Here is a 72,089-nt window from a genome sequence, read left to right as displayed (position 1 = left end):
CCTTGTCCTTAATTAATGATGACTTATTGTTATGTTTCAGTTCCACCTAACATACTCGGTACATTATTCATACTGACGTCCCTTTGTTGGGGACGCCGCATTCATGCCTGCAGTTATAGACAATCAGTTTGACGAACACTCATAGTAGACGAGATTGGCATTCAGTGAATGATCGGTAAGACTCGACCTCATTCGGAGTGCATCCGAGTCTATGAGTCATCATGTCAGAGTTTTGTTACATACTTATGGGTAGGACGGTACCCTGTGCAATTTGATGTCAAATAATCTTAGAGGCTTTGTAGACAGAGATTCATTTTGTACAGTATGTCATAGGCCTTGACGGCCCATATGTATTCATGTCTTTATGAACGATGGTTCATTGATATAATATTTTCCCACTTACAATTGTACATTATGAGTTGTGGCAATGTTGTCTCATGATAGTTATGAAAGGAATGAATGAGTTAGAGAGTGGTTCGCTCGGGCCACTACGGCACCAGGTGCCAGCCACGCCTTCCCAGGTTTGGGGCGAAACAAAGTGGTATCAGAGCGGGTCGTGTCCTAGGGAGTCTACAAAGCCGTGCCTAGTAGAGTCTCACTTATGGGTGTGTTGCATGTCACATTTATAATTGAGAGGCTATAAGGCATTTAGCAAATGTTACTTTTCTTTTGTTTCCAGATCGTGCCATAGAGCTGAGTCGTAAGAAGTCAGTATGAAGTTTACACTAGGTTTTGTATGCACTAGAGGTGCAGGTATTACAGTAGAGCTTTAAGGCTTAATTTCCACCTATGTTGAAGGAGGTTATGAAAGAAACAGAAGATATGATGCGAGGTTGAAAGGTAAGTAAGTTAAAGGTAAAGAAGACGCGAGATACTCAAGTTCAAAAGATTGTGAATAGTCGAGACTTCAGATAGAGGTTGGATTTAAGTTTATGTTTACCATAAAAATGGTAATAACAATTAAATTTGATTTAGTGGTTCTAAAAATACGTGATCTATTTTTATGCTAATTGTTAGGCAGTTGATGCTACGTGAAAGACTTAGAAACGAGATAAGAGCTTAGAAATGAGATGTTAATCAAACCGAATCGTTGTCAATCGGGGCCTCGAGCTTGCCTATTCAAGGGCCTCGTGGTCGAGTCTGAAGCTCGACTGGGAGCTATCGAAGGCGGTCGATGGTGAGTAACAGTTATAAATAAGGTGGCTCTTTATGGCCAATAATAAGCAATAAATGATCAACAATAAATAGAACACAATATATATGAGCAATAAATAAGATAACGAAACCAAGATAATGTGTTAGAGAACAGAGAGAATGTTCTAGTGTATTTAGTATGGAGCAACAGATGTTTACAAGATGACAAGGATCCCCTTTATATAAGAGGGGGAATCCCAACATAGTACAAGTGCATTTATTACAAAGCTATGGAGATGGGACACCTAGTTAATGCCACGATACGGGCTCAGGCTAGCCTGACAGATTTTGTTGGCTCTAGCTTCACATCTTGGGAACTACCTATTTTCTTCCCGTAACCGTCGGTCTCATACTGTCCCGAGATCGAGCGTCGATGGCCCCCGAGGGATGAAACTCGGCCATGATTTCTAGCCTTCGAGGCGTCATAATGATGGAAAATTGGACCCTCCGATTTTACCGTATACAGTTTAATTTACGGAAGAGACCGTAGTAAAAAAATTTCAAATCTCTAAGAGTTAATAGTCGAGGACGAATGTTCTAAAGGGGGGAAGGATGTTACACCCCATAAGTTTAACAACATGTTATTCCATGCTTTCTCAGTTTTTTTCTCCTTTGTTCTAGGGTTGGCAATGAAGAATTGTGAATACAATGTAGTCCATTGAAATCTATAGAGTATTTGATTAAGAAAAGTAGGATAAAGGATTGTTATTTTCCATTAAGATCTAATTCGGTTTTGAATTTTTTTCTTAATCTAATTAAGGAAAAGAAAAGAAAATGAAATAAAAGAAATGGCAATTTGCACAAAGTCCACCTAGGTAACTTTTTATTCTTTTACTTGGTCTTTGGTGTGGCTTGGTTAACTTTTGTTGATGCTTTATGTACAAATATGCTTGCATAGTTGGTTTAAAAAAATAAGAATCATTGTTTAAGATACATATTGTTTTTTTTTCAGATTTCTAATGACAATACAATAGTATGATCGAAATAACGATACGTAAACCTAATGATATTCCATAAGTGGTTCTATTGTAACGACCCGATCGGTCATTTCATGAATTACCGCTCCGTTTCTCCCATTTCTGCTTCCTTATATGTTGTTCAACTATATTTCATCACATCATGTTGGTTAGTTTGGGTTCGGAGTGGTTTTATAGGGAAATGACACACTTAGTTTCTTAAGTTGGCCATTTAGTTGGAAAACGTCTACCGGAAGTTGACTTATGAGTAAACAATCTCGGAATTGGGTTTTAATGATTCGGATAGCTTCGAGAGGTGATTTGGGACTTAGTAACGTGATCGGAATAGGTTTTGGAGGTCCGGGATAGATTTAGGTTTAAATTGGCGAAATTGAAATTTTGGCATTTTCCGATTGATAGAGGAAATTTTGATATAAGGGTCGGAATGGAATTCCAGAAATTGGAGTAGGTCCGCGGTGTCATTTATGACGTGTGTGCGAAATTTCAGGTCATTCGGACGAGGTTTGATAGACTTTTTGATCGAAAGTGGAATTTGAAAGTTTTGAAGTTTCTTAGGCTTGAATCCGATGATGATTTGATGTTGTTTCGAGTGTTACGAAGATTGGTATAAGTTTGAATAGTGGTATATGACTTGATCGTACTTTTAGTTGAGGTCCCGGGGGCCTCGGGATGATTTCGGATGATTAACGGGAAGTTTGGGAATTAATTTGAGCAGCTTCAGCTGCTAAGTTTCTGTCATAACCGCACCTGTGGATTGGGAACCGCAGGTGCGAGCCACAGAAGTGGCGAATTGACCACAGAAGCGAAGGACAACTATTTGGGCGAGCACCGCAGATGCGCAAGGCATGTCACACTTGCGAGTCCGCAGATGCGGAGATTGGGTCGCAGGTGCGGTAAGGGAAATCAAATGAAAAAACGCAGGAGCGGTTGGAAAGTCGCAGAAGCAATGACCGCAGATGCGGAAATAGACCGCAGGTGCGGTATCGCTGGGCAGAACATAAAAATAGATGCCTTCACGAATTTTTGCTAAGTTTCACTATTTTTGAAGACGGGAAGAGAGCTAGGGCAGTGGTTTTTCAAGGGAATCGAAGGGTTTCCATTGGGTAAGCTTCTTAAGCCTTAATATTTGTGTTTATGGATATTTTTCCATTGTTTAATCATGGTATTAGTGGAAATATGGGAAGAAAGTTGGGAGATTAGGGCTTGGAACTTGAGGCTTTGATTTAGGAATTTGAGGGGTCATTCGTGGTCGGATTTTGGTACATTTAGTATGTATGAACTCGTGAGAGTGTAAAGATTCTAGTTTTGTGAATTTTATCGAAATCCAAGACGTGGACCCGGGGTCGGGTTTTGACCAATTTCGTGGTTTCATGATGTAATTTGATTATTTTCGCGTGGGCTTTGTTCCCTTAGCATATATTGATGTTATGATTCTGATTTTGGTTAGATTCGGGGCATTTGGAGGCTGAATCAAGAGGAAAAGGCATCGCAGGCTAGAGCTTGGCTAGTCTTAAGGTAAGTAACGCTTCCAAACTTGGTTATGAGGGTTTGAAACCCCGAACTATGTGTCCTATGATTGTTGTTGAGGTGACGCAATCCCATGTGACAGGCGTGTGGGCGTGCACCATGAGAAATGCAGCCTGGATCATTCCATGGCACCGCTTAGTGACTCTTTTATGCTGATACTTGTATTGTAATCATGTGATTAAGTTAATGAGCTGCAAATCATGCTAATTATCATGTTAAGGCTTCACGCCAACCCTGTTGAGACCCTAGAGGTCGTATCTTGCTGTCATGTCATTAGCTTCATTTATATGCTATACTCAGTCCGTTCATGCATATTATATCATGCCTCAGTCTCGATTCTTTCTATTTGACATATCATATCATTGTTCGGGCTAGTATCATGACATTTTGAGCCCGTATGTGTGAGGATGGAGGGTATTGACTAAGTGAGGTCAAGAGCCTGATATTGATTGACAGTATGGGATCGGGCTGCATGTCGCAACGAAATATTGATCATGCCTTCGCTGGCATTGATAAAGATCTTGGGCTAAGAGAAGCCCCTCCGGAGTCTTTACAACCCTAGTGAGCGCTGTTGATGATATTGAGAGATGGATCTTCCCTGGACATGGATCTTGTCCGAAATATTGGCATGGAGATGGATCTTCTCCATGGGGCTGGATTGGCCTGTTTCCTCGGTACTGGGTGACTTATAGTCAGTGATGTATATATTCTGTGATGGATATTCCCTGGATCGAATGGGCCATATACACCAAGTGGTTGAGCACTGTGAGTGGAAGTATTATACGTAACATTGATCATGCTATCTGTGCATTGGTACTTAGAGGTTCCTGAGCTTTGTACTCTGTATTGTTCATATTCTGTTTAATCACTGCTGAGAATTTACTTGAACTATGAGCATGTCTATTTTTTTATACAATTAAATATTGCTACTTGTTGAGGTTTGGTTCGTCACTACCGTCAGTCCATAGTTTGAACTTGTTACTTACTGAGTTGGTGTACTCATGTTACCCCCTGCAGCCCTGTGTGCAGATCCAGGTATCTCGGGGCATGGCAGCAGTTGCTGATCTTACCAGTTGGAGACTGTTCTCTCGAGATTGCGAGGTAGCTGCCTGGCGACCGCAGTTCCGCCTTCTCCTTCCTTATCTTCCTTGTAGCACTTTTATTGTATTTTCTCAGACTATGTAGTCTTGGTTATTTCAAACGGTTGTAGTATTTTGTTCATGACTTAGTGACACCCGAGGTCAGACATGTATTTCTTTCCGCTGGATTTTGATTTTGATTTTTATCTTATTGGATTTCTGCTTAAAATATGATTTTTCTTAAGGCATTAATTGAAACACAGAGTAAATGGGTAATAGTTGGCTGACCTAGTGTCACGATAGGCGCCATCACAACTAGGTCAATTTTGGGTCGTGACATCTACTCTTAGTAGTTAAGAATGTCTATGTTATTCATTCCCGTAAAGTGATAGTCAAGCATGTCTAAGTATATATCTAGTTACCTATTGAGGTATTTGATATGATATTTTGAGTGGAATATTTTTGTTAAAAAAAAGATTGAAAAATATGATTTTATATAGTTATTAATAATACTACTTTCGAATATGCTTTAAATTTTACACATATATAATATGAGAAAATTTATGAGATTTTCTTTATTGTAAAGATAGAAATTATTTCTCACAAGAAAAAAAGATTATCTTTTTATCATTTTAAAAATTAAGCATACGAAAAATTTGTACTATTTATATGAGATTAGGAAAATTAGAATGTTGAGAAAATATATGTATTTTTATATGGATATTTTAATGAAATAATAGTGTATGTATTTATTTTATATGGTACCACATGACCATGATAGTACAATATATAAAGTGTATTAAAAATAAGTAGAATTTTGAGTAATTTGAGATAATATTTAATTATGCGGGTAATTAATTAATTACCGGATAACGGGACACTACCTAATTAATTAATATATTTGGATAAGATTACTAAGCCAAAGAACGTGGCTTTTAGGAGTTAAGTTATTTATGACTCATTGCTCTTGACAAATAGGTGTCACATTCCAATGTTAGTAGATCAATTTTTTGTTTACGCTTTTGGAGTATCTTGACTTTCCAGTAAGTTTCAATTGGTTGTTGTCTGTGGAGATACATGTTACTCCGTAGGCTCACGTTAACTTCATGTACAACTAGTATATGCGTTGGTCCCTTTCTTCCCAATTTTTTAAGTAAAATGTTTGCCTTTGTCAAAAGATAAGCTCTCACTTATATCTAAAAATTGGTATCATGAACGGCAGCTGCTGCTGTGGTCTGTTTTTCTCTTCACTAGTGGTACGTGAATTATACATCATCTTGATGCTTTGGTTGTCTCGTTATCGTTACTCTACTTCCAGAATGAATATATCCATTTATGAGAATTTGCTGATAGCTTTCTTTAATGTCGCAACTGACGTATATTAAAGGGATTGTCAAGAGAATCGGCTCAGGTATGTTAAGGTTATCCCTTCTTTCTTTTGGCATGATCCATACGATACAAACAAAATGAAAAAATGTACAACTTTCATAAATGACGCTATTCATAGAAGTATTAGAGGTGCCTATGTTCGTGAATTCCCCTGTGTCCTATCATTTTATCACATGTTCATGGGTCTCAGAAAATACGTAAGTTGATAATGTTTATTTCATGATATTAATCAAAGGCATAATGGTCTTATGACATTCCGAAAGATTTTATTAACATACTTCTCATGCATTGCATTCATTTACATGTGCATTTACCCATGACTCAGACGGCGTTATATACGCGTATATATGTAGATATATGTATATGGGATATGGGAAAAAGTTACGGCGTTATATATGCATCATCACCTGATCAGCTGGTATACGATGATGATTTTGCCCATAATGGCTGAGATGATATGATGGGATGCCCTAGGGAGCCTTATGATGTTATGTACGTACAGACCTATGCATTACATGGAATTTATACGCATATGCATGACATTATAAATATTTCATGATTTACATAGCTATCCAGACTTTCAGGTTGAGTCCTTTATTCCATGTTTCTTCCATGTCCTTATTAATGATGACTTATTGTTATGTTTCAGTTCCGCCTTACATACTCGGTACATTATTCGTATTGACGTCCTTTTGTTGGGGATGCTGCATTCATGCCTGCAGGTATAGACAATAAGTTTGACAAATACTAATAGTAGACGAGATTCGCATTCAGCGAAGAATTGGTAAGACTCCACCTCATTCAGAGTGCATCCGAGTCTATGAGTTATCATATTAGCGAAGGATTGGTAAGACTCCACCTCATTCGGAGTGCATCCGAGTCTATGAGTCATCACATCAGAGTTTTATGGGTAGGCCGGTACCCTGTTCAATTTGATGTCAAATAATCTTAGAGTCTTTGTAGACAAAGGTTCATTTTGTACAGTATGTCAGAGGCCTTGATGGCCTATATGTATTTATTTTTTTATGAACGATGGTTCATTGATATAACATTTTCCCACTTACAATTGTACATTACGAGTTGTGGCCATGTTGGCCCATGATAGTTACGAAAGGAATGAATGACTTACAGAGTGGTTCGCTCGGGCCACTACGCACCGGGTGTCAGCCACGCCTCCCCAGGTTTGGGGCATGACACTAACAATGAGAGTAGGAGGTAAGACCTCGATGAGGTCGAAAAACGAAGAGACGTGAGCATAAGGATGGTCTCTCAGAAACAACAGGCAGAGCGATACTACAACAAAAAAAGCCAAGGTTAGACCGCTCAAGTCGGGGACTACGTACTTAAAGCCAAAACACAGGCAAGAAAGGACCCACGAGAAGGAAAGCTAGGGACCAATTGGGACGGCCCGTACAAAATTACGGCGGCAACAAGCAAAGGGTCGCTCCAACTGGAAACGATGGAAGGAAAACTACTGCCAAACAACTGGAACATCGCTCACTTCAAGTACTTTAACTTCTAAGGAAAAATGTTCTTCGAGCCATACTCTTTTTCCCTCACCTGAATTTTGTCCCAATTTGGTTTTCTCGGGAAGGTTTTTAACAAGGGGACAAGGAGAACGTTTCAGCTTAAAATATGTTGAAGGTGCAGACCGATATATTCATTGCTCGACCTCTCAATACTTCTCCAGGTCGCCCAATGAAGGGTCTAGATAGACTAGGACTGTAATGCTGGTCTGAAAAACATGTAAATTTCTCCAAGTTTATAGAAACAAAACAAGAGTACATGAAATCCACTTACATTCACTGAAGCGACAATGTAATTCACATTTGACCACGTTCGAATTAATTAAAGTGATATTCGCCCTCGTTCGAATTAATTAAAGTGACATTCGACCTCGCTCGAATTAACTCATACTCGACCTTGTTCGAATTAATTAAAGTGACATTCGACCTCGCTCGAATTAACTCACATTCGACCTCGTTCGAATTAATTAAAGTGACATTCGACCTCGCTAGAATTAACTCACATTTGACTTCCTTCGAATTAATTAAAGTGACGTTCGACCTCGCTTGAATTAACTCACATTCGACCTCGTTCGAATTAATTAAAATGATATTCGACCCCGCTCGAATTAACTCACATTCGACCTCGTTCAAATTAATAAAAATGATATTCGACCTTGCTCGAATTAACTCACATTCGACCTTGTTCGAATTAATTAAAGTGACATTCGACCTCGCTCGAATTAACACACATTCGATCTAGCTCGATTTAACTTGCAATCGACTTCGTTCAGATTAATACGTCTGCCTCGGCCATGGCCAAAATTGAAATCATTACGACTAAAAGCGACCAAACGATAGAAGCACAACCAAACAAGATTCAAAGATGAACAAGCAAGACAATACTTCATACTTCGAAAAGAAAAAACATACCATTTACAAGGGCTAAACAGACGCCCAAAAAATATACACAAAATTTTAAAAAAAAATTATTCACCACCCGGCCCAACAATGTCGTCTCGCCATTGCCTTGAGGATATTCATCTTCATACCAAGCATCCTACTCAAGCCCGTCCACCGGTCCCCGGAGTAGCTGGGTCATATCATAACCACAAACAATCCAAGATGCACGCGCCTTGACACGAGCATACTCAAAATCGGCCTCAGGAACCTTCCCCGCCATCATCAAGTTCTTAAAAATGTCCAGCTGAGCCTCGGCATGGATTCACATCTCGTATAAGTGCCGCAGAACGTCAGGAAAAGAACAAGTATGAGAGGAGGATGATCGGGCCAACAACTGCGCCTTCTCGGCCTCAAGAGCAGCAACTTGATCACTAAGGCTTAAAACCTCTCTCTTGAGCCCCCCAATTGAGTCATCAAGTAGTGCCTCCCTGAGCACGGCCGTTTCCGCTTCACTCTCCTGTTCAGATCTGAGGACGTGGATGACCTCCTCCAATGTCGCCACCTTTGCCAAAGCCGTCGTCCTGGCCTCCTCGGCCCTCTCCAACTCTACTGTCTTTCCAGTCAACGCATCACTCAGGTCATTGGCCCTGGTCGAGTGCTGCTCAAGCTCAGCCCGCAGGGATGCTACTTGAGATTAATTGAAGATCGACACACTTGGCCGCAACCCCCCTGCTCACCTTGAGCTCGTCATCCTTGGCCCTAAGCGCTCCCTCGAGCTCGCTACATCTATCGATGACTCTCACGAGCTCATCGTCCTTCTGCTTCAGCTCATCCTTGAGAGATTAGAATTTACCATCCGCGCCGAATTGGCGGCACAAATCACGATGCTTGGCACGATACTCTTTATACTTAGACTCCATCCTTTTGAACAAAGCCCTCTTCTTCTCTTCTCGGCAGGCGCACTAAATCTCCAAAATGAGGGTCTGATGAACAGGAAAAAAGCAGAAAGCAATCAACAAAAACAAACAATGAAAAGGAAAGGAGAAAAAGGTATGAAAAGTCAAAAAGTCAAAAACCTACCCTCAAAGCCATTCTAGATATGCCTAACGACAGATCGACATTCTTGAACGTCTATAAGGTCCTGTTCTCGGCACCAGTTCAAAAAGGAAGCAAAGAAGGAACTACGCTCTCTGTGTTCGTCAACAAGTTGCAGTCCATGGGAATGACGATAGCACAGGTAGATCCTTCTGTTCTCACCTCTACCCAAGTCAACCCCTCATCAAACATTCGTATCTCTTTGGGGTCGATGTCGGAACCGGACTCGTCACTATCTACGACCACATTTTTCCTCCTCTCTTCGGTAGACGAAGGTATGTCGACCCATTCTGACATTGACGGATCACTCTTCGGAATGGCCTCAACTGCCTCTGATCGCCCTCCTCCTTCCACGGCCGCCTCTGGCAAGGAAGCAATCTCCACATTCGAATGGAGCGCAGTCTCTGCGTCCAAAGACACGCCACTCTTAGGTACGCATATGGCCCGCTCGGGATCACCCCCGTTGGCTCTTCGTTCTCTATTGCCTTGTCGCCAACCTCTACTCTCCGCCTTTTTAGCTGAACTGTTTCCTCTTCGCCTGACAACGACTTGTCTACTAAATGCAGTATTGGAGAGGTCGGAGTCTCCGTTGACGGGGCAGCCGCCCGATGGCTAGGCCTACGCGGGGCTGGGGTCCGAGAAGAAACGACAATCTGAACGGACTCGCCTACAGTCACAGCGAGCAAAGATCCAGTCGAGGCACCCAACTGACGAAAAGCGAGAGTAGGAGACCTCACCCTCCTCGGAGCCCTCTGACCTATCAACAAAGAAAGACTTAAGTAAAAATGAAGACGTTATGAAGGTCGAAGCAACTAAATATCGAAACGACTTGACTCACCGGTCAGGGAAGGTTTACATCCAAACTTCTCGTTAAACTGCAACCACTCACAGATCCTCACCGTGTGCGATAAAATTTGGCTTATCCTGTCGCGAATGTTAGCGACCAAAGTAGGAGGCTCCCTCTCGACTTTATAAAAAAGGATGAATGATTAAGTCACCAAATAGAAACAATAAACAACCAGTTAGCAAAAACACTTACGAGCGAAGTTCCAGTCCTCCGGGAATCCGTTGGGGTTCGCCAATACGTGCACCATCCTAATGTAGAAGAAATTAAACCAAAATCGAAGATTCGCCTTGTCGTCCATCTTTACCACCAATTGTTTGGTCCCGCGATTGCAGAGGTGTATCATCGTACCCTTGTAAAAGCTTGGGGCGAAGAGGTGTAGTAGATGGCGGATGGAGATCCCACTGTTGCCCAGCTCTGTGTGCTTTATCAGCATAAGGAAAAGTTTATAGATATACAGGGAGAGCTGGGCCGAAAATATGCCATAATAGCGACAGACGTCATCCGCCAATGAAGGAAGAGGAAGCGAATAACCCACGATAAATGGATACACGTAGAATGTGCAGTATCCAGGGCGATGAATTTGTACCACATAGTCACCAGCCGGGATAAGGTCGATATGGTCCGGGATTCAGAATTTAGCCTTAAGTTCAACAAGGGCCGCCGAATCTATCTCAGAGATAATAGGCCCAGGATCATCTTCAGGCCGCTTCGAGGAGTCCGGCCTGGCCCTCCCTAAGCGTGGAATTATTTTATCCACAGTGGGGAAGCTCTCTTCTTCTGCAGCAATGGCTCCTCCTTCATCGTGAGAAGGCATGCCCACCATCAATGGAACCGGATCAGAAGTTCCCTCAAGGTTAAAAGATGCACTAGCCATCTTTTGTCACATGTATGGGGAGGAATTGCAAATACAAAAGGGGTGATAATGGCAGAGAGCGCTAAAAGAACGGGGAAATAAGGATGCAAAAGCTCTAAGGAGAAGAAGGAAAAACTTGAAGATTCAAATGCTTGGAAATACAACAAACCAAATGGGGAGTTCCCATCCCTATTTATAAGTACAAAGCACCGCCACATTAATTTCGAAACGAAAGGAGCGCGGGAAACGACGTAACGTACTGGGAACATGCGTCATAATGACGCATGATGTTATGATGTCATTTCAAACTGACGTAACGGTCGGATGTGACTCTCGAAGTGCCACGTCGTCACCTCACCATAAAAAAGTTACTACTCGACCTACACGCCCAAATTTCTCAAGTTGCAACTAGCGAAGTCCGCCCATCGAGCTGGTCCAAAAACAACCTCGACAAGCGGAGGGACTAACTGTATGGGTCAAAATATGACTTAAGGGAACCCAATACAAGGATAAATTACTAAGAAGCGAATAGGCTGAGGTCGTACACAAGATTAAAAGACTTATTAGCGAGTTGTTAATCAGGGCCGAGGTCGAATGTTCAGGCCAGCAATAACGACTAGTTTTGTAATAAGATATTTAGGAGAATATTGCATTGGATATCCTCTGTACTTGTACTTTAGGTTAGGTTAGAGGCATGTCCTATATAAATAGAAAGGTAAAAAGAAGAAAAGGGGCATGTAATATTCTATATGATAAGACCTCTCTTGAAATGTTGACTCTCTAGTAAAATACAAACATTGCCTTTCCAAAGAGATTCGATTTGCTGTTTATTCTATATTTCTCGCATCAGATCCGAGAAAGCTTCTTATATTCTCATATTCCTTTGTCTTACGTTATTGTTAGAGAGAAGAATCATTCACCTCATTTAATATTGGGCGAATTATTTTCTCTATTTACATTTAGTGTCATGTAATGTATTTATTGCTTATCATTATTCCCCTCTCATTCATAACCGTATCATTTAATATACATCGCATTAAATCTATTTTAACGCAATTCCACGTTATCCGCATAAACACATTTCAGATCTAGAAGTTATTATGTTTAACTAAAATTTACCCTTTGCCTTCTTATCTAATTAGTTTAACAAAAGGTTTTATTCTTTTTGGTCAAACACGTACAAAGCACAAAATCATTGAGTGATGTTTTCTTTTTGGGCCTGGCTCACTAAATGAAAGATCAATTTCTGAAGTGAGATCTCCCAATAAAGTCAAAATAATTGAGTAAAGATGAACAACAACAACGACCCAGTATAATCCCACAAGTGGGGTCTGGGGAGGGTAATATGTACGTAAACCTTACCTCTACCCCGAAGGGTAGAGAGGCTGTTTCCAGGAGACCCTCGGCTCAAAAAAGCAATAGGAGATGATATATTAGTGCCATAAAAATGCGTAATAAAAATAACAACAACAATATATAAGAGATATGAAATATGAAATACAGGATACAAAATACGAAATACGAAATAGATGGCTGGTATAGTACAACTAGAAGGGAAAGCCCTGCATCAATAGACGACCAATGACATTCTTAGTCTAACTCCTAACTGGATAGTCTCCCTCTATTGTGCTGTAGAAATATTCACTCTCCCCTAACCTACAACCTTAAGTAAAGATGAACATAACATAATTGAGAGAGCAAATAGAACAACTATATCGATAATTTAATTGGGAAAGCAAATAGAACAATAGCATAACGATAATTTAATTGAGAAAGCATTTACTAGAACAATAACTATGTCAGCTTACTAGACGGTACTGGTACTGTAATGTTCAACGTGGTCTTTGAATGCTGAAAGCAAGGGACGGGGCCCATTTGAAATTGACAAATTTGGACTGACATTGGACTTTTGGTAATTTAAGATCGCAGTTGAAAATGGCAAAGGGCGATATAATTTTCCTTTTTCTTGAAAGAAAACATATAAAATTTCATCTTTCAGCTTTCTGCAATGATAGATAGATGTTCCCGCTCAAGTTGGAAGTTGGAAGTTGGAAGTTGGAAGTTGGAATGATAGATATAAAACTTAGGGAAATGTATAATTTTTCACTAGCTAATTTGGTTTAGCTCACGAGCATATTCTCAGTAAACTCTTTAAACTAATTAATGTTTCCTGACAAATTGCAATCAATCGACTACGCCCTGGGACAAACTCCGATTCCCTGTTCATGCTTAGCTCGTCTGATCATAAATAATATTTTAGTATTTTCAAATATATAATTGTTTAGTTATCGATATATAAAAATGCTGAATTTCACTATTCAATACTAAATCGTATATTGCAATTGGCTGCTTTATTAGATTTACACAATTAATAGAATTTTAGAGTTAGATTCTTCCTGCCAAACTAAGTGTTGATTCAACTAGAGAAGACATATCAAATCTACGTAGCTCATGCTGCCTTTGAATATTATGATAGTCATTTGGCAAAATTCTTATGTGCATCCCTAACTTAGAGAATAAACCTACCCTCAAATGCAGGGATAATTCGAGTTAAAAAGTGCTCCAATGTTGAGTTACTTAACAAGAAGTTCTCACCAAAGACCCATATTTTTAGTATTACATTTGCATTAGTTTGTCCTTCTATGAATTTTTTTTCCTTACATATCCTTTCTGTAAGTTGTTTGACTATGATTATGATAGGATTTTATATGCATGCGTTGCACATGGTCTAACACCAAGTTCAACAATGTTGAGAATATACTTTTTGCACTTTCCCATATATTTTAATTCATAGCGGGTTGATTGGGGGGGGGGGGTAAGAATAGCTTCTGGGGAAAGGGAATTCAAAACTTTTAACATCCATCATACTGATTTTAATATTGTCCAAATACATTGCCGTGGGAGATTTCTAATATTAGTTGAAAAATTATAAAATTAAAAGTAAGAAGTACTACCTCTGTTTCAATTTAGATGGCACACTTCTCTTATTCATTCGTTCCAAAAAGAATGATACATTTCTAGAAAATAATATAATTTTAAACTCTTTATTTTACTCATTTTACCTTTAATGAGAAGCTTTTATCTATAATCTATAATCTATTAAAAACAAGAAGCCTTTAACTTAAAAGTTAAATTACTATATTATCCCTGTTATTTACTTAAATACCCTATTGACTTATTAAAACCTAATTACCTTATAAACAAAAATCTGACGCCTACAAACCAACACAACGATTCATACACAATCGTTAACGGTCACAAACCTTTAGACTATAAATAAACGCAAACCTTCACAATCTGTTGATGAGCCCCTGCTTCTAACGTTGCTTTGGCCTCTTATTTTTTACCAAACTTATTGGCTGGACAATTCTATGATGGATAGGATGATACATATGTTTTCTGGTACTTTTTATGTAGAATCGATTCTTGATATCTAAATTTCTTAAGATAGCTCCTCAAAAATTGTGTATTGAATATTTGAATGGAGTGTTAGCAATTACTTTATTTAATTTAGTGGTTGAAGAGATTTATGTTATTGAATGGGTTCGTATTCTGAGACTTAGGATAATACTGTATTTGATATCTCGACACTTGAACACTGCTACTACTTACATCCATCTATCTATTCAAATAATAAACTGGAGATTACATATTCTCTGATAAACTAAAATAACTATTATTGCATTTTTAAGAAATACACACCATAGCTGCATAATAAAGTCTGTTTGATACTTTTAGCCAATTGATGTGAATATAAGTTGTGATTCTCCACCATTAAGGAATTAGCGAAATAAAACTGACCTATAGCACCTGAGCAGTGCAAGAGAATCAGATAGTTTATTTCGATGTTAAACCCCATATAATACCCATATCGTTTGAAGGGTTTGCAGTTTAAAGTTATTTTAGGAGAAGATATATAGTTGCTTTTAGTGTTATGCATTGCCAATAGAGATGAGTTAAAACTAAAATATCAAAAACTTGGACTCTTCAGTTTTGTACAATTAGATACACACCACTTTGTAAAGCATCTCAATTGAGTAGTTTTTGTGGTTCTAACTTTATAATGCTAATCATATTTTAAAGTACTTTAGAACCATATTTATTTTCATATATAGACTGATTCTTTTATTCTCAAGTCATTAAGCTTTATGATTTCTCTTTGGCAACGACATACATAAACTCTTTTTTATTTCATATTCATAAACTTTGTTCGTGTCATTTGCCATGTATGTCTTATTCTATTTTCAAGTATCCAACTGAGTTTTTTTTGTTTACTTCTTCAGATGAACTTCTTTTCTTATATATGCATATTGCTGAATATATTTTTGCAATTCATCTATTAACCTTCACACATATTAATCTCTCTAGTTTTTTTTTAGAAATTATCGTATTCCTTTTTTTATTACAGGTTTAAGTAATTGCCTTGGTAATTCTGAATCAAGAAAACTAAGTTTATTTTTGTGTTCATGAGGAAGGAGGACTTGAGGTTAAAATTTTGTTTAATGTGGTAGAAAGATGATTCTTACGTGACAAATTGCACATTATTGAAAGAAATATTTCACATTGAAGAAGAGGAAGAAGAAATCAGCCATAGTTTAATGGGAGAAAATCAGGAAAGATTTTCTCCTATTTCATTTAACTACATGAGAAAGACGAAATTTTTTGGAAGAATTCTTAAATTTGTGAACACGTTGAGGATCATTATTACTACTTGCTGCCAAGGGGTAAAAGAAGCAATTAAATAGTTGAGAAGGCTTCCTATTTCTCTAAAACGGAGAAGAAGAGAACTAATTAATAAACGATGAGAAAAAAAAAGCATTGAGGAGAAGACAATGGTAATTAAAGAAGTGAAAAGAAATTAGAGCGCATAGTCATGAATATGCTACTGTTGTTGATGTCTTGAGGGAATATTTTTCCTAGAGTTTATGTTCTTGAGCCCGTTTATGTCATTTAGAAGCAAATGATAATACGATCCAATTTATATGAGGTGTAGATGTAGCTTAAGTACATAACTATTTATTACCATAGTCTTATAAGTTCAATTAGGAACTTTATTTTTTGGGAAATATTTCTTACAACATTTACACTAATTATATATGTAGAGCCATCTGTCTATGAATGCGTTAATGGGAGTAATATACAATGGCTGTCTAATTGTGTTAGAAATAAAATAATCAAATTGGCTTTGAGGCGTGAAAATCGACTGTCCTTAAAGAGTTATCGCCTGTATACTAATTTAGGGAAAATACAAAACGATTCTCTTCAGGATACAACAAAGCCTGCAGTAACACTTGTGATTTTCTATATCCACTTCGTTGGAATTCTTGTGTATTTATAGGCAACCAACAGACCCTTTCTGATAGGATGTCTTGTTTCACAAACAGACACGACTATTTATTCAAATTTTGAATTTAAAATTCAAATAAATAATTAACTCTAGGATCTCGTGCCTGTTGAGTTAATCTCGTGTCTGTTGAGTCAGTCTCGTGCCTGTTGAGACAAACTCGTGCCTGTTGAGACAAACTCGTGCATGTTGAGACAAACTCGTGCCTGTTGAGACAAACTCGTGCCTGTTGAGACAAACTCGTGCCTGTTGAGACAAACTCGTACCTGTTGAGTCAATCTCGTGCCTGTTATGCGCTATTTCATTATGATAAGTTCTGAGGCTAACAGGCACGGTACGAGTAAGAAACCTCTCACTTCCAACTTGCCAATAACAAACTATCTTACAATCCCCCACTAGTTTGTTATTTCACTTCATAACACTTGTGAATAATTGAAAGTATCTTTTACAGATTTGAACTTTCCTTTAGTGTAAGTATATTAAAGTTTTGACGAAGTTAATGGTATCTTAAGATTTGAACCACAAATCCTTGTGCCAAAACCGAAAATACCACACACACAGCGTTATCTAGTAGCTTAGAAAATCCAGTATTCGCTTTAGCACGTTTACGGCCATGTGCTCATCCTGAATTCATGAATATTTACAAGATCAACCCTTTAAATCTTGCTAGAAGCGGCACCACTTCAATATTCATATAGGTGGAATTAGTTATATGTCCCTGTTACTCCAGACATTAATAATTCCATTAAGATTAACCAAACATCTTCATGTAACAGTATGCACTTTGGAGTTTGTCTTTATGCCCCTGTTATAACAAGCATTTAACAACTCCTTAACTCCTCATATAACAGTAAGTAGTACATTAGAATTAGGGCTCCTAAAGAGGAGATCAGTGCTTAAACAATACAAGTAACTTGTTATTACCCATTGAACTTATATTGTTAGAGTGTATACTAACTCAAAGTGGGGTTCCCATTCCTTGTATTTAATTTAAGGGTCTCAGCCCCATCTCTCCACAAGTTTGTTGTACTACATCTCTACCTAATGGCTTCGTAAGTGGATCAGCCAAATTCTTATTTGATCTCACATATATTATAGCTATAGCTCCATTAGTAATTAATTCTCTTATATAAGCATGTCTCAAGCTTATATGTCTCGATTTCCCATTATATATTTTATTGTGAGCAACACACATTGTAGTCTCACTATCACAGAATATGGAAATGGCTGGCATAGGTTGTGGCCACAACTTTATATCAAGTAACATATTCCTCAGCCATTCTGCTTCTTTTCCAGCAGCTGCTAATGCAATAAATTCAGATTCCATAGTAGAATGGGAAATACATGTTTGTTTCTTGGATGCCCAACTAATGGCTCCACCGCCTAGAGTAAATATCCATCCTGATGTGGATTTATTATCATTAACACTTGTAATCCAACTTGCATCAGAATATCCCTCTAATACATTAGGAAAACCATTATAGCAAATGCCTAAGTGCTTTGTATATTTTAAATATCCAAGTACTCTACTTATTGCTTTCCAATGATCATTACCTGGATTACTAGTAAACCTTGAAAGTTTACAAACAGCAAATGCAATGTCGGGTCTAGTGCAATGCATTGCATACATCATACTACCTATCGCACTTGCATACTCCAACTGTGCTACTGCTCTTCCAGTATTTGCAGTTAGCTTAACACTAGAATCATAAGGAGTATTATACCCCTTTATTCCTAAATGACTGAATTTAGTAAGGATTTTATCTATATAATGTGCTTGTGACAAAGTCACTTGCTTGTTATCTCTTTTGACCTTGATTCCCAAAATAGTATCAACTTCATTTAAATCCTTCATTTTAAAAACTGAGGTTAGATACTTTTTGGTCTCGGTAATTCCTTGTAGATTCGTACCAAAAATCAGCATGTCATCGACATATAAACAAATTATTACTCCATATTCTTTTGTAAATTTAGAGTAAATGCACTTGTCTGCATTATTATGTACGAATCCGGTTGATAGTATTACACTATCAAATCTTTCATGCCACTTGTTTAGGCGCTTGTTTAAGACCATAAAGAGACTTTATCAATTTGCAAACTTTCTTCTCGTTTCCCGGAAGAACAAAACCTTCAGGTTGTTGCATATATATTTCTTCACTAAGGTTCCCATTTAAAAGGCTGTTTTAACATCCATTTGATGTACGTAAAGATCATAGATAGAGGCCAAGGATAAAAGGACTCTAATCGATGTTATTCTTGCAACAGGAGCATATGTATCAAAATAGTCTATGCCTTCCTTTTGAGTGAAACCTTTCGCAACTAATCTTGCTTTGAAGGTTTGGATGGAACCATCTGTATTGTACTTTCTCCTAAAGACCCACTTACAACCTATAGGTTTTGATCCAAGAGGAAGATCAACCAAAACCCAAGTGTTGTTGGATATAATTGAGTCCATTTCATCATTAATGGCCTCTTTCCAAAAAGCAGCGTCTCTAGAAGACATTGCTTCTTGAAACGTCTTTGGGTCTTCTTCAACATTTAATACAATTGGAATTTGATTACAAACGTTTGTCCTATCTCCTTCAACAAGAAATACTATAGATTGTGAAGAAATAAAATCAGAACCAAGATGTTTTTCCTTTCTTATTCTTTGGCTTTTCCTTGGTTCTATCTGCATATCATCACTTCTTTCCTTAGTTTTAATAATTTCAGGAAGCGACAATTTATTAGCATCAATACGTTTTCCATTTATTTCAGTCATTTCATCAACATTGTCATTTATAAATCTATTTTCAATAAATTCAACATGTATAGATTCTATAATGACATTAGATTCTAGATCTAGCAGTCTATAAGCTTTGGAGTGTTGTGCATATCCTATAAAAACACTTTTAATTCCTCTAGGACCCAATTTTGTTCTTTGATGGTCAGGTACTCTATAATAGGATATACACCCCCACACTTTAAAATAATTTAAATTTGGTTTTCTACCATTCCAAAGCTCATAAGGCGAAATATGCATACTCTTTGAAGGCACTCTATTTAAAATATAACATGCAGTTAGTAGTGCTTCACCCCATAAATTATGTGGCAAATGTGCATTAAGTAACATAGCATTAACCATATCCACCAGAGTTCTATTTTTCCTTTCCGCTAACCCATTTTGTTGAGGAGTATAAGGGGCACTCATTTGATGTATTAGGCCATGCTCTTCACAGAACTTATTAAATTCGTTAGAAAAATATTCTCCACCTCTATCACTTCGAATAATTTTAATTTTCCTACTCCTTTGATTTTCCACAACAGACTTGTATTCTTTAAACTTTTGAAAAGCTTCGTCCTTAGTTCTAAGTAGGTAAACATATGTAAATCTAGAGAAGTCGTCTATAAAAGTAATAAAATATCTTTTGCCTCCTCTAGTTAATTCTCCATTTAATTCACACAAGTCTGAATGAATTAAATCTAATAGTTCTGTGGATCTTTCAACTTTACGAAATGGTTTCTTTGTCATCTTTGCTTGTATGCAAATTTCACATTTTATATGTTGAGTTTTACATGAGATATAACCATTTTTGGACATATAATTCAAAGAGCCAAAATTTAAATGTCCTAGTCTAGCATGCCATAAACAAGAATCAGACTCAACGATGTAAGCAGAAACATAATTTATTTCATTAATACTCAATTTGAACATGTCGTTACAGTTATGCCCTTTTCCAACAAAAACACCATTCTTAGACACTATTACATGATCAGACTCAATAACTATCTTGAAGCCTTTCTTTGATAGCAAAGCAGCGGACATTAAGTTTTTCTTCATATCAGGAACATGATACACATTCAGTAACGTCAACTTCTGGCCAGATGTGAAGTTAATCTCAATACTTCCTTTTCCAGCAACATCTGCCGCAACATGGTTTCCCATCAAGACTTGTTCAGAATCCTGCACTTCTGCATATGTCTTGAACATCTTCTTGTCATAACAGACATGAATAGTAGCACCCGAATCTAGCCACCAGTCTTGAGTATTTGTAGCAGCGGTATCCACATTCAACTCTGTGACCATACCAATTTGCATTGCGGAAACCATGGCAACCAGTCCTTGGGCAGAATTTTCCACTATGTTTGCCTTTTCAGAATTTCCAGATTTTTCAATCTTTCTAGACTTTTCGGTATTGCCTGCATTGAAATTTATTCCTGCCTTTCTATATCTGTAGTCCCGAATCATATGGCCTTTCTTTCCACAATGATGACAACTAAAGTTCTTTCTCTTTTTAAAAGTTAAAAGAAGACTTTTTGGAAACTTTCAGATGTTTGTTCCCACTTCCTGAACCATTCTGACTGACAAAATTGACTGCGGAACTCGAAGGCTGACTAATAGCATCACGAGCACGAGTCTCACTTTCAATTTGAATGTGAGTACGAAATTGTTCCACAGTCATTTTATCCATAGAATGTAGGATTTTCTTTCTATAGTCATTCCAAGAGGAAGGCAATTTCGAAAGAATAGCACCTATTTGAAGTGCATCAGGAATTTTAACTTCAAGATCACTTAGTTTTGATATTAAGATTTGCAGTTCATGAATTTGATCCATTATAGGCCTAGTATCAAATATTTTAAATTCAAAGTACTGCAGAGCCAGGAATTTGTCAATACCTCGTTTTTAATTCTGGTATGCAGTTTGTAGAGCAGTCCAAATCTCTCTTGGCGACTTCAGATTGCAGTAAAGATCATAGAGTCGATCTGTCAAAGTATTCAGAATATGGCCGCGACACAACAGTTCATCATGTTCTCGTTTCTTCCTTTCTTCCTTGACTACGTCAGAATCTTCTGTTGTGGGCTCAGGCATCGGAGGCAAGGCAGAATCAAGAACATAGTAGATATTGAGAGCGGACAACAAGAATATCATCTTGTCTCTCCAACGGGTAAAGTTCGTTCCATCAAAGCGATCAAGTTTGATGAACTCCTTCGGATTCTCAACAACAGACATCAATTTCTCCATAGCAGAATAACTCTTTAAGATTGTTAGAAATAAAATAATCAAATTGGCTTTGAGGCGTGAAAATCGACTGTCCTTAAAGAGTTATCGCCTGTATACTAATTTAGGGAAAATACAAAACGATTCTCTTCAGGATACAACAAAGCCTGCAGTAACACTTGTGATTTTCTATATCCACTTCGTTGGAATTCTTGTGTATTTATAGGCAACCAACAGACCCTTTCTGATAGGATGTCTTGTTTCACAAACAGACACGACTATTTATTCAAATTTTGAATTTAAAATTCAAATAAATAATTAACTCTAGGATCTCGTGCCTGTTGAGTTAATCTCGTGTCTGTTGAGTCAGTCTCGTGCCTGTTGAGTCAGTCTCGTGCCTGTTGAGACAATCTCGTGCCTGTTGAGACAAACTCGTGCCTGTTGAGACAAACTCGTGCCTGTTGAGACAAACTCGTGCCTGTTGAGACAAACTCGTGCCTGTTGAGATAAACTCGTACCTGTTGAGTCAATCTCGTGCCTGTTATGCGTTATTTCATTATGATAAGTTCCGAGGCTAACATGCACGGTACGAGTAAGAAACCTCCCACTTCCAACTTGCGAATAACAAACTATCTTACAAATTGTAATGCTTATCTTAGTTCATGTGTATTTAATTGTACTTTGCTTGTTTATCTTCGTAGGATTAACTGACTATAATGATCCTTATTAGCCAGTCACTTAAGATTTATTATTTCATGTATAATTATTTATTCAGAAACTTCACTTTAATAAAATTGATATTATTTTACACAGATGTATATTACATGACTTAACATACACGTGCAATCGCACGTGAGGAGAAATTAGTAACCATACAAATGTCATAGTCCTATAAAGTTTTTACCCTTAAACTTTTAAGATCATAAGTTTCAAAAGATTTTTTTTTTCTTAAGCTTGGTAACTAGACAAACTACCTCATATAAATTGAAACAGAATGAGTAATTAACAATAATATTTTCTTTGTCCAAAAACAAAAAGAATATCAGGTTTCGAGAACGAATGCAAATTCACCTTTTTCGTCGAAAATCAAACATCGATTTTCTTGAATTTCAAATGTAATTGAAATATAATTTAGCAATTAATATAACATTATTTGACCAAGTAGTTTATAGAAATTATTTTAGGATAGAGGGTACTATTTCTCTTGTACACCCTATAGAATGGGATTAAGGCATGCATCACTCAATGGATTCTGCCTAAGACTTAGCCATAAATTAAATTTATCTAAAACTTATTCTGACCAACATTCTTCATTACAATGGACTACAAATTCTAATTTTCTATTTATTATAGCAAAAAACCATCGTTTTGGTCTCGCAAAAAAATATAGCAAAAAACCTTCAAAGATTAGGAAGGTAGCAACACGCGCGCGTACAAACAGCAAAGCGTTTCAACTCAGAGAAAAAGGTTTGACTTTTGTTCAGCGAAACGGTCCTTTCTCCAATCATAATTGACCACGTGTTCCCTGGTTACAGCTGACTAACAAATCACTAAGGCATCGGTTTCTTTCTTTTTCAACCCCCTACTTAAAGCTCGCATTTAACCCCACCCCCCAACCCACACACTCACCCCCGCCCTTATAAAACGGAAAAAGCAAAATTTAAAAAAAAAAAAAAAAATCCCAAGATTTTACTATACATATAGACTGAAAGATAAGAAAAAACTACACAACCAAACTGCAGAAGGGTTTGGTGGTAGATGAAGAAAGAAAAGAGCTAGAGATAAAGAAGAAGAAGAATTTGGCTTTGGAAAAACACACCGACACAGGTACTAAATATTTATTAGTACGTTTCCTTTGTTTCTTTTTTCTCTCACACATTTCATTAATTACATAGGAAATTAATTTTGCGTATTCAATTCTATTCGTTTACCTACACATTTTGTTTTAATTTTTTTTTTTATGTATTCGAATTTAATACATGGTTTGAGCTTTAATGGGGGGGGGGGTTGAGACCCAGGAGCTCACCATTTCTTTATCTTTTTGAAGGGTGGAGTCAAATACTTTGAAATGTAGTCTTCTTGTCTCAGTTTTCCTATTTATGTGTAGAAAACATCAACTCCATATTTTTGTCTAGCCTTAGTTATCTTTGTTAGTTTTGGAGAAAATAAGTCTTATCTAAAGGATATTTCTTCCCTTTAGCTTCAATGGTGTGTTTCTCATGCTTTGTTTTGTTTATATTTCATGTGTTAGCCCTCGATTCTAAATTTATCATATACTTTGTTTTTATTGTCTTTTCTGTTGCAGGTCCCTAAACCCTAGGCTAAAAGAGATTCTTCTTTTGTAAATCCTGTGGAATTAAGTAGGAAAGATGTTCGGTGATTGCCAACTATTTTCATCCATGGGGATGGGAGGGAATGCTGTATCTTCAGACTCACTCTATTCTTCCCCCATTCAGAACCCTAATTTCAACTTCATGGCCATGGGAGGAAATAACTTGCCTTTCAATATTTTTCCTCCCAATATTATTCCTGTACGTTCCTCGATCTGTCTTTTATCTTTCATTTTTCCCTTCACTTGCATGCATAATTTTCATTTTACTTTTGTGTCCTTTTAGAAAGAAGAAAATGGACTATTGAAAAGCAAAGAAGAAATGGATAGTGGTTCTGGAAGTGAACATATCGAAGGAATGTCTGGAAATGAACTAGAAACTGAGCAACATCAACAACAGCAACAACAACCAGGCAAAAAAAAGCGTTATCATCGGCACACTGCTCGCCAGATCCAAGAAATGGAGGCGTAAGGAACCAATTTTGTTTAATTTTTCTTTTCCTTTCAAGATCTTGATTAGAGGAACTTTTTTTGATTTATTATTTTGAATTTTCTAACAAAGTTACCTGATATTTAGGTTATTTAAGGAATGCCCCCATCCAGATGACAAGCAAAGGCTCAAACTAAGCCAAGACCTTGGCCTAAAACCACGTCAAGTCAAATTTTGGTTTCAAAACCGACGAACCCAAATGAAGGTGCGTATGTTAGCATCCCTATCACCCAACTGGTCCAACGTCTCAGATTAAATTGTATTTACTGTGTCATTGTATATAAATTCTTTTTTTTTTCTATTTTGTGTAACGCTGTAAAGAGGAAACCCTACTAATGTTTTTCCAGCTGTAAAATTAAATTAAACCTTCATGCATGAGAGGCAGATGCACGATTTCCCATAAGTTGTGTGTGGGTGTGTTTATTTACATACGTTAAAATCGCTAAGACCAAATATGGTGAAGAAAGAGTGTAGAGTAGTGCACCACCACCATGAGAGCTGTAGAGAGAGTGACTACATTAACTGTATGGACAACGCCTTCCATTAATATGCGTCTGGCCCTAGTTTTTGGGTCAACCCCCTCCTCTGCAACAATGAACGTCCATGAGGAGACACATCTTTAATGCACCCCGTTTAGGGTTATGGACATGAAAAAAGAATGACTTTTTATTGTATGAAGAATTTAAATTTTATGAGTTCGGATTTTTAGCCTTTTTAACTTATTGGATTTTAAATTAATCATATTAACATATTAAATAGATTTTTGAAGATAAATGCAAAGTTAGGACCAAAGGGATTAGAATAATCCACATTTCACACTAGCTCCGCCTGTATGTATGTATGTATGTATGTATGTATGTATGTATGTATGTATGTATGTATGTATGTATGTATGTAAGTCTTGAATTAATTATGAGGGATGTTATTATTGAAGGCAACTTTGGAATGGATCTATGTGTTTATGTATGCAAATGTTAGAAGAAAAAAAAAGTTTAAAATGCTTACATAAAATGAAATTATGCTAATTCTGCACCCACTGAATTAATCTGCAGTTAAGATGTAACACTACGTGAGGGACAAGACTTCATTAAGTGTTGGGGAAATTTTTTGTTCTTCTTCTGTTAATTGTAATTGATTCTAGTACTGATTAACTAATTAATGATGTAGGCTCAACAAGACCGAGCAGATAATGTTATACTTAGAGCTGAGAATGACAACTTAAAGAATGAGAATTATCGGCTGCAAGCAGCATTACGCAGTATTATGTGCCCCAGTTGTGGAGGTCCTGCCATGCTCGGAGAGATGGGTTATGATGAACAGCAACTTCGCCTTGAAAATGCTCGTCTCAAAGAAGAGGTTTTTCAATTTTTATATATGCTATTATTTCTTTCTTATTTTTTGGTTATTTTTGTTATTAATATAATTGAGGAAATTTTCTTAATATGATCAATTTAATGTCTCATTGGCAGCACTAGCCTAAGGAGGTAAAAAGCAAAGGCCTATCAATAGTCCAGCAATTAAATATTACTGTAATAACGGATGAGGTCCTCTCTATTTGCTTAAGAGTTTATTAGTTACTTGAAAAATAAAATAAAAGACAAAAGGTCAAATTACACTAATATGATTTTAATCCTTTGCTCAATGAAATTGAATTAACAATGACTATTTTATTTCGTTATTTTCTTTTGTTCATACAGTAATAACAAGTCAACTTATGCTCTTCAATTGTTGAACAGTTTGAGCGTGTGTGCTGTCTTGTTTCACAATATAATGGTCGGGGGCCAATGCAAGGAATAGGACCAACAACTCCTCTTCTTCCTCCTTCGTTGGAATTAGACATGTCCATTAATTTCTCTAGGAAGTTCGAGGAGCCAATGGCGAATTGCAGTACCGAGATGGTCTCTGTTCCATTCATACCTGAAAACAATTCCCAGTTTTCTGGCGGTCCAATTATCTTGGAAGAAGAAAAATCTACTGCAATGGAACTCGCCCTTTCCTCAATGGATGAACTAGTAAAGATGTGCCAAGCTGCTGACCCACTCTGGATTCGGGCTACTGATTCTGGAAAAGAAATTCTCAATGTGGAAGAATATTCAAGAATGTCTCCTTGGCCTGTCGGGATTAAGCAGAATAGCAATGAGCTCAGAATTGAAGCAACTCGCAGCAGTGCTGTTGTCATTATGAATAGCATCACTCTAGTTGATGCACTCTTAGATGCAGTGAGTAATTTATATATATAGCTGATTTGTTATTGAGATTTACTGATATTAACTTTATTAACCTGATTGTATAAATATCTTTTACCCGTGCATAGAATTTAAATCTGTTTCCTATCGCTGTTATCAATTTAATACAAGTGAAGGTTGCAAAATTGAAGCCTGATAGTTATTTAATTACCATATATCATTTCAGTTAGTAATACTGTCATTTTTACCTCTTTTCTTTTTCCAGAATAAATGGATAGAACTTTTCCCATCTATAATTTCTAGAGCCAAAACTATTCAAGTTGTGACCTCAGGAGTATCTGGACATGCAAGTGGTTCTCTTCAACTGGTAAGTACCTTTATAAACAAGAAAAAAAAAACTTTTCGTGTCTTCATTATCTTTATAGTTTACAAATGTTGGATTTCTGTTTAATTTTCTTTTTGCTTCAGATGTTTATGGAAATGCAAGCTCTCACACCCTTAGTGCCTACACGAGAATGTTATTTCCTCCGTTATTGCCAGCAGAATGTGGAAGAAGGGACTTGGGCAATTGTTGATTTTCCTCTTGACAGTCTTCACAACAATTTCCCTGCTCCTTTCCCTTATTTCAAGAGAAGACCTTCTGGCTGCATCATTCAAGACATGCCCAATGGCTACTCTAGGGTAATTCTTGTGCTTTTCCCCTTCTTTTACGCTATGGTTGAATCATTAGCACATTAACAATTATTGAAGTAAGATGAATATCTAGACTTACTCTTTTTTTTTCTTCAAAAAAAAAAAAAAAGGTTACATGGGTGGAACAGGCTGAGGTTGAGGAGAATCCAGTGAATCAGATATTCAATCAGTATGTGAGTAGTGGTATGGCATTCGGAGCACAACGATGGTTAGGAATCTTGCAGAGACAATGCGAAAGACTAGCTAGCCTTATGGCACGAAACATATCTGACCTTGGAGGTGCTTAATTTCTTCTCTACATCTAATAATATCGTTTAATTTCTGGCGATTATACAACAGATTTGTATTGTTTGAAATTGCCTTTTGTAGTGATACCATCTCCAGAAGCACGAAAGAGTTTGATGAATCTGGCTCAGAGGATGATCAAAACATTCTGTATGAACATTAGCACCTCTTGTGGGCAGTCATGGACAGCTCTTTCTGATTCTCTTGAGGACACTGTTCGAATTACTACCAGAAAAGTCACAGAACCAGGCCAACCCAATGGACTAATCCTTTGCGCGGTTTCAACTACTTGGATTCCATATAATCATTTCCAGGTCTTTGATCTCTTGAGGGATGAACGTCGAAGAGCTCAGGTTTGCATTAAAAATTCCCAATTAAGTATTTGTGGTCTGAGACGCTGGTTTAATTTTGAATTATACAATATCCAAGTAATGCAGTTGGATGTGCTTTCAAATGGCAACTCACTGCATGAGGTGGCTCACATTGCAAATGGCTCTCATCCAGGAAATTGCATTTCTCTTCTTCGCATTAATGTAAGATCCCTTTTAAGTTCGTTTCAGATCAACAGCACGATGAATCTTATGCACCATAAGCCGCGAACTTTAATATAGGAATTAACAAATTTAATGACCACTTTTAATATATTTTTTAATCATATGTAGACCACTAATAGCGGCAGTCCTTGTTGGGAAATTACTAGCTATTGCCTGAATAAGGTTGCTACTTATAGATTGCACATATTAGCTTTTCATTATCATGAATAATAAATACAATCTGATCAACAGGCTAGGCTTATATACAAATAGCCCTTTGTCCAAAATTAATTAAGTTCTGTTGAGTACGGACTTTGGATTAGTACTCTCTCGCTTACTTCTCTTCTAGTAAACGTGTCACGAGTTTTATTAAATTTCTACATCCCCGAACTTCAAAAATATTTGAAGATGTATCCTAATATCTTTTGTTGGCCAGTTTATAGATTATTTTTGGATTGATGCAGGTGGCTAGCAACTCATCCCAGAGCGTAGAGCTGATGCTGCAGGAGAGCTGCACGGATGATTCCGGCAGCCTTGTGGTCTACACCACCGTCGATGTGGATGCCATCCAGCTAGCCATGAACGGCGAGGACCCATCGTGCATTCCTCTTCTTCCCTTAGGCTTTGTTGTAACACCAGTGGGACAAATCAATAACTGTGGCACTAACATTAATCCTAGTGAAGCTAATTCAGGCGCACAATCTTCGGAGAAGAGGAACTTGTCAATCCAAGAATCTGCATCTGGAGGCTGTCTACTCACTGTTGGATTACAAGCCCTCGCCAGCACAATTCCAACTGCAAAGCTCAACCTTTCTAGCGTCACTGCCATTAACCACCACTTATGCAACACCGTACAACAAATCACTGCTGCACTTTCCGCTTTCTACCCCGAGCCAGCGATAACGGTACCGTCACCACAACTACAACCTCAGCAACAGCAACTAGAACCAAAGCAAGCAGATGAAATCAGCTCGAATTCCTAATTACCCAAAACCTCCCTTTAACAAAATTTCCAATATTTTATTTTGGAAAAGGTTGGGGGAGGTTATGAGTAATTGGTGAGAATGCGAAGTGGGTAGGTGTGAATGTCTTTTGTTGGCCCGAGGGGGGGGGGGTTGTTAGATTTGTCCAGCAACATTTGGACTAGTAGTACTATTGCATAGGTAGATGGGGCCATGCAAATGAAGGTTACAGCCTGTGCATGTGCATGGCTGGGCCCGAGTAAATAAATGAGAAGAGTCAGAAGGTAGTTGTTAGATAGGTGGGTTAATCCAGTGAAATGATTGTGTGTTTCTTGAATATGTTTTGTGATAAGATTCTAAGATATTGGGAAGTCAAGAACGAACCAGCTGAGATCCTTGCTGAATGGTGAGAGACCCCAAGGAAAGAATATTAAGTTTTTTGTGCTGAAATAGTAGTGATGGGCCTCTCTCACCAGCTAACAAGGGTATGGTTCGGGTATTGACTTCTTGTTTTATGTCCCCCTCCCCTCCTAGTGATAAATTTTGGTATTGTTGAAAATATGATTTTGCAGCTGTTTCTGCATGACACTAATTGTAGTAGTAACCTAGGAATTAAGATTTAATTACTAGTATTTGTTTGTTATTACCTCTGAACTTGCGCCCTCCCCTTACATATTATCCTTTATTTTGTTGCTTTTTCTAAAGGAATTTTGATTTTCGGTCTTCAAGAATCTTCTTATATAGTAGTAACATTTTGTGTTTGGCTGGTTTTCGGAAATTCTTGTATGCTATCTTGACGAAAATATTTACTGTAACTTCCGTACTAGAGTATACAATTATGACTTATTTAGCATTAGATCTTTAACTTTTATAGTTAAAAGATAATTTTCAAAATTTATTTCTTCGTTTTGTTCGTCCTAGGAATTAGTCAGTTCAAAGATGCTAAAAGTACTGAAAGAATTAACACAAACAGTTGGACCCTCGTCTCTTATCATCATATAAATATAAATAAACACGAGACTTGTATGTAGTTAGATTCGGGATAATTCATAGCTTTTAGAATTTCACATTAATACGCCCAAGAAGCAAACCAAGATCTCATTTAGTCATTTTTGTCTGGTCCAAAAATTTGCTGGACCGATTGAGACGTTTGTTGAATAGCTGAGGGTCTACTTTGTAAATATCAAAAAATAGATAGTTAGTATTTAACCAATTATAAATATTCCTGACAAGAAATTCCCCTCTCTCTCCTCTCTCTGAATCTTTTCTCTCCTTCTTAATTGTTTCCTCCTGAGAGCTCATTTCCTCTATTGATGATGGTTTGTAACATGATATCAGAGCTACACGATTATTAATTGTGATTCACGATCATGTATCACATCTTTCAGGGAAGGATAGTCAACTGATTTCAGCCATGGCTATCGATGATACGGTTGGAAAACCTAAGTCACAATTATCCTCTATTCTTGAACTCGACAAATAATTCGAGTGTAGTGTTTATCTCTCTACAACTGTTTGGAACCGAGAATTATTCTGCGTAGAGTCGTGCAATACGAATCGCAATCCTAAGGCGCAACAAACTAGGGTTTATAGACGGAACATGCAATAAGGAGCATTACGATCAAAACCTAGCTAATTTGTGGAAGAGATGCAATGTAATTGTCCTCTCATTAATAATGAATCAAAGAATTGCTCAACGGGATTGTGTACTTATCTAATACAGTTGTTGTACGGTTTGATAAAATCGACGGATCCAAATCATTTCAACTTCATAAAAACTTGCAACTATACATCTAGATACTAGTTTGATTTCTATCGATTGTTCAAAATTGCAAGCACTTTGGGTTGAATTTGATAGCCTTGCTCATATTCCTGGTTGTGACTGTACATAGTCTAGAGATTTTATTGAGTCTAAGAATAGACTGAAGTTAATTTAATCTCTACTGGGACTAAACGAATCCTATGAACAAGTTAGAGGTCAAATACTAATGACAACTCCTACTCTATTTGTCAATAAATCATACTCTATGATATTTGGGAGGGGAAGTCAGAGAGCTATATTCCAAACATTTGCTATAGTTGGGAATACAAATTTAACTGTACTAATGTCTGCTAGAGGTGGTGATATGCAAAGGCCTAAGAAATTTTTTAATGTTCAATGTGGCTATTGCAAACTTAAAAGTCATACCAAGGATGTATTTTACAAACTAGTTGGGTGTCTCCCCGAATTTAAGTAAAAAAGGAAGGGTGCCTATGCGATGGCTTATAACGTAATTGTTGAGACTCTAACTCAATTTCACGGGCAGTGTTGCATTGGACATGTTGAGGTACGTACCAGCAGATATGAGAGAGATAATAGTAGTCAAGGTGTGATGGGACTCACCAAGGATCAATACAATCTGATGGGTGTAAAACACTATATATATTTTTAATGCTCGCTAGTCAAAGATAGTATAGAAAGATATCTTCACAGGGATTGGAATATATAATACTCTAGTAATTCTTGGTTAAATGCTATTCACGATGATAAACCTTTAAATTTAGATAGTTCAAAACTACAAATAATAAACAAAAATTACAACAATAAAGATTGACCATATATGACATGACCCAAAATCCTACCAAGTTGTGATGACACCTAACCCAACCCGCTAGGTTAGCCAAATAGTATAAGTTACAACTATAATGAGAAATTATCAATATTATTAATAAAGACTTCAAAAGAATCTAATACAACTATCCCAAGGATTGGTAGTACAAGTCATGAGCCACTATGATTTAGATTTACAAAACTGATGTGAATAATAAATACAATATCTGTTTGAAGTTTACATAAGCAGAAATGAAGTCCTAAACTACCATGAACAAGAGGTAGCTTGAATTTGGAACGCTGGCACGTCTTAAATGCAAGGCTTCGTCCTCTACAACTGCTCAGCTCCAAGATCTGCACGCAAGGTGCAGAAGTGTAGTACGAGTACAACCGACCATATGTACTCAGTAAGAATCTTGACTAACTTCAGTGAAGTAGTGATGAGGTTTTGAAGTTAAAAAACAATCACTTTGCATAACTGGTGCAGCTCAATAATATGTACAATACAGAGAAATATCCAGAGAGACAGTCATAGAACAACGAATATCAGAATTTAAGTACACAATCAAAGAAGAGATCATAAGCACGTTTTTCCGATAAACAAGTCGAAATCTATATAGTTGCACCAGCTCTGCATGTAAAGGTGACATGTTGTCACGACCCAATTCCCGAACGCGGTCGTGATGGAGCCCCTCGTGAAGACAAGGTCAGCCAGACCAAACAGAACACCTCTTTTAAACAATTAATACCATAAATAGTAGTAAAACATGATATAATATCCATAAATTGCGGAATTTAACAATAACAATAGTAGAAACCATCCAAACACAGCCCAAACCAGGGTGTCACAAGTCATGAGCAACTAAGGATCCTGATACAAGTCTACTAGATATAATATCTGGTACAACTGTTTGAGGAATATAAAAGTAATAAGACAAGGGAGGCACGGGGGCTGTGGACGCCAACAACTACCTCATAGTCTCCGAAAACACTACCTGGACTAGGAAGATCAACACTCAGGAGTGGACTCTGCGATGCCTGAATCTGCACACACGGTGCAGGGAGTAATGTGAGTACTCCGACTCAGTGAGTAATAAATATAAATAATGGCTGAAAGCAAGAAAACACGTAAAGGCACAAGGCAGTTCTATATCAAGTAGTAAAATAACTTAAAGCAGTAAATCCATAAAGAAGTCAAATGAAATTCCTTTAAACCAAGTAAAACAGGTAATTTAGCAGGTAAATAATAAGTAGAAATCAGCCCCTCGGGCACAGTAACAATCACTCAGAACAGTATCAGCCCCTCGGGCTCACTCTTAGTATAATATCAGCCCCTCGGGCTAACTCTCAGTACAGTATCAGCCCCTCGGGCTCACTCTCAGTACAGTATCAGCCCCTCGGGCTCACTCTCAAATCATGATGGGTACCCGCGCTCACTGTAGGGGTGCAGACTCCGGAGGGGCCCCTTACGACCCAAGCGCAATATCAAGCCGTCTCGTGGCATCAAATCTAGGACCTCGGCCTCATATCACTCAACATATCCTCACATATGGCCCTCGGCCTCACTCAGTCCGAAAATCATCACAAGCCCCTCGGGCATTAGTAAAACAGTAGTTCTCAGCCCAAAACATCATTTAAGTTCAAATACAAAGAAAAGTGGCTGAGTTTGTAAAACAGTAAATATCAACATGGCTGAGTTCAAGTAATAAGTCAAACAGTAAGGAATTAGTGATAAAAATTCCCAGAGGGTTCAAATAGTTGGCACGAAGCCCAAATATGACAATCAGCCCAAATCATGATGATAACAAATAAGTTTCAGTCAAATATGCGGTAAAATCATCAATCGGGACGGACCAAGTCACAATCTCCAATAGTAAAAGACCCCACGCTCATCACCCAACACGTGTCTCACCTCAATACAGCACTACGATGTGCAATCCGGGGTTTCAAACCCTAAGGACATCATTTACAATCATTACTCACCTCGAACCGGCTACCACTCTAGCTCGTGATGCCTTTTCCCCTCGAATCGGCCTCCACACGCGTCAAATCTATCCAAAATCAGAACGAATACGTCATAATATGCTAAGGGAACAAAGCCCAAGCGAAAACAATCGAAATTAAAAAATCTGAAATTAGCAAAACCCGAGCCCCGGGCCCACTTCTCGAAACTCAGAAATTTTTACATCATTAGATTCCTCATCTCCCCACGAGTTCATACATATCAAAAACATCAAAATCGGAGTCCAAATGACCCCTCAAATCTCCATTTAAGCCCTCTTAAACTCAAACCCTAAACCTCCATTCTTAGCCCTTTAATTTCTTAAATTTCGGTCCTAATCCATGGAGTATCACCATTGAAGTGTGTTTTATATCCAAAATCCTTACCTCAACGAAGTCTCTTTGATTTCTCTCTTCAAAATTGCCCAAAGCTCCCAATTCCAAGTTCAAAAATGGTTAAACCCTTCAAAAATCGCGAAGGATGAAATATATACCTTATGGTGGTGGCAGACCTACTTTCATAAACTTCTAAGTGAAGAAGGGGATCAGGATATTATACTTGGGGAATTGAGGAATGCCGACAATCACCATGAATTAAGAAATTGTAGGGACATTGAGATCGATGAAGTCATTGAGGCAATGCGTAAGATGAGAAGGGGCAGAGCTACCGGGCCAGACGAAATTCCGGTTGAACTGTGGAGGTGTGTGGGTAGTGCAGGCTTGGAATGGCTTACTACATTGTTTAGCGTTATATTCAAGACTAATAGGATGCCTGAAGAGTGGAGGTGGAGTACAATGGTCCCGTTGTATAAGAACAAAGGTGATGTCCAGAGCTGTAACAACTATAGAGGCATCAAATTACTAAGTCATACCATGAAAGTTTGGGAGAGAGTGGTAGAAATGAAAGTGCGGAGGATGGTGTCTATTTCAGACAACCAGTTCGGGTTCATGCCAGGGCGATCTACCACAGAAGCTATCTACCTTATTAGGAGGATGGTGGAACAGTACAGAGATAGGAAGAAGGATCTACACATGGTGTTTATTGATCTGGAGAAAGCGTACGATAGGGTTCCTAGGGAGGTCTTATGGAGTTGCTTAGAGGATAAAGGGGTCCCGGTTGACTATATTAGGGTGATTAAAGACATGTATGCTGGAGCTAAGACTCGGGTTAGGACAGTAGGAGGCGACTCTGAACACTTTCCAGTTGTTACGGGGTTGCACCAAGGGTCTGCGCTCAGCCCATTCCTATTTGCCCTGGTGATGGATGCACTGACTCATCATATTCAAGGGGAGGTGCCATGGTGCATGCTATTTGCTGATGACATTATTCTAATTGACGAGACACGAGGCGGCGTCAACGAGAGGCTAGAGATTTGGAGACATGCTCTTGAGTCTAAAGGTTTCAAGTTGAGCAGGACGAAGACGGAATACCTCGAGTGCAAATTTGGAGTTGAGCCGACGGAAGCGGGAGTTGAAGTGAGGCTTGACTCTCAAGTCATTCCCAAGAGGGGTAGTTTCAAGTACCTTGGATCGGTTATTCAGGGGATCGGGGAGATTGACGAGGATGTCACACACCGTATAGGGGTGGGGTGGATGAAGTGGAGGTTAGCGTCGGGAGTCTTGTGTGACAAGAAAGTGCCACCGTTACTAAAAGGTAAGTTTTATAGAGCAGTGGTTAGGCCTGCCATGTTATATGGAACTGAATGTTGGCCGGTAAAGAACTCACACATCCAGAAGATGAAAGTAGCAGAGATGAGGATGTTGAGGTGGATGTGCGGGCATACAAGGATGGATAAGATTAGGAATGAAGATATTCGAGAGAAGGTGGGCGTGGCCCCCATGGAGGACAAGATGCGGGAAGTAAGACTCAGATGGTTCGGGCACATTCAGAGGAGGAGCACTGATGCACCGGTGAGGAGGTGTGAGCGACTGGCTGTAGTGGGCACGCGGAGAGGTAGAGGGCGACCTAAGAAGTATTGGGGAGAGGTGATCAGACAGGACATGGCGCGACTTAGGATTACTGAGGACATGGCCCTTGACAGGGAATTATGGAGGTCGAGCATTAAGGTTGTAGGTTAGGGGAAACTTGTGAATATTTCTACAGCACAATAGAGTGAGACTAGCCAGTTAGGAGTTAGACTAAGAATGTAATTGATCGTCTATTGATGCAGGGCTTTACCTGCTAGTTTTACTATACCATCCATCTTTTCGTATTCTGTATTTCATATCTCTTATATTACTGTTATTTTATTATGCATTTTTATGGTACTAATATATCGGCTCCTGTTGTTTTTTTGAGCCGAGGGTCTCCTGGAAACAGCCTCTCTACCCTTCGGGGTAGGGGTAAGGTCTGCATAAATATTACCCTCCCCAGACCCCACTTGTGGGATTATACTGGGTCGTTGTTGTTGTTGTTGTTGTTGTTGCCTAGGATTTTCCGCATCTACTTCAAAACCCGCTTCTGCGGTACCGCATTTGCGGCAAAACAACCGCTTCTGCGGTCCTTCACTTAAAGCACAAAATCGCATCCGCAATAGATCTTCCGCATCTGCGGTCTCTTGACCGCTTCTGCGGTATCTGCTCCCCAATCTAAATTTCGCATCTGCGGCCTTCTTCCTCGCACCTGCGGCGCCGCACCTGTGGTCCCCAAACCGCAGGTGCAAAAACACCAGAAGCAACACACTTTCTACAATCACTCAAGTTCAAATCTTCCCGTTAACCATCCGAAATCACTCCGAGGCCCTCGAGACCTCAACCAAAAGCACAAACATGACCAAATACCTTATTCAAACTTGTTCCAATCATCAAAACACCTCAAACAACACCAAATCACATCTAATTCAAGCCTAAATTTCTAAAATCTTCCGAAACACGCTTTTGATCAAAAACCCAACCAAACCATGTCTGAATGACCTGAAATTTTGTACACATATCCCAAATGACACCACGAAGCTACTGCAACTCTCGGAATTCCATTCCGACCCTCGGATCAAAATCTCACCTACCAACTGGAAATCACTAAAATACTAACTTCGCCTATTCAAGCTTAATTCTATACCAGACCTCCAAAATCAATTCCGATCACACTCCTAAGTCATAAATCACCTCCCGAAGCTAACCGAACCATCAGAACTCACATCCGAGCCCTCTAACACATAAGTCAACACCCAGTTGACTTTTCCAACTTAAACCTTCTTAAAAGAGACTAAGTGTCTCATTTACCAAATCCTCTCCGAACTCAATCTAATCAACCCGATCACCTAAAACACGGATAACGGAGCATAAAGAAGTAGAAATGGGGGAAAACAGAGCGGTAACTCATGAGACGACTGGTCGGGTCGTCACATCCTCCCCAACTTAAACAAACGTTCATCCTCGAACGAGTCAAGAAATATACCTGAAACCTCGAATAGGTGAGGATATCTGCTCCGCATCTCCTACTCAGTCTCCCAAGTAGCCTCCTCCATGGGCCGACCTCTCCACTGCACTTTCACTGAAGCTATATCCTTTGACCTTAACTTCCGAACCTGACGAACCAAAATAGCTACTAGCTCCACATCATAGGTCAAATCATCATCCCACTGAACCGTGCTGAAGTCCAACACATGAGATGAATCCCCAATATACTTCCGGAGCATAGAAACATGAAATACAGGATGCACGCTAGACAAGCTGGGTGGCAAAACAAGCTCATAAGACACCTCTCCAACCCTCCAAAGCACCTCAAAAGGCCCAATGAACCGTGGACACAACTTCCCTTTCTTCCCAAATCTCATAACACCCTTCATGGGTGAAACCTTCAGCAAGACCTTCTCTCCAACCATGTAGGACACATCTCGAACCTTTCGGTCCGCATAACTCTTCTATCGCGACTGCGCTGTACGAAGCCTTTCCTGAATCACCTTCACCTTCTCTAAGGCATCCTGAACCAAATCTGTCCCCAATAGCCTAGCTTTGCCGGTCTTGAACCAACCAACTAGAGATCTACACCGCCTCCCATATAAAGCCTCATACGGAGCCATCTGAATACTCGACTGGTAGCTATTGTTGTAGGAAAACTCGGCAAGCGGTAGAAATCTATCCCATGAACCTCCAAAATCCATAACACAAGCACGCAACATGTCCTCCAATATCTAAATAGTACGCTCGGACTGCCCGTCCATCTGAGGATGAAAAGTTGTGCTCAACTCCACCTGAGTACCCAACTCTCGCTGAACAGACTTCCAAAACTGGGAAGTAAACTGAGTGCCCCGATCTGAAATGATGGAAACTGGGACACCATGCAATCGAACAATCTCCCGAATATATATCTCTGCCAACCACTCTGAAGAATAAGTAGTACAGATAGGAATGATGTGCACGGACTTGGTCAGCCAATCCACAATCACCCAAATAGCATCAAACTTCTTCAAAGTCCGTGGAAGTACAACAACAAAGTCCATAGTGATCCTCTCCCACTTCCACTCAGGAATAACCATCTGCTGAAGTAAGCCACCCGGTCTCTGATGCTCTTATTTCACCTGCTGACAATTGAGACACCGAGATACAAATCCCACAATATCTTTCTTCATTCTTCTCCACCAATAGTGTTGCCTCAAATCCTGGTACATCTTCCCAGCACCCCGATGAATAGAATATTGCAAGCTATAGGCCTCCTCCAGAATCAACTCTTAAGCCCATCCACATTAGGCACACAAATCCGACCCTGCATCCTCAACACACCATCATTACCGATGGTCACATCTCTGGCATCATCATGCTGAACTCTGTCCTTAAGTACAAGCAAATGCGGATCATCATACTGGCGCTCTCTGATGCGATCATACAAGGAAGACCGAGAAACCACACAGGCCAACACCTGACTAGGCTCCGAAATATCTAATCTCACAAACCGATTGGCCAAAGCCTGAACATCAACTGCAAGAGGTCTTTCCCCAACTGGGATATATGCCAAACTCCCCATACTCACTACCTTTCAGCTCAAAGCATCGGCTACCACATTGGCCTTTCCCGGATGGTACAATATAGTGATATCATAATCCTTAAGCAACTCTAACCACCTCCGCTACCTCAAATTAAGATCCTTTTGCTTGAAAAATGCTGAAGACTACAATGATCAGTGAATACCTCACAAGATACACCATACAAATAATGCCTCCAAATCTTCAGTGCATAAACTATGACAGACAACTCCAAATCATGAACGGGGTAGTTCTTCTCTTCAACTGTCGAGAAGCATAAGCAATAACTCTACCCTCCTGCATCAATACACAACCAATCCCAACTCTCGAAGCATCACAATATACGGTATATGAACCTGAAGCTGATGGCAAAACCAATACTGGACCTGTGGTTAAAGCTGTCTTGAGCTTCTGAAAGCACTCTTCACACTCATTCGACTATACAAATGAAATGCCCTTCTGAGTCAACTTGGTCAAGGGCGATGCGATAAATGAGAATCCATGAACAAACCTGCGATAATAGCCTACCAGCCCAAGAAAGCTACGAATCTCTGTTGCTGAGGATAGTCTGGGCCAACTCTGAACCGCCTCTATCTTCTTTGGATCAACCTGAATACCCTCTTTGGACACCACGTGCCCCAAGAAAGCGACTGAATTGAGCCAAAACTCACACTTGGAGAATTTTGCATAAAGCTTCTCCTCCCTCAATCTCTGTAACACAACTCTCAAATTCTCCGCGTGCTCTTCCTGACTACGCGAGTACACCAGGATATCAATAATGAATACTATAACGAATGAATCAAGATAAGGCCGGAACACGTTGTTCATCAAATGCATGAACGCTGCTGGGGCATTGGTTAGCCCGAAAGACATCACAAGGAACTCATAATGACCATATCTGGTCCTGAAAGCAGTCTTAAGAATATTCGAATCCCTAATATTCAGCTGGTGATAACCCGAATGGAGATCAATCTTTGAGAACACTCTCGCTCCCTGAAGCTGGTAAAATAAATCATCAATGCGAGGCAAAGGATACTTGTTCTTAATTGTTACCTTGTTCAATTGCCTATAGTCGATGCACATTCTCATTGTACCATCCTTCTTCTTCACAAACAGAACGGGTGCACCCCAATGTGACACACTAGGCCGAATGAACCCTTTATCTAGGAGTTCCTGAAGTTGTTCTTTCAATTCCTTCAACTCCGCTAGTGCCATACGATATGGCGAAATAGAAATGGGCTGAGTGCCCGGCACCAGGTCAATACCAAAATCAATATCCCTGTTTGGTGGCATGCTCGACAGGTCTGCAGGAAAAACATCGAAAAAATCCCTCACAACTGGGACAGAATCAATACTAGGAGCCTCAGCTCCGACATCCCTCACAAACGCCAAATATGAAAGGCAACCCTTCCTAACCATACGCTGGGACTTCAAGAAAGAGATCACTCTACTAGGAACATAATCAGTCATACCATGCCACTCGATCCATGGTACACCCGGCATAGCCAAAGTGACTGTCTTTGCATGACAGTCCAGAATAGCACGACACAGAGATAACCAATCCATGCCCAAAATGACATCAAAATCCACCATGCTCAATAGCAATAGATCCACTCGGGTCTCCAGACCCCCAATAGTCACCACATATGACCGGTACACATGGTCTACAACAACAGTATCGCCTACCGCAGTAGATATATGAACAGGTAAAGCAAGAAACCCACGTAGCCTACCCAAATAATGAGCAAAGTATGATGACACATAAGAAAAGGTGGAACAGGGATCAAATAACACAGAGACATCTTTTTGGCAGACTGAAACAATACCTGTAATGACAACATCTGAAGCAATAGCATCTGGCCTGCCCGGAAGTGCATAGAAACGGGCCTGACCGCCCCAATCGACCTCTCACTCTAGGGTGACCCTTGGCTGCCTAACCTCCACCCTTAGCTGGCTGGGCAGGTGGTGAAGTAATTGGAGCAGAAGTCGAGGGCTGACCTGTCTACTGGGACGAACTAGCAACACGACGAGGACACTTCCTCCACACATGCCCAAACTCTCCACACTCAAACCAACTCCCAGGTACTGGAGAAGGGGACTGGAGGGAACCTCTCACACCGGAGTGACTAGCTGATGCACTCGGCATAGAAGAACCCTGAGCCGACGGGGCACGAGATGAACTCTAAGCTGGGAGGGCACTAAGTGATGACTGGCCCTGCTGAGTACCGTAATAACCATGACTCGAAGATGCCCCATGATAACCTGGGCGGGTTGACTGAGCAGGCCTAAAAGACCAACCTCTACCATGCTAGAACTGGCCCCTCGAAGGAGCACCACTGTAACTGCCAAATCCTCGAGGCCTCTTGGCCTCCCTCTCCTCTCTATCCTGACAGCGAACTGTCTCAATCTCGCAAGCGATATCAACCACCTCCTCGAACGTAGCACCCAACACCCTCTCTTGGGTCATAAGAATACGGAGATGATAGTTAAGGCCATCAACAAATCTCCTGATCCTCTCACGATCTGTCGGAACCATCCAGACGGCATGACGAGCCAACTAAGAAAACCTCGACTCATACCGTGACACAGTCATATCCCACTGCCTCAACAACTCAAACTGTCTACGCAGCTCCTCTCTGCAAGACTACAGCACATACTTCTCCAGGAAGAGAACAGAGAACTCATGCCAAGTAAGGGGAGCTGCACCAACCGGCCTACGCCTCTCATACGCCTCCCACCAAGTGAAGGCAGCCCCAGTAAACTGAAAGGTGGTAAATGTCACACCACTAATATCAAGAATCCCTACTATACGGAGCATCCACTGACACTTATCTAGAAAATCCTAGGCATCCTCGCCCTCATTACCACTGAATGATGGAGGCTGGAGTCTACCAAAACTCTCAAGATGACGCTGCTCATTATCCGGCATAACTAATACTATGAACTCCTGAGCTGGTGCAACCGGCTAGGCTGGAGGTGCCCCCGGCGTCTGAAGTCCCTGCACTACCTGCTCAGGTGTGCAAGCAGCGGGGTTCTGATTGCCTCCCCCGGCCTGTGAAGTAGCTGCTGTTGTAGTGGCTGAAACTGCCTGAGCCAGACCAGTGTAAACTGATAAGATCTGTGCCAAGGCCTCTTAAAGACCCGAAATCATGATGGGCACAGCTGGTGCCTGAACTAGTGCTGTTGGAGCATCCATAGCTGGAGCCTGATACGGAGCTAGGGCAGCTGGTGGATCTACAGGTGTTGCCCTCGCTGCTCTGCCTCTGCCACGACCATGATCGTGATCGCGTCCACGGCCTCTGGTGGCCTCAGTGGGTGGCACTGGTGGTCGTCCACCTCGTCCGGTAGCTCGCGTCCTTACCATCTATGAGAGAATAGAACAAAAGAAGTTTAGTTCCCGGATCAACAAGGTCGCACGACAAGAATTTCAAGAATGTGAAGTTTTTCCTAAAAAGGTTCTGCAGCCTCTCGAGGATAAATACAAACGTCTCCGTACCGATCCGCGAGACTCTACTAAACCCGCTCATGACTCGTGAGACCTATGTAACCAATGCTCGCAGCAAACTCAACCTCACACAACGGTAGGAAGAGCGGGAGCTAAGACTTTTACCCGAATAGTGGTATCGGGGTCAATTTCCACAAGGAGCTTGGAATGGAGTTGCGTATTTGTTCAGACTAGGAATGCGTGCTTGCTCCTAATTGTACTTCTAAAAGTTTTTGGGGTTTTTGTTTAATAACTACTATTATCAACTACAAATTTAGGCTATTTTATGCTAAAGGGGTATATTCTAAGTTGTGATTAATATAGAGGAAGGCACTAGGGTCGTGGCATCACCTAGGTGGTTAACTAATGGGTAGAGACTACTAATAATAGATTGACAGAGTTGGGATCAATGTTATAACTGTTGCACAACTATACCCACTCTTACACCTCTCGGTAGTGAGAGCGATTTTGCCCAATTGACTCTCTCGAGACCAATTGGGTAGGCCAATTAAACCAAGCAACTAGGGTTCAAGTAGGGTGATTACTCTCTCGAGGTTTAACCCGTTAATTGGGACTACCATTTCTCATGGGTCCACCCCAATTCCTTGTTGGGTCAACTTTGGGATCATAGACTCTCTTTCTCAAGAAGAGTCAAGACCCACTAAGCTAGAATCAATGTTTGCAACCATCAATCCTTAATTAAACCATAAAATTGACCCAAATAACAAACACCCAATAATAATATATCATTAAGAAACAACACCCATTAATTACCCACACTAGGGTTGAGCCACAACCCTAGCTAATGGATTTAGCTAGACATAATTAAAGAAGAAACTGAAGAAATAGAGGATGAAACAACCATATTAATTAATTGCTAATGTTAAACTACAATAATCTATGATGAAACTAAGCTAAAAATGCCCAAGATAGGCCAAAACTTAAATCTCACGAGTGCAACAGCTATTAGATGTACAAAAACTCCCCTAAAAATGGTAAAATGTTCTATTTATAGTGGGCCAGAAAAACTGGACAAAAATGCCCCTGCGGGGTTAGTGTGGACCGCACAAAGTTGGCACGCGGCTGCACTGGGTTGCTTGACCTCTGAATCTTGCTCTTTAAAGATGGTGATGCGGACCGCACAAAGATGGAATGCGGCCGCATGAATACTGACGCGGACCGCACAAAGTTGTTGTGCGGCTGCATGAATAGTTTGGCAGCTTCTCTGAACTTCTTGGACGCGGACCGCGTGACCATAGAGTGCGGCCGCATGGAGAGGGACGCGGGCCGTATGAAGTGGGATGCGTCCGCGTGGTTGCTTCTGGAATATGACACTCTCTGAACTTTTTTTGACGCGACCACATAGCAAGATTGTGCGGCCGCATGAGTGAGATGCGGGCCGCATGAAGTGGGACGCGGCCACATGAGCTTGACTTTTAGTTTCATAGTCCCTGAACTCCTATGGTGCGGCCGCATGACATGATGGTGCGGTCCGCATGAAGTTCTAAATGTCCTTACTTTAATAATCTTTGACACTTGAGCAGGTTTCACTCCTATTTGAGCCGATCTTTGACGATTTGTCACTTTATAGCTCAAACGTGCAATCAAGCGCAATCTGTAAGCATTTTGGGACTATTTTGTAGCAAATTACACTCAAAGCGCAGGCAAGTATGGGTATAAAACATGTTAAAATCCTACTTATCAACTCCCCCAAACTTAAACCTTTGTTTGTCCTCAAGCAAACAAAACAAGACCCACCCCTCAAAGGCAACATCCAAGCAATTTCAGTTTATCCTAAAGCAACCTCAACAAGCATCAATTGGGACTAACAATTACCCTCAATGCGAATGCATCATTAACACATTTAAACTTTGAAAACTTGTGGATCGAGTGTAACACAAGAGCATCAAGAGTTGACACATTTCATCAAAGAACTTTTCTTAATTACTTTGGCCATTGTGGAACCCAAACTCACACATCCTCAACTCTCCCTAAGTGAACCTCACTTTTTAAAGTGTTGACACACAAACCGAGGTTGATGGATTTTCACTCATCTCTCTCAAGGAAGAGGCCACAAGTCCGGCTCTAAGTACCATATGCTTGCCCCTTATGTAAGTATCCACTAATGTAGGTTCCCTTCAACTCAAAATCATGTAGGGCTTTTGTGGAGTCATTGTGAAGGCTTTTGGGTAAGGGTAGGACATATTTTTGTTCAAGTGGGTTCAATCTTCCCTTAAGCACTTCTTTTGATTCATTTTGGCACACTTTCTTGACTCATTTGAGTATTCACTTCTTTTTCAAGGGGTTAGAGAGACACATTGTCACCCTTTCTTATGCAATTCAACACATTTCTCCTTTTTCTACTTTTTCCACACCCTTTTTCACTTTTGTTTTCTTTGAATCCCCTTTTTGACCTTATTCAATTAGGTCTTTCTTTTTGTCTTATCTTTTCTTTCTTTCTTTTTTTCTTACCTTATTACCTTTTTTTTTTTTTTGCTTTTGTACCTTTTACCGCATTGTTTCCTTTCTTGTGTCCCCCCAAACTTAGATATTTGCCATCTACTCAAGGGAAGATTTGGGTGCCAAGAGAGGATATCATTAAGAACGGGTATAGGCTTGTAGCATTGGTTCTTGAAAGAAGAAGGTTCAAGGCTCAAAAGGGTTAACTAGGGATCATTTCATTGGTAGGTCATGGAATTGTTCAATCTTAGCATTTTGGATCAAAGAGAGCCTACAATCACTTCTCAAATCAAATTTCACCTATGATTTCGCCTCAACAAACATTCGGGGCAAGTTCTAGACCATCGGCTCGGGACTTGGACTCGCAAATCAAATTTTCACCACACACTCTCAAGGATTGCTAAAGATATCGAGTTGAGGGCCCACAACGACCTTAGTTATGATTCAAGCGCACAATGGTCCAATACGACCACATGATGACTGTTTGGTCAACACAAGAGTCTCAAGGCCACGACTTTCACCATCCTAAGCACAACATTATGTCTTTGACCATGGGATTAAAGGCAAATGTGTTAGGCCCAAGTGAAGCTTTTCCTGAGGTACCTTTGACTGCAAAACTTGAAAATCAAAAAAAAAAAAGAAAAAAAAAACAGACTCAAACCCTTAAGAAGGTTGTCACGCTATCTCTCATTGGGAAGAGCCACCCGGTTCGCACAACATTCTACCCTTGGAAAGAACCATGGCATTAAGAAAACCAAGGGCTTATTGCAAACGCCAACACAAAACAAAAAGGTTACGAGCCTGCTATGAAACTAAAAACGAAAAATTTTAACGAAAATAGAAAAACCGAATGAATATGTACAATAGGGGAGTAGAATATACAACGGGGGGGGGGGGAATGAATATGTACATAAAGTAGAAAAGTAACTAGAATGAAAAGTTATGTACATGCCAACTATCAACTAGTAACATAAGCTAAGAGTCAAATAAATATGTACAGTCATCTCAAATGTATCAACCATCAAAATACAAAATAGTAGGGCGCACCCCACGAATAAAAGCTGGCATTGTCCCCAATGCCAACTACCAAAATAAGCATATAAACAGAGAAAGGATATAGAGTAGCTCCTCAAGCCTGATCCGTCGTCATGGGCTGATCAATGGTCCCCTGGTCCTCTGTACTGGCAGGAACCTCAGACTGGTCCCCGACCTGCTGCTGCTCTGCTGCTGGGACAGGGGCCGGGTCATGGACCAGCGGAACATCTGGTGGGGCACTAAAAGTGTCCTCCTGAACCTGTGCTACCTCTATCACAACACCCTCAGTGCTAGGATGCTTCCTCTTCTTCCTTGGGTGCCTAGGCTCCTCCTCCTGCCGTGGCTCCAGTAAAGCTACTGCTGGTGGAGGTGCTGACTCATCAAAGAACAAGTCTAAAGGCAGATGGTCAGCCTTTAGCTTGTCAACCTCAGCTCGGAGCTCCTTCACCTCTTCCTTAGATGCCCGGGATTTTCTCATCTTCTTGTGTTCTCTGGCAAACTCCTTTAGAGCTTTGCCCTGTGCATTAACTGCCTTTGTCAAAGCAGCCTGAGTAGCCAAAATCTTCTCCTGGTTGGCTAGGAGTGTCTTCAATGTCTCCTCAATGGACTGAGGAATCTCAACGGTGGCTGGAACAGACTGGGCCGCAACTGTGGTAGCCAAAGTGGACAACTTGGATGTCGAGACTAACATCCAGTTGTTCAAACTGGCTAATGTCTTTGCTAACTGCTGGGCCGTGAGGGGGTTGGATTTGGACGTGGGAACCACTGGGCCACTTGAAGAATTGGGACCTGCAGAGGAGGATGGGATGTTTGGAACAGTAGTGGCAGCAGGAGTAGGTGGCTCAATAGAAGCCTCTACTGCAACTGGCTCCTCATACTAGCCAGTCGGGGCAGAGGTGGATGCTTTTCCCTTCTTATCCCCCTTCGGGTTGTCCGACCCCTAAATATTAAACCATGAGAATGGGGACACCGGCCGGACTCCAACATCGAAAGGGTATTTTTTAACCTTTGCATCTTCAAAGTACATTGTTAGGGTGTTCGGGTAGGGGTAGTTTCTGTCCGTATCAATGCCAATGGATGTGATCACACTGTACATAATATTGCCCACATTGATGGGGAAACCTGCCATGATGGATGCAATGAGAACCACTCGGGCGATTGGAATGGTCTGGTCATGGGACGAAGGGTCCAACCTGTTGTTTACAAAAGTTAACCATCCTCTCGCCTCAAAATTGAGGTCCTTTCACAGTATTTTCTTCCCCACCTGAATCCACTCCGGAACAGTACCCGGCTGAGCTAAGAATTGTTCCACCCAAGGATGAGCTTCCTCTTTCAACGCTAACTTCTCTCTGTACAAAGAGTCATCCTTGTCATTGAAACCCAAATACCCGTTCAACACCTTCCCCGAGAACACTATCTTCTTATCCCACACTTTTGTTGCAATTGACCCTTCTTTTGTGTGGGCCACATTGCTGTAGAATTCCTTCACCATATGTTCATTTGCATCGACCAACTCATCTTTAAAGAAATCCCACCCCACTCTAGTAAGAAATTGTTCATGGACTCGGGGAAGGTAGGGTAACAAATCCTAGGTGACTACTCTTCTTTCTAGAATCACCTTCTTCTTGGGCCACACTTCCCGGAATTTATGAAAGGCCACCTCGCTGACAAATCTATCCTGCCATACAACTGGGTTTCTAGTTCTTTCAATTCCCCCAACTCTAAGTACCCCACTGTCCGGGACCTCCTCATCACTCTTGTTTTTATCTTCTGCACCCTCCCCGAATTCTGAAGCTGTGGGGGAGGTGGAGTATTTGGCACTACCTGCTTCTAAGCCCTCAGATGACTCAGGTTGTATAACAGTTGGAGCTTTAGCTAGGCCTGCGGGGGCTTTCCCCGAATAATTGAGACATCCTGGGAGGGGAGGTACTCACTCCCCGACTGCTCCTCATCACACACTACCTGCTTTCTTATTTATAGTTTTGATTGGGGAGTGAGTTTCTTCAATTTTGCTTTACCTCCCCGGGAGGGGTCACCTCCTCGTCCGGGTTGTTTAGCTCCACGCCCTCGTTGTTTAACCATTTTCTACACACAAATAATTCTATCATTGTTAGTTCAGGCAATTGCAGAGTTTCAGTACAGAGCAGAAACACAGATAGGGAACAAATGATAGCAGTGCGGACCGCACAAATAAGGCATGTGGACCGTACTGACCAAGTTAGGAAATGAACCCTCTTTGATTAGGAACTATGCGGACCGCATGAACAGGGGGTACGGCCGCGCGGGGGCCAACGCGGTCCACACAAACTGGTCATGCGGCCGCATTGGCCATACTATTAAAAACTGGTGCCCTCTGAACCTCACCCACGCAGACCGCGCAAACATGGGATGCGGCCGCTTGGGGCATGGTGCGGACCGCACAAACTGGGCATGCGGCCGTGCTGGGATAATCAACCTTTAGGTTCAAGGTTTACGCAAACCGCATAGCAGAATGATGCGGCCACGTAAAAGGCATGCGGACCGCTTAATTAGGGGGTGCGGCCGCACTGGGCTTTAATTACAGGGGCAATTAGGGTTTTACAAAAAACTCAAATCTTTCACGTTTTAGCATCCTACTTTGTCCCTACTCATTTATAACATGCCCATTATTTCAAAGAACAACAAGAACAATATAAAACTATCCTAATCATGAAACGACGAAGAACAAAAAAGAAAAGCGAAGAAGTTATGACTAGGAGAACATGTATAAAGTTTAAATTAATACTAAGTAAAGACTAATGTGAGAGATATGTTACCAGGAAAGCGAAGAAATGCTCTTGATATTAACACTAAGAGGGGTCTCTGAATGTGAACAGTAACTTTTAGGGCTCAGGGGTTAATTTTGGCAAATTTTTTTAATGAAGATACTAATGGTCTATTTATAGGAAACACAGTGGGGCCCATCACTTACCGTCTAGTGCGGCCGCATAATTAGAGGGTGCGGGCCGCACTGGGACTTTACCATTTACCTGCAGCTACAGCGAAGGCGTGCGGACCGCATGAGACGGGCTGCGGCTGCATGAGAACCACGCGGGCCACACAAAGTGGGACGCAGCCGCGTGAACACAGTTCAGAGACTTGGCAATATTTCTTTGGCCGGTGCGAACCATACAAAGTGGGATTGCGGCCGCACGGTCACTGTTCAGAGACTGTGCACTTTTTTCACAGTTGTTTTGCACTGGTTCAATCACAATTCCTGCAACATCTTACAAACCATTAGCTCAAAAATCCTAATCTACAACAGAGATCAAAAAAGAAAGAAGAAGAAAAAAAAAGACATGGGTTGCCTCCTAAGAAGCGCCTGATTTAACGTCGCGGCACGACGCATGTTACCATCAAAGTCACTTCAAATGAATGAGTGCCACCACGGGGGTGTCATCAAACTTTCCCAAGTAATGCTTGACACGATGCCCATTGACCCGAAAAACTTCACCATTTTTGTTTTTGAGATCAATAGCTCCAAATGGGGTTACACCAACAACTTCAAATGGACGACTCCACTTAGACTTAAGCTTTCCCGGGAATAACCTCAACCGGGAGTTGAAAAGAAGAACCATGTCACCAACTTTGAATTCCTTCCCTCGGGCATACTTATCGTGAAGGTACTTCATCCTGTCCTTGTACAAGGACGCGCTGGAGTAGACATGAAATCTAAACTCGTCTAGCTCATTGAGTTGCTCAACCCGGAGATTCGTAGCGACATCCCATTCTAAGTTCAATTTTCTCAAGGCCCACATTGCCTTATGCTCCAATTCCACCGGAAGATGACAAGCTTTCCCAAACACCAACCGGTACGGAGACATACCAATCGGGGTCTTGTAAGCTGTCTGATAGGCCCAAAGAGCATCATCTAGTTTCTTTGACCAATCGGTCCTATTGGCATTGACAGTTTTGGACAAAATACTCTTGATCTCTCGGTTGGAAACCTCAACTTGGCCACTCGCTTGAGGATGATAAGGAGTGGTCACCTTGTGATTTACACCATACTTGGCAAGCAATGAATCAAAAGCCCAGTTGCAAAAATGAGAACCACCATCACTAATGATAGCACGTGGAGTGCCAAACCTTGTGAAGATACTCTTTTTCAAGAATGCCACCACACTTCGAGCTTCATTGTTGGGCAAAGAGACGGCTTCGACCCATTTTGACACATAATCAACCGCTACCAAGGTATAGGTGTTCCCACAAGAACTCACGAACGACCCCATAAAGTCGATACCCCACACGTCAAAAATGTCCACCTCTAGAATTGTGTTGAGAGGCATCTCATCCTTTTCAGAAATCCCACCGGCTCGTTGGCATTCATCACATCTCTTGACAAAATCACCGGCATGTTAAAACAAGGAGGGCCAATAGAAACCGCAACTAAGCACCTTAGAAGCCATCTTCACCCCGCCATGATGGCCACCATAGGGAGAGGAATGAAAAGCCTCCAAAATACTCAATTGTTCTTTTTCCGGGACACATCGGCCAATCACACCATCGGTGCAAATCTTGAACAAATATGGTTCATCCCAATAATAATCCAAACTATCCCGCTTGAGCTTCTTCCTTTGGTTAGAAGGGAGCTCATACGGGATTATACCGATCACAAGATAATTTACCACATCGGCAAACCACGACATATCATGCATAGATACCTCAAGGAGTTGTTCATCCGGGAACGCATCATTGATCTCAAGGCCGTCAGAAGGCCTCCCCTCTTCCTCTAAGCGGGACAAGTGGTCTGCCACTTGATTTTCACTTCCTTTTCGGTCCACAATTTCTAGATCAAACTCTTGAAGAAGTAGCACCCGTCTCATCAACCTTGCTTTTGAATCTTTCTTGGTCATCAAATACCTAAGGGCGGCATGATCGGTATGGATAATCACTTTGGCCCCCATAAGGTATGGTCGGAACTTTACCATGGCAAACACAATAGCTAGTAACTCCTTCTCGGTGACTGTATAGTTTCTTTGAGCTTCATTCATCGTCTTGCTTGAGTAGTACACCAGATGGAACATCTTGTTGATCCTTTGGCCCAAGACCGCCCCTACCGCAACATCACTAGTGTCGCACATGAACTCAAATGGCAAGCTCCAATTGGGTACGGTAATGATAGGGGTAGTTGTCAACTTGTGTTTTAGAAGCTCGAACGCCTCCATACATTTCTCATCAAAGACAAACTTGGCCTCCTTCTCTAACAACTTGCACAACGGGTTAACTACCTTAGAGAAATCTTTGATGACCGTTCGGTAGAAACCCGCGTGCCCCAAAAAGCTCCTCACCCCTTTGACAGAAGTAGGGGGAGGTAACCTTGAAATGACTTCAATCTTGGCTTTGTCAACTTCAATACCTCTCTTCGATATCTTATGACTCAATACAATACCCTCTTCTACCATAAAATGGCATATTTCCCAATTGAGAGCTAGGTTTGTATCTTCACATCGGGCCAACACACGATCCAAATTTGTCAAGCATTCTTCAAAAGAGTCCCCCACCACGCTAAAATCATCCATAAAGACCTCCAATATATCTTCCACCATGTCGGTGAAAATTGCCATCATACATCGTTGAAAGGTCGCTGGGGCATTACACAATCCAAACGACATCCTCGAAAATGCGAATGTGCCGTAGGGACAAGTAAAGGTCGTCTTTTCCTGATCTTCCGGGGCGATGAGAATCTGATTGTACCCCGAATACCCATCTAAAAAGCAATAGAACGACCGACCCGCAAGACGATCAAGCATTTGGTCGAGGAACGACAACGGGAAATGATCCTTTTGAGTCACCTTGTTAAGCTTTCTATAGTCCATACAAACTCTCCATCCCGTCATCGTCCGAGTAGGAATCAACTCATTGTTAGCATTGGTTACCATAGTCATCCCGCCCTTCTTCGGTACGCATTGCACCAGAGAAGTCCATGAGCTGTCAGAAATAGGATACACCACACCGGAGTCAAGCCACTTGATAACTTCCTTCTTGACCACTTCTTGCATAGCTTCATTGAGTCGCCTTTGGTGTTCAAGTGAGGGCCTCTCATCCTCCTCCAATATGATCTTATGCATGCAAAAGGCGGGGCTTATACCCCAAATATCCACCAATGTCCATCCGATCGCCCTCTTGCGCTTTTGTAGAACCGCCAAAGTGGCGTCAACCTGCACGTTAGTCAAGCAAGACGAAAGAATAACAGGCAAAGTGAAATTAGGGTCCAAGTATTCATACCTGAGGTGAGGAGGAAGTGGTTTCAACTCCAACACCGGCGGCTCCTCAATAGATGGCTTGGTTGGGGGAGTTTTGCAGATCTCAAGATCCAAGGATAACTTCCTAGGCTCATAAGAATACGAGCCCATACCATGCAAAGCGTTTACACATTCAACTCTCCTAGCATCATCATCAACATCCATGTTCAAGAGCACGACTTCAAGTGAGTCCTCAACATTCACCATTGCGCTTGTGTCATCCACTATCACTGCCGTGACAATGTCAACAAACGAGCACACCTCGGTGCTATTCAGTTTCCTCATAGATTTGCACACATGGAACACCACTTTTTCATCACCAACTCGGAAGGTCAACTCTCCCGCCTCGACATCTACCAAAGCCTTCCCAGTAGCTAGGAAAGGTCTTCCAAGGATAATTGGCACCTCAAAATCCATCTCACATTCCAAAATAATGAAATAGGCCAGCAATATGAACTTATCAACACGAACAAGGACATCATCAATAATCCCCAAAGGCCGCTTCATTGACCGGTCTGCCATTTGAAGACTCATAGAAGTTGGACGAGGTTGTCCGATTCCCAAGGTCTTGAAGACCGAATATGGCATTAAATTGATACTTGCCCCCAAGTCACAAAGGGCTTTTGCAAAGTCGGCACTTCCAATGGTACATGGGATAGTGAATGCACCGAGGTCCTCAAGTTTCGGAGCCATAGAATGCACAATTGCGCTCACTTGATGGGTCATATTGATTGTCTCACACTCCATTGATCTCTTTTTTGTAACCAACTCTTTCATGAACTTTGCGTACCCCGACATTTGCTCGAGTGCCTCCACCAAAGGCACGTTGATAGTCAAACTCTTCATCATCTCAATGAATTTCTTAAATTGGTTGTCACCCTTTTGCTTGGCCAACCGTTGGGGATAGGGCGGAGGAGGTCGAGGTAAGGGTGCTTGGGCTTTGGGCACCGCCGGCTCGGGCATATCAATCATGTGTTCCCTAGACGGGTTCACGGCCTCTTGTGTTTCCTCCTCAACCTCATGACATCAATTCACACATCATCTCTCACACTTGGTTCAACTACATCTTCAACCACCAAAGGCATTTCATTATCTCGTAACTCATCTTCATCCACCATAACTTGGTTTCCTCTTGAGGCATTCACATTACCACCTCTTCCACTTCGCGTTGTCACCACCATCACATGATTATTGTGTCCACCCTTGGGGTTTACTACCGTATCACTTGGTAGATCACCCTTTGGGCGAGTAGTTAAAGACTGAGAGATTTGGCCTAATTGCACTTCCAAGTTCCGGATAGATGTGTTATGCGAAGCTAATTGGGCCTCAGAATCTTGGTTGTTTTTCATCATTTGCTCGAACATGTTTTCAATTCTCCCCATCTCGCTTCCGGACGAACTCGGACCTTGAGAAGGAAAGGGGGGTGGATTGTTTGGTTGTTGGTACATGGGGGGCCTTTGAAAACCTTGCCCCCGGTCGCCTTGGTTCCCGTTATTGTTCCACCCTCCTTGATTGTTGTTGTTGCCCCAATTATTGTTACTACCATGCCAATTTCCTTGGTTGCCTTGATTACCCCAATTGTTGTTTTGGTTGTTGTTATTCCAATTACCTCCGCCTTGTTGTTGACTGCCCTAATTACCTTGAAAACGCCATTGTTGATTTGAAGATTTACCTCTATTCCCTTGATAGTTGTTGCCATATTGGACTTCTTCGCTTTGATCATCATAACACTCATTTGAATAACCATCACCATCATTGTTGTTGTCATATTGTTCACAATTACCTTGAGGTTGTTGTCCTCTTTGCCTTCTTTTCAACATAGAAACACCTTCCATTGCGTTGACTTGGCGCGGTTTTGGACTTGTTGCAATTGCGCCTTTGCCAATTGATTCATAGTTGTTGTAAGCTCGGCAATAGCTTGGCCATGATCGTGCAATTCCTTCTGCAAATGGATGACCATGGGGTCACCTTGGGGCATGTTTGCTCGGCTTTGCCATGCCGAAGAGGTGTCGGCCATTTCATCCAGTACATCACATGCCTCTTGGTAAGAAAGTTTCATAAAGTTCCCTCCGACCAATTGGTTCACGATGTATTGATTTGTGGTGTTGATGCCCCGATAAAAGGTTTGTTGAATCATAGCCTCGGTCATATCATTATTAGGGCACTCTTTCAACATTGTTCTATATCTTTCCCATATCTCATGCAGAGGTTCCGTCGGCTCTTGCTTGAAAGCTAGAATTTCATCCCGAAGAGCTACCATATGACTTGGAGAGAAGAACTTGGTAATAAATTTCTCCGCTAATTCATCCCATGTTGTAATAGAATGATTGGGGAGCCTTTCTAACCAATCCAATGCTTTACCCTGAAGAGAAAATGGGAAAAGCCTCAATCTCAACGCATCCTCGGACACTTTTGTCTGCTTGCTACCCCAATATGTATCCATGAACCCCTTCAAGTGCTTGTAGGCATTTTGATCAGAGGCACCCCTGAAATAACCTCTCTACTCGAGCAAGGTCAGCATAACATTTGTGATTTGAAAGTTACCCGCCCGGATGCGGGGAGGAACAATAGCACTGGCGTATCCTTGATTTGGTAAAACTCTGGGAGCCACTCTCTGTGGTGCCGGAAGAGGGTCTGGAATTTTGTTGTTCTCATTTGCATTTATATTGACATGTCGGCCCCTCTGTGGAAGTTGAGGTAAGACCTCATCTTATTCTAGATCCTCTACCTCCTCCCCCGCTATCGCATTGCCGAGAGGGTCATTTGCATTAAGAGCCATTGTACCTGATTGATCGACACAAACAAAATTAGTAATCAAGAAGGAAAGAGAAGCAAAACACAAAACTAGCTACACAAATAGTCAACACCGTAAGCTCCCCGGCAACGACGCCAAAAAGTGCTCACAGCAAACTCAACCTCACACAATGGTAGGAAGAGCGGGCTCTAAGACTTTTACCCGAATAGTGGTATTGGGGTCAATTTCCATAGGGAGCTTGGAATGGAGTTGCATATTTGTTCAGACTAGGAATGCGTGCTTGCTCCTAATTGTACTTCTAAAAGTTTTTGGGGTTTTTGTTTAATAACTACTATTATCAACTACAAATTTAGGCTATTTTATGTTAAAGGAGTATGTTCTAAGTTGTGATTAATATAGAGGAAGGCACTAGGGTCGTGGCATCACCTAGGTGGTTAACTAACGGGTAGAGACTACTAATAATAGATTGACAGAGTTGGGATCAATGTTATAACCGTTGCACAACTATACCCACTCTCACACCTCTCGGTAGTGAGAGCGATTTTGCCCAATTGACTCTCTCGAGACCAATTGGGTAGGCCAATTAGACCAAGCAACTAGGGTTCAAGTAGGGTGATTACTCTCTCGAGATTTAACCCGTTAATTAGGACTACCATTTCTCATGGGTCCACCCCAATTCCTTGTTGGGTCAACTTTGGGATCATAGACTCTCTTTCTCAAGAAGAGTCAAGACCCATTAAGCTAGAATCAATGTTTGCAACCATCAATCCTTAATTAAACCATAAAATTAACCCAAATAACAAACACCCAATATCAATCTATCATTAAGAAGCAACACCCATTAATTACCCACACTAGGGTTGAGCCACAACCCTAGCTAATGGATTTAGCTAGACATAATTAAAGAAGAAACTGAAGAAATAGAAGATGAAACAACCATATTAATTAATTGTTAATGTTAAACTACAATAATCTATGATGAAACTAAGCTAAAAATGCCCAAGATAGGCCAAAACATAAGTCTCACGAGTGCAGCAGCTATCAGATGTACAAAAACTCCCCTAAAAATGATAAAATGTTCTATTTATAGTGGGCTGGAAAAACTAGACAAAAATGCCCCTGCAGGGTTAGTGCGGACCGCACAAAGTTGGCACGCGGCCGCATTGGGTTGCTTGACCTCTGAATCTTTCTCTCTGAAGATGGTGATGCGGACCGCACAAATATGGAATGCGGCCGCATGAAGACTGACGCGGACCGCACAAAGTTGTTGTGCGGCCGCATGAATAGTTTGGCAGCTTCTCTGAACTTCTTGGACGCGGACCGCATGACCATAGAGTGCGGCCGCATGGAGAGGGACGCGGGCCGCATGAAGTGGGATGGGGCCGCGTGGTTTGCTTCTGGAATATGACACTCTCTGAATGTTTTTTGACGCGACCGCATAGCAAGATTGTGCGGCCGCATGAGTGAGACATGGGCCGCATGAAGTGGGACACGGCCGCATGAGCTTGACTTATAGTTTCACAGTCTCTGAAATCCTATGGTGCGGCCGCATGACATGATGGTGCGGTTCGCATGAAGTTCTGAATGTCCTTACTTTAATGATCTTTGACACTTGAGTAGGTTTCACTCCGATTTGAGCCGATCTTTGACGATTTGTCACTTTATAGCTCAAACCTGCAATCAAGCGCAATCTGTAAGCATTTTGGGACTATTTTGTAGCAAATTACACTCAAAGCGTAGGAAAGTATGGGTATAAAACATGTTAAAATCCTACATATCAACCTAGACTCTGATACCAACTTGTCACGACCCAATTCCCGAACCTGGTCGTGATGGCGCCTCTCGTGAAGATAAGGCCAGCCCAAACCGGGGTGTCACAAGTCATGGGCAACTAAGGATCCTAATACGAGTCTACTGGATATAATATCGGGTACAACTGTTTGAGGAATATAAAAGTAATAAGACAAGGGAGGCACGGGGGCTGTGGACGCCAACAACTAACGCGTAGTCTCCGAAAACACTGCCTGGACTGGGAAGATCAGCACTCAAGAGTGGGCTCTGCGATGCCTGAATCTGCACACACGGTGTAGGGATGAATGTAAGTACTCCGACTCAGTGAGTAATAAATATAAATAATGGCTGAAAGCAAGAAAACACGTAAAGGCACAAGGCAGTTCTATATCAAGCAGTAAAATCACTTAAAGCAGTAAATCCATGAAGAAGTCAAATGAAATTCCTTTAAACCAAGTAAAACAGGTAATTTAGCAGGTAAATAACAATTAGAAATCCGCCCCTCGGGCATAGTAACAATCACTTAGAATAGTATCAGCCCCTCGGGCTCACTCTCAGTACAATATCAGCACCTCGGGCTCACTCTCAGTACAATATCAGCCCCTCGGGCTTGCTTTCAGTACAGTATCAGCCCCTCGGGCTCACTCTCAAATCATGATGGGTGACCCGGACTCACTGTGGAGGTGTAGCCTCCGGAGGGGCCCCTTACGGCCCAAGCGCAATATCAAGCCATCTCGTGGCATCAAATCTAGGCCCTCGGCCTCATATCAATCAAGCCACCTCGTGGCGTATAAAAAGTATCTCAGGCCCTCAGCCTCATATCACTCAGCATATCCTCACATATGGCCCTCGGCCTCACTCAGTCCGAAAATCATCACAAGCCCTTCGGGCATTAGTAAAACAGTAGTTCTCAGCCCAAAACATCATTTAGAAATATCATTTAAGTTCAAATACGAATAAAAGTGGTTGAGTTTATAAAACAGTAAATATCAACAGGACTGAGTTCAAGTAATAAGTCAAATAGTAAGGAATTAGTGATAAAAATCCCTGGAGGGTTCAAATAGTTGGCACGAAGCCCAAATATGGCAATCAGCCCAAATCATGATGATAACAAATAAGTTTCAGTCAAATACGCGGTAAAATCATCAATCAGGACGGACCAAGTCACAATCCCCAATAGTAAAAGACCCCACGCTCATCACCCAACGCGTGTCTCACCTCAATACAGCACTACGATGTGCAATGCGGGCTTTCAAACCCTCAGGACATCATTTACAATCATTACTCACCTCGAACCGGCTACCACTCTTGCTCACGACACCTTTGCCCCTTGTATCGGCCTCCAAGCGCGTCGAATCTATCCAAAATCAGAACGAATACGTCACAATATGCTAAGGGAACAAAGCCTAAGCGAAAACAATCCAAAAATATCAAAAATTCCGAAATTAGCAAAACCCGAGCCCTGGGCCCACTTTTCGAAACTTAGAAATTTTCACGTCATTAGATTCCTTGTCTCCCTACGAGTTCATACATATCAAAAACATCAAAATCGGAGTCCAAATGACCCCTCAAATCTCTATTTAAGACCTCTTAAACTCAAGCCCTAAACCTCCATTCTTAGCCCTTTAATTTCTTAAATTTCGGTCCTAATCCATGGAATATCACCATTAAATTGTGTTTTATGTCCAAAATCCTTATCTCAACGAAGTCTCTTTGATTTCTCTCTTCAAAATCGCCCAAAGCTCCCAATTCCGAGTTCAAAAATGGTTAAACCCTTCAAAAATTGCCAAGGATGAAATATATACCTTCTGCCCAGGCTTTTCCGCATCTACTTCAAAACCCGCTTCTGCGGTACCGCATTTGCGGCAAAACAACCGCTTTTGCGGTCTTTCACTTAAAGCACAAAATCGCATCCGCGATAGATCTTCCTCTTGACCGCTTCTGCGGTATCTGCTCCCCAATCCAAATTTCGCATCTGTGGCCTTCTTCCTCGCACCTGCGGTCCCCAAACCCCTGGTGCAAAAACACCAGAAGCAACACACTTTCTACAATCACTCAAGTTCTAATCTTCCCGTTAACCATCCGAAATCACCCCGAGGCCCTCGAGACCTCAACCAAAAGCACAAACATGACCCAATACCTTATTCAAACTTGTTCCAATCATCAAAACACCTCAAACAATACCAAATCTACCAAATCACATCGAATTCAAGCCTAAATTTCTAAAATCTTCCGAAATACGCTTTCGATAAAAAACCCAACCAAACCACGTCCGAATGACCTGAAATTTTGCACACACATCCCAAATGTCACCACGAAGCTACTACAACTCTCGGAATTCCATTCCGACCCTCATATCAATATCTCACCTACGAACCGGAAATCGCCAAAATACTAACTTTGCCAATTCAAGCCTAATTCTACACCGGACCTCAAAAATCAATTCCGATCATACTCCTAAGTCATAAATCACCTCTCGAAGCTAACCAAACCATCGGAACTCACATCCGAGCCCTCTAACACATAAGTCAACACCCAATTGACTTTTCCAACTTAAACCTTCTTGAAAGAGACTAAGTGTCTCATTTCTTACAAAATCCTCTCCAAACTCAATCTAATCAACCCGATCATCTAAACACAGATAACGGAGCATAAAGAAGCAGAAACGGGGGAAAACGGAGCGATAACTCATGAGACGACTGGCCAGGTCGTCACACACGTACCAAGTAATTTGTACTCAAATTGTTACACCCCATATTTTTGTACATGAAGTGAGATGTCATATCCCGCCGTACTACATTACAATGATGTTGCACCCTGTAGTGTTATACGTTGAATTTGTCATAAGGTAACTGACATCAGTGCAAGGAAAAAATTATTTGGAGATTATAAGGATTATGATATTTCAAACAAGTAATAAGTAAATTCGTAAAGGTGAAAGGGGAAGCAAGTCAAAGAAAACGAGTTTTCGTCCAAGTTTGGCATGTTGGATAAAATACGGCTCAAGCTAAAATACTCGGTATTTATGGACTAGTACCATACGAGGTACCACATGACCATAATAGTAAGGTGTATAAGGTATGTGAAAAGTGAGTAATATTTTAAGTAAGTGGGAATAATTCTCAATTTTATGGGTAATTAGTTAATTACCGGGTCGCGGAATATTACCTATTTAACTAATAAATATGGGATAAAGATTGAAATTTCTTACCTCACCCCACGTGGAAGCCCCTCCCTTTCAATTGAATGACTCTTAAAGCCATGTAGCTTGGTGGCACTAAGGTGTATGATGAGTCATAACACCTAATAGATAAGTTATCTTTCATGTATTTCCTTTGTCTTCTCTACTATAACGTCGACTCATCATTATGTTAGGACACAAAAGAATAAATTACGTGATTAGTTAATTTCACTAAGCCGAAGACACTGTCACAATATAAAGAAAGCCATTTCAACAATTAAATGTAGTCACATACAAAGAAAAGAAAAAGACAAAAAAAATAAGAAATCTTCCTTGTTGGTTTTGTATCGTTATTTGCCCACAAATGCCATCAGGTTTTGCTTACATCCCTCAGAACTCATCCAATATATAATTCTTCAGCTTGCCTTGCTTGAGATTATCCGATAGAAATATGTCAATAAGTCCATTTGCTCTATTATTTCTGATCGGAGTTTATTAATCCTTTCTGCTTCTAAAACTCAAGATGGAGTTGCAGCTAAATATTCTTCTTTTAGGTATGTTAAGGCTATCCCTTCTTTCTTTTGACATGATCCATACGATACGAACGAAACGTGCAAATGCACAAATTCCATAAGTGATTCTATTCATAGATGTATTAGAAATATCTATGTTCTTTAATTTCCATGTATCATAATATTTTATCATTTGTTCATGGGTCTTAGAAAAATATGAAAGTTGAAAAGATGTTACTTTATGATATTGCTCAAGAGGCAAAATGGTCTTATGACATTCCGAATGATTTTATTGACGTAATTTTCATGCATTGCATTCATGTGCATTGACCCATGACCAGATGTCATTATATACGCATATATATGTAAATATATGTATATGGGATATGGGAAAAGGTTATGACTTTATATACGCACCACCACCTGATCAGCTGGTATATGATGATTATGTTGCCCACAGTGGATGAAATATCATTCAAACGACATTATATACGCGTATATATGTAAATATGATTCAAACGGCGTTATATACACGTATATATATATATATATGTATATTAGATATGGGAAAGGTGGTGACATTATATACGCACCACCACCTGATCAGCTGGTATACGATGATGATTTTGCCCACAGTGACCGATATGATATGATGAGATGCCCTTAGAGGCTGATAATGTTATGAGATATGTACCTATGCACGACATAAAATTCATGCGCATATGCATGATGCTAAAAGTATTTCATGATTTATAGAGCTATTCAGACTTACAGGTTGAGTCAAGTACTCTATATTTTTTCCATGTCTGTTATGTACTTATTTATGTGCCTTACATACTCGGTACATTTTTTGTACTGATGTCCCTTTTGCCTGGGGACGCTGCGTTTCATGCCCGCAGGTCCCGATAGACAGGTCGAGAGCCCTCCAAGTAGGCTATCAGCAAAGCAGAAGATGTTGGTGCGCTCCATTTGCTTCGGAGTTGCTTGTTTGGCTGGTATGATTTAGATGTGTATTGTTTGGTATGGCGGGACTCTGTTCCGACCTTTATGATATTTATGTACTCTTAGAGGCTTGTAGACATATGTCATCTATGTGAAAGATTGTACGGCCTTGTTGGCGTATGTCTTAAGTTATAAATAATTATGTTGGCCTATTAGGCCCATATGTCACGTGTATATGATAAGGTAATAAGAAAGACACGTTACGTTGGTACTCGGTTGAGTAAGGTACCAGGTGCCCGTCGAGGCCTATCGGTTTGGGTCGTGACAAAAGTGGTATCAGAGCAGTTCTTTCCTAGGGAGTTTACAAGATGTGTCTAGTAGAGTCTTGTTTATGGGTGTGTCGTGCACGACACTTATAAGCAGGAGGCTACAGGGCATTTAGGACTGTCACTCTTTCTTCTTACTCTAGATCGTATGGTAGAGCTCACTTATAAGAATTCAAGTCCCGAACTTCTATTCGTAATAAGACGGTACCCATATCCAGAATGAAGGTTGGAAAGAGAGATTGTTGTGGAAGTGTTGAATTAGAGGAACTTGACTTTGTATCATGCTTACGATAAGTAAATATGAGGTCTTTAGTAGATCATGGGTGTACTAAAAGGTGTAAGATTCCTGATAAGAAGCCTTAAGGCAAGAATTCATATCCATCTTTCTGGTGAAGGACAATGATAGATTAAGAAGATAAGTACAAGTTTCAGCAAGTAAAAGGAGCAAGGTGAAAAGGGTACGAGGTACCTAGTTAATGAAGGTTAACAACGTTATAATTGAGGTAGAGGAACATAAGATTTTTGAGTTATATTCAATAGTAACAGAGGTATATACAGTTGGTTGCACCCCTTCCAGATATGCCCTATGGGGGTAACAAATGTAGTATAAGAAGATATGATAGATGAATTGTTTGCGTTAGTTGACATTTCCGAAGGATATTACAAATATGCTAATAGATCTCCTTATGAGACATCAGATGGTGCACTCTGAAATAGTGCAGCTAGATATGAGTACTACAAAAACATGCACTATAAGCCTTGAAGGGATAAATATTACCTTAGTGTGGCTCGTGTCCCTAGTAAAGCGAGAACGTTAAGCAACGTGAAGAGCCGATGAATGAAGCAAGGAGAGCTAAAAGCGAAAGAATGTCGTATTGAAGTTTTCACAAGAAAAGGGATATGCAGAAATATTAGCGGGAAATGAGAAGAGAGTTAATGAAACATTATGAGTAAGATATGATACACAGATGATAATGGTAGGTTAAAAACAATGATGACAGTATTACAGAATTTACAGTCAAGTGAAGGGAAAGATAAAAGATGATAGGCCTTGAGACAATGAAAGAATATAGGGCATAAAGTCATATCCTCACTTCGAGAAATAAGTTCGCAACTCTGACGCAATTACCAAAAGGGAAAGTTAGACCCCAAAGTAATAGAAGCCAGTATGGATTGGTAAACAAGATAAACTAAACATGAAATAGGGACTGAGTGAGTTGATAAGAGTCAGTATCATATGAATTTCATATCATATTCCGGTAATAATTAGGACGGACAACAGAAGAAGGTTCATGAGAAATTCAGAGGATGGTCATTCAGGAAGACGCTTCCCTAAAGCAAGCAATGTGAACAAAGTTAAGCTTGAGAGATTGTATGTGCCAGTTACACTAAGTGTCACCATCACGAGTGAGGGATTTTGTTATCCTTAGTACAAAAGGATTACCACAAGGTGAGTAAGGGTCATTGATAATGTGAGAGGACACCAAAGATGAAGAGGTAAAATATCTATAGGTAGATCCTCGTGGCTTTAGCTTTTAGTACAACCCTAAAGGGGGGAATATGGAGTAATGTGGCATTAAGCTAGAATTAAGTGGTTCTAGACTATGGAATGGTAAAGGAAGAATGCGATAAATGAAAGAGGAATGAGATGACACTTATCCAAATCTTACAGATACATTACGATTCAAGAATATTGCGCAAGCACGATGTCAAGGAGAGGAAGTAAAGGTTCATGCTCGAGCTGTTATTAATAAATAAGGAGCCAGTGCGAGATGTAAGTTAAGACAAAGGAAATAACCCAAGAAAGATTACGAGGAACATTGACATGATAATGGGCCAACGAGTAGTTAGTAATTGGTCAGAAAGATCCCGCTTATGGCTAAACAGGAGGTTACAGACGAGTCATCAAATCATGTAAGATAAACATAGTAGAAACCAACATGGAGAATTCAGACTCAAAGAATATCATTATAATACGTGAGATATATTCAAACAAGAGTAGGGGTAGTAAAAGATACCGTATGAATGTTATGGGAATAAAAGATACTGCCACTAGGGAGACAGTCAAAATATCAATTCAGAAGCAAGCCTGCAAGCACAACGACATGGAGGTAAGCAACTACGGATAATTATAAGCAAGGAATGACATCAAAAGGTCCATAATAAGCTCACAACTTTACAGGAAAGGGTTCTCCCTAAGTACTATAATGAAAGACTAGCTCAGGAAATAAGGAAGAAGGCTTCAACCTAAGCACAATGACCTAAAAAGGAAAGGGTCGTGTAATAACAGTCTCACAACAACATTGTAAGCACTCCAAAGGGAAGTGCCCCTACCATGGACAATGAACGGGAAGAAAAAAAAGTTAATTAAAGGCAAAATTCGAAGGTCATATGAGTTGCACGAAAACTATAGCATGCGTGGGAACTAAAATAAGCTAAGTATGCACGCAACAAGGGGGAAAAAAGACCTGGAAAGGTAATAGCTTACATTGAAGAAAGCTAAAAAGGAACAAAAGAAATTATTCGATCAATGATCCCGAGTTGGTGACGTTATGAACACACTTAAGAGTTTGGAGTTTAATACCTGCATCGTATACAACCGTAGAAGATTCTGGTCTATGTTAAAAGAAAGAATTGAGCCCAGGTCATAGATGAAGGATTGAATTGTCAAAGGATTTTATCATAAATATCCCTCAGCGCCTATGAAAGAATAAAGTAATAACTAATACCAGGAGCCGCAGGTCGGAGGATATCTTAAGCCTACATAGAGGCTGATCAGAAAGAAGAGGAGACTAAAAAGTTACATTGACTAAGCAAAATAGGAGGGACCAAGAGAATTATATACCTCAGGATCACTCTTAAGTAGCAGAGGTATAAGAAAGATAGTACATTAGCCATATTTTATAATAACTCTATGATGAAGCCAACTGAAGAGTACCAGCCTCATAAGAAGTCAGTATGAAGCTCCCACTGGATTGTGTATGCACCAGAGGTGTAAGAATTATAATAGAGATTCAAGTTATGGACATGAATTATACCTATATGGAAGGGAAGTCAGGAAAAAGATAGAAGATACGATGCGAGATTTTAAGGTAAGTAAGGTAAAGGTGAACAACGTACGAGATACTCAAAGGCAGAATATGTGAATAGTCCATACTTTGGATAGAAGGCTAGAAGTGCTGGGATCCAATAACGGGGAATGATAGAGGCATCGTCGGCAGCATGTCTTCCAACCTATGGTTTCTAAGTACTGAGAGATCTATTTAAGAGAATAGAGAAAGATTGGAGATGATGTGATGTCTCGCTTGACATTCCAGAATAACATAAGGAAATCTATGATGCAAGAAAGTTGAAGGAATGTTTATAAATGGATATGTATAGGTCACAAGCTAATGGTAAATCGATAGAGTTTTAACGAAACATGAGTAAGGATGAGGAAAGGCAAGTGAAAGGGTGACAAGAACGGATAAGTCCTCGGGATTGAAACTCATGAAAACAAGAAAGCTAATGGTTTCTCTAAGTTATAGAAAGTTCAGTATAGCCTGAATGAACTCAAAAGAGTCTAAGACTAATAACGTTCAGAAGAGATCGAATGCTTCCCTTTTAATAGAATGAGGGTGTACTTATTATAGAAAAAAATGACGTTTGGGCCTTAGATTAAGTAATGATCTGACGAAAAAAGAAAGGGATCTCATGAATTGGACATGATTAAAATACCTACACAAGGTGAATCACATTGGGATGCTGTGAAATACGGTTATGAAAGCATGGTATCGCCCCACGTGGATCAATATAATCATTTCAGATGTTCCCCAATAAAATGTGCATCCTAACGGCAGTATTATATAAAAGGTTAAGTTATCAGGGGTGGATTATGTATCCAAAATTGAGGAAAATCAACAATGGATGGATAAAAGTTATAAATTATGAGAGGAAATTAGGTCGTCATTCTTAAAAAGAACAATAATGTAGAAGCATTAGAGGACATAGATTTATACGTATAGGATAAGAAATGAAAGTAACCTCGAATTTGGTAGAAGACCTTAATAATGAGAAATTGAGATAAGATTTATGGTATAGTATGACCTACGTGGATGCAGTAAAATCATATGAATAGATAACTAGGTTTATGAAATAAGATGTAGCAATATTCGTAATTTCAACTCTGTATGTGTTTGCAAAGTGACGTCTAGAGATTGGCTAGAAGCTAGAGCAAAAGAAAAAAAAAGAGGAAAGAAGAGTCGCATAGGCGCACTTACAGGCTGCATGACAGAAGATAGCAAAAATTATGAGATTTGAAGGAATTTGATCACAAGTCATGGCGTGGGAAAGAGGCCTAAAAGGGAGAATACCCTGGTCTTTGGACTTATTCACAAAACAGTTGCTTAAATGGCAAAAGTACTACTAAAGTATTCGCAAGAGCTATGGGATATGAGAACAATAAGCACATCAGTCTACATTCGAGGACGAATGTTCCAAAGGGGGGAATGATGTTACACCCCATATTTTCGTACATGAAAACACGCCATAAATAAATTAATGAGAACCTGAAAGTGAGATGTCACATCCCGCAGTACTACATTACGACGATGTTGCACCCTGTAATGTTGTTGTACGTTGAATTTGTCATAAAGTAACTGACATCAGTGCAAGAAAAAGATTATTTGGAGATTATAAGGATTATGCTATTTCAATAAAGTAATAAATAAATTCGTAAAGGTGAAAGGGGAAGCAAGTCAAAGAAAATGAGTTTTCATCCAAGTTTGGCATGTTGGATAAAATACTGCTCAAGCAAAAATACTCGGTATTTATGGACTAGTACCATACGAGGTACCACATGACCATAATAGTAAGGTGTATAAGGTATGTGAAAAGTGAGTAATATTTTAAGTAAGTGGAAATAATTCTCAATTTTACGGGTAATTAGTTAATTACCGGGTAGCGAAATGTTACCTATTTAACTAATAAATATGGTATAAAGATTGAAATTTCTTACCTCACCCCACGTGGCAGCTCCTCCCTTTCAATTGAATGACTCGCAAAGCCATGTAGCTTGGTGGCACTAAGGTGTATGATGAGTCATATCACCTAATTGATAAGTTATCTTTCAAGTATTTCCTTTGTCTTCTCCACTATAACGTCGACTCATCATTATGTTAGGACACAAAAAAATAAATTACGTGATTAGTTAATTTCACTAAGCCAAAGACACTGTCACAATATAAACAAAGCCATTTCAACAATTAAATGTAGTTACATACAAAGAAAAGAAAAAGGCAAAAAAAAACAAGAAATCTTCCTTGTTGGTTTTGTATCGTTATTTGCCCACAAATGCCATCAGTTTTTGCTTACTCCCCTCAGAACTCATCCAATATATAATTCTTCAACTTGCCTTGCTTGAGATTATCCGATTAAAATATGTCAATAAGTCCATTTGCTCTATTATTTCTAATCGGAGTTTATTAATCCTTTCTGCTTCTAAAACTCAAGATGGAGCTGCAGCTAAATATTCTTCTTTTAGGTATGTTAAGGCTATCCCTTCTTTCTTTTGGCATGATCCATACGATACAAATGAAATATGCAAATGCACAAATTCCATAAGTGATTCTATTCATAGAAGTATTAGAAATATCTATGTTCTTTAATTTTCATGTTTCATAATATTTTATCATCTATTCATGGGTCTCAGAAAGATACGAAAGTTGAAAAGATGTTACTTTATGATATTGCTCAAGAGGCAAAATGGTCTTATAACATTTCGAATGATTTTATTGACGTACTTTTCATGCATTGCATTCATGTGCATTGACCCATGACCAGATGGCGTTATATACGCGTATATATGTAAATATATGTATATGGGATATGGGAAAAAGTTACGGCATTATAAACATACCACCACCTGATGAGCTGATATATGATGATGATGTTGCCCACAATGGCTGAAATATGATTCAAACGACGTTATATATGCGTATATAATTAAATATGATTCAAACGGCATTACATACGCGTATATATATATATATATATATATATATATATATATATGATATGGGAAAGGTTACGACGTTATATGCGCACCACCACCTGATCAGCTGGTATACGATGATGATTTTGCCTACAGTGGCCGATATGATATGATGGGATGCCCTCAGAGGCTGATAATGTTATGAGACATGTACCTATGCACGACATGACATTCATACGCTTATGCATGGCGCTAAAATTATTTCATGATTTACAGGGCTATTCAGACTTACAGGTTGAGTCTAGTATTCTATATTTCTTCCATGTCTGTTATGTACTTATTTATGTGCCTTACATACCCGGTACATTTTTTGTACTGACATCCCTTTTGCTTGGGGGCGCTGCGTTTCATGCCCGCAGGTCCCGATAGACATGTCGAGAACCCTCCAAGTAGGCTATCAGCTAAGCAGAAGATGTTGGTGCGCTCCATTTGCTTCAGAGTTGCTTGTTTGGATGGTATGATTTAGACGTGTATTGTTTGGTATGGCGGGACTCTGTCCCGACCTTTGTGATATTTATATACTCTTAGAGGCTTGTAGACATATGTCGTCTATGTGAAAGATTGTACGGCCTTGTCGGCGTATGTCTTAAGTTATAAATAATTATGTTGGCCTATTAGGCCCATATGTCACGTGTATATGATAAGGTAATAAGAAAGACACGCTATGTTGGCACTTAGTTGAGTAAGGTACCGGGTGCCCATCGAGGCCCATCGGTTTGGGTCGTGACACAAATACTTCTACCCAACGTACGGGTCTATACCAGACAATGTCATGACCCAATCCCCGAACCCGGTCGTGATGGCGCCTCTCGTGAAGACAAGGCCATCCAGACAAAAACGGAACACCTCTTTTAAACAGTTAATCATCATAAACAGTAATAACATATAATATAACACTCATAAATTGCGGAATTTTTACGTTAACAACAGCAGGAACCATCCTGACACAGCCCAAATCGGGGTGTCACAAGTCATGAGCAACTAAGAAGTCCGGATACAAGTCTACTGAACACAAAATCTGATACAATAGTTCAGAGAAAAAAAACATGGAAATGATAGGATAAGGGAGGCACGAGGCTGCGAACGCCAACAACTACCTCGTAGTCTCCAAATCACTGCCTGGACTGGGAGATATCAGCACTCAAGAGCGGACTCTGCGATGCCTGAATCTGCACACATGGTGCAGGGACTAATGTGAGTATTCCGACTCAGTGAGTAACAATTATAAATAATGGCTGAAAGTATGAAAATACGTAAAGACACAAAACAATTCCATATTAAGCAGTAAAATCACTTAAAGCAGTAAATCAGTGAAGAATCAAATGATATTCCTTTTTAAAACAAGTAAAACAGGTAATTTAACAGGTAAGTAACAAGTAGAAATCCGCCCCTCGGGCATAGTATCAATCGCTCAGTATAATATCAGCCCCTCGGGCTCACTCTCAGTACAGTATTAGCCCCTCGGGCTCACTCTAGGAATAGTATCAGCCCCTCGGGCTACCTCACAATCACTCATATCAGCCCCTCGGGCATAGCATCAATAACTCAGAACAATGGGTACCCGCGCAAACTGTGGGTGTGCAGACTCCGGAGTGGCCCCTTACGGCCCAAGCGCTATATCAAGCCACCTCGTGGCATCATCACTCGGCACTCGGCCTCACATCACTCAAGCCACCTCGTGGCATATAAAGTATCTCAGGCCCTCAGCCTCATATCACTCAGCATATCCTCACATATGGCCCTCGGCCTCACTCAGTCCAAAATCATCACAAGCCCCTTGGGCATTAGTAAAACAGTAGTTCTCAGCCCAAAACATGATGTAGAAATATCATTTAAGTTTCAAATCTAAGTAAAAGTGGCTGAGTTTGTAAAATAGTAGATATCAATAGGACTGAGTTCAAATAATAAGTCAAGCAGTGAGGAAAACAGTGATAAAAATCCCCGAAGGGTTCAAATAGTTGGCACGAAGCCCAAATATGACAATCAGCCCAAATCATGATGATAACAAATGAATTTCAATCAAATATTCGGTAAAATCATCAACCGGGATGGACCAAGTCACAATTTCCAGTAGTGAAAGACCCCACGCTCATCATCCAGCGCGTATCTTGCCTCCATATAGCACTACGTTGTGCAATCCGGGGTTTCAAACCCTCAGGACATCATTTACAACCATTACTCAGCTCGAACTGGCTAATTCTCTAGCTCGCGATGCCTTTACCCCTCGAATTGGCCTCCACGTGCATTGAATCTATCCAAAATCAGAACGAATACGTCACAATATGCTAAGGGAACAAAGCTCAAGCGAAAACATTCGAAAAATATCAAAAATCTCGAAATTAGCAAAACCCGAGCCCTGGGCCCACGTCTCTAAATCGGGTAAATTTTATATTTTCAGAATCCTCATACCCTCACGAGTCTAACCATACCAAAATTATCCAATTCCGATACCATTTGGTCCTTCAAATCATCATTTTACATTTTTGAAAGGTTTCACAATTTGCTTCCCAAATTCCATCTCAAATCACGAATTAAATAATGAATTCAGTGATAGATTCATGTATTCTAGCCAAATCTGAGTTAAAATCACTTACCCCGATGAATTTCTTGAAAAACCTTCAAAAAATAAATCTGAGCTCTCTAGGTTAAAATATTAAATAAAACCCAAGACCTCGTATTTATAGGTACCCCTCAGGTTTTAGCTACCGCGGCCGCGCCTGCTTTTGTGTGGTCTGCGCGACGCCTACCGGGGTAGCGCCCGCTTTTGTGCGGTCTGCGCGACGCCTACCACGGCCGCACCCGATTTTGTGCGGTCCGCACAACACTCAACGCGGGCGCACTTATTTTTGTGCGGACCGCGTGAGTGAGTTCTGGGGCCTGCAACCCCTGTAGACCTGCTACAGCTATGATTTTTTGCACTAAAACATCCCGGAACCTACCCGGAACTCCCAGAACTTCGAACCAATTGCACCAACACATCCCATGACATAGTTCAAACTTGCTCAAAACTTCGGAACGCTCACAACAACATCAAATCACCAATTTAACATAGGATTCAAGCCTAAGAACTCCAAGAACTCATAAATTATGCTTTCGATATCAAATCTCGTCCTAATGGCCTGAAATTTTGCACACACATCCCAAATGACACAATGAAGCTACTGCAACTCTTGGAATTCTATTCCGACCCCTATATCAAAATCTTGCCTATCAACCGGAATTTGCCGAAATATCAATTTCGCCAATTCAAGCCTAAATCTTCTCTACAACTCCAAACCCCATTTCGATCGCGCTCCTAGGTCACAAATCACCTCCCGAAACTAACCGAACCATAGGAACTCACTTCCAAGCCTTCTAACACATAAGTCAACACCCAGTTGACGTTTCCAACTAAAGCCTTCTTAAAAGAGACTAAGTGTCTCATTTCTTACCAAATCCTCTCAGAACTCGAACTAATCAACTCGATCACATAAAACACGGATAACGAAGCATAAAGAAGCTGAAATGGTGGAAACGGAGCAGTAACTCATGAGACGATTGGCCAGGTCGTCACATCCTCCCCAACTTAAACAAACGTTCGTCCTCTAACGAGTCAAGAAACATACCTGAAGCCTCAAACAGATGAGGATATCTACTCCGTATCTCCCGCTCGGTCTCCCAGGTAGCCTCCTCCACGGGCCTACCTCTCCACTGCACTTTCACTGAAGTTATATCCTTTGACCTCAACTTCCGAACATGGCGACCCAAAATAGCTACTGGCTCCACATCAAAGGTCAAATCATCATCCAACTGAACCGTGCTGAAGTCCAAAACATGAGACGGATCCCCAATATACTTCCGGAGCATAGAAACATGAAATACCGGATGCACACTCGACAGGCTAGGTGGAAAGGTAAGCTCATAAGCCACCTCCCCAATCCTACGAAGCACCTCAAAAGGCCCAATGAACCGAGGACTCAACTTGCCTTTCTTGCCAAACCTCATAACACCCTTCATGGGCGAAACCTTCAGCAAGACCTTCTCACCGACCATGTAGGACACATCTCGAACCTTCCGGTCTGCATAACTCTTCAGACGCGACTGCGCTGTACGAAGCCTCTCCTGAATCACCTTCACCTTCTCTAAGGCATCCTGAACCAAATATTCTAGCCTCGCCGGGCTCGAACCAACCAACCGGAGATCTACACCGCCTCCCGTACAAAGCCTCATATGGAGCCATCTGAATACTCGACTGGTAGTTGTTGTTGCAAGCAAACTCTGCAAGTGGTAGAAACTTATCCCATGAACCTCCAAAATCAATAACACAAGTACACAACATGTCCTCCAATATCTGAATAGTACGCTCGGACTGTCCGTCCGTCTGAGGATGAAACGGTGTGCTCAACTCTACCTGAGTACCCAACTCGCACGGCTCTCCAAAACTGCGAAGTAAACTGAGTACGTCTATCTGAGATGATGGAGACTGGAACACCATGCAACCGAACAATCTCCCGAATATAAATCCCTGCCAACCGCTCTGAAGAATAGGTAGTACACACAGGGATGAAGTGCGCAGACTTGGTCAGCCGATACACAATCACCCAAATAGCA

At 40.5% G+C, this 72,089-nt stretch overlaps 1 protein-coding gene across 2 annotated transcripts; it reads left to right on the top strand.

Annotated features, from left to right (window-relative positions):
- Window positions 1-23,374: 23,374 nt before the first annotated feature.
- Window positions 23,375-29,824, top strand: LOC104234506 (homeobox-leucine zipper protein HDG5). Of its 2 annotated transcripts, none has more exons than XM_009788079.2 (12): window positions 23,375-23,519; window positions 23,998-24,223; window positions 24,308-24,489; window positions 24,599-24,716; window positions 25,679-25,867; window positions 26,248-26,730; window positions 26,963-27,064; window positions 27,166-27,378; window positions 27,501-27,669; window positions 27,760-28,028; window positions 28,113-28,208; window positions 28,673-29,824. In XM_009788079.2, exons 2-12 carry the CDS (start codon window positions 24,062-24,064, stop codon window positions 29,189-29,191), a joined length of 2,502 nt encoding a protein of 833 aa, XP_009786381.1. In that variant the 5' UTR covers window positions 23,375-23,519; window positions 23,998-24,061; the 3' UTR covers window positions 29,192-29,824. The 2 variants fall into 2 exon arrangements, with proteins under 2 accessions (XP_009786381.1, XP_009786380.1); XM_009788078.2 differs by lacking the exon at window positions 23,375-23,519 and adding an exon at window positions 23,718-23,900.
- The last annotated feature ends 42,265 nt before the right edge of the window (window positions 29,825-72,089 follow it).

The sequence above is a fragment of the Nicotiana sylvestris genome, chromosome 8 (genome assembly GCF_000393655.2).
Source record: "Nicotiana sylvestris chromosome 8, ASM39365v2, whole genome shotgun sequence".
In the NCBI taxonomy this organism is placed as follows: Eukaryota; Viridiplantae; Streptophyta; class Magnoliopsida; order Solanales; family Solanaceae; genus Nicotiana; species Nicotiana sylvestris.
The sequence above is the reverse complement of the archived record's forward strand: the minus strand, read 5'-3'. Positions and strand labels throughout refer to the sequence as shown.

Coding starts and splice junctions, on each gene's coding strand:
- LOC104234506 (XM_009788079.2), top strand. CDS start 24,062: ATGTTCGGTGATTGCCAACTATTTTCATCCATGGGGATGGGAGGGAAT. Junction 24,717..25,678: donor ACCGACGAACCCAAATGAAG/GTGCGTATGTTA, acceptor TTAATGATGTAG/GCTCAACAAGACCGAGCAGA. Junction 27,670..27,759: donor AAACATATCTGACCTTGGAG/GTGCTTAATTTC, acceptor TGCCTTTTGTAG/TGATACCATCTCCAGAAGCA.